The sequence below is a fragment of the Tamandua tetradactyla genome, chromosome 3, assembly GCF_023851605.1.
Source record: "Tamandua tetradactyla isolate mTamTet1 chromosome 3, mTamTet1.pri, whole genome shotgun sequence".
Taxonomy (NCBI): domain Eukaryota; kingdom Metazoa; phylum Chordata; class Mammalia; order Pilosa; family Myrmecophagidae; genus Tamandua; species Tamandua tetradactyla.
In genome coordinates this window covers 76,478,143-76,547,852 of record NC_135329.1, presented here as the reverse complement: position 1 = coordinate 76,547,852, position 69,710 = coordinate 76,478,143, and the positions used below count along the sequence as shown (strand labels likewise).

The following is a 69,710-nucleotide window of genomic DNA, read 5'->3' as shown; positions in this document are numbered from 1 at the left end:
AAATTCTGAGATGGCTTCTCACCAGGAGTTCCCTTATACCCATGAATTCTTGACCTCAGCCTTTAAACATTCCTTATCCCTTCTCTCATACCCTCCTTGAAAAGATTCCAGTTATTCCTGAAGTTAATGTAAATCGTTAGAGTCTTCTCTATCTGTGAACAACTTGAAATTTCTCAAAGAAGACTTTTTTTTCTTTTGAAAACATCAGGAAAATATGTCAGAAAATTATACAATATTTCTAAGAGAGCAAGTATTCAATGAAACACATCGAGAACAATGGGAAATGGAACTTTCATACACTGCTGGTGGAAATGTAAAATGGTGTAGCCACTTTGGAAAATAATCCAGTTATTGATCCAAAAGATTACACATAGAGTTACTATGTGACCAAGGAATTCTGCTTCTAAGTATATACCTAAGGGAAATGAAAACAAGCATGTCCACACAAAAACCTGTGTGATTCTCTCTCCAGCCAACACAACAAGCAAACTCACCACCCTCCCCCTGTCTATGTGGGACATGACTCCCAAGGGTGTGGAGCTTCCTGGCAATGTGGGACAGAAATCCTGGAATGAGCTGAGACTCAGCATCAACAGATTGAGAAAAACCCTAAAATGAGCTGAGACTCAGCACTGGGGGATTGAGAAAAGCGTCTCAACCAAAAGGGGGAAGAGTGAAATGAGACAAAATAAAGGGTCAGTGGCTGAGAAATTCCAAAGTGAGTCAAGAGGTTATCCTGGAAGTTATTCTTGCACATAAATAGATATCACCTTGTTAGTCAAGATGTAGTGGAAAGGCTGGAGGGAACTGCCTGAAAATGTGGAGTTGTGTTCCAGTAGCTATGTTTCTTGAAGATGACTGTATAATGATATAGCTTTCACAATGTGACTGTGTGACTGTGAAAACCTTGTGTCTGATGCTCCTTTTATCTACCTTATTAACAGATGAATAAAACATATAGAATAAAGATGAATAATAGGGGGAACAAATGTTAAAATAAATTCAGATTGAAATGCTGGTGATCAGTGAGGGGGAGGGGTCGGGGTATGGTATGTATGAATTTTTTTCTATTTTCTTTTTATTTCTTTTTCTGAATAGATGCAAATATTCTGAGAAATGATCATGATGATGAATATGCAACTATGTGATGATATTGAGAATTACTGATTATATATGTAGAATGGAATGATTGAAAGTTATGAATGTTTGTGTTTGTTTGGTGTTTTTTGGTATTTTTTTAAAAATTTAAAATTACAATCTTAAAAAATTCTGCATGATTATTCATAGGAGTGCTATTTATAACAATCAAAATGTATAAACAACCCACATGTCCATCAACTGATGAATATATAAATAAAACATGGTATATGCAGACAATGGATTATTACTCTACCATACAAAAGAGTGAAGTTCTGATACATGTTACAACATGGGTAAACAGGGTAAACATTAGCAAAGTGAAAGAAATCAGTCACAAAGTCATACAGTCCATACATATGTATGAGTCCATGATTCCATTAATCTGAAATTTTCAAACTAGGCAAATCCATATAGAAAAAGTTAGTATAGTGATTGCCTAGGGCTAGGCTGGGATAGGTTGGGGTGGAGGGCAGAAAGGGGAATAATTGCTAATAGGTATGAGGCTTCTTAGAACTCTTGTTCTAACATGAGTTTGTGGTGATGATTACACAAGCCTGTGAATATATTAAAAACCATTGAAGTTCACACTTAAAATATGTTAATTTCATGGTGTATAAGTCAAATCTCAGCAAAGTTGTTATATTTTTTTGAATAAGAATAATGTAGCGTAACTTGGGATAACTAATACATACACACATATATAGTCTATAAACCAGTGATGGATCATTAGAATATTTATTGAGTTACTTATTCAATAAAAATTATTTAAGTCCCTAGAAAAGGAGAAATATATTGAAAGTAAAAAAAAATGATAGAAACAATCAAAGGAACAATGTACTTCATATGAGAGTGAAGTAGATAAATTTAGCCAAGTCTAAACAATTAGAAAGGGTTATAATGTTTATGAGTACATGCTGTGGAGCCAGATAGACCTTGGGTCAAATCTTAGCTTATCAATTGCTATCTGGATAACCCTGAACTAGGCACTTATCTTCCCTTAGCCAAGGACTGCTCTGGCTCAGTTAATTCCTCTCTACATAGCAAACACAGATTGTTTCAATCATTCTCTATTCTAGAATATTTGAGGCTTTTGTGATGTTTTTGACAAAGGTTTTAGTTTAAAAAATGGAAAAGATTTTTAGAAGTTCAAAAGTGTACCCTATTTCATTAAAATGCATGTTTTTAATCCCTCTAACTGCAGTAATAAATACACGCACACACATACATGTATGTATATACCATAAAATTTCCCATCTGAACAATCTCAGTCATGTTATTCAGTGGGATTCATTATATTCTTAGTGTGTGATCATCAATATCATCCTTTCAAATTTTCCATCACCCCAAAGAGAGTCCGCACCCTTTAAGCATTAACTCCCCATTCTCCTTTCCCTCAACAGCAGATTATTGGTAATCTACGCTCTCTATATATGAATTTGCATGTTCTAGCTCTTTCATATAAAAGAAATTTTAAAATAGCTGCATTATTGTGACTCAGTTGTTGATGTTTGATATTTCTCACACATTTACTTAATGAAAAATACTATTTTTCACACAGTATACTTCATAAAATTGTTTCACTGCAAATAGCACTGTATTACTATATATTAAATACTAACACTGCATTATCACATAGTAAATGATAAATTAGAGCATATTGACCTTTTATCATTTTTATTATTATTAAGCAAATATATCAATTTATGCCAGAGAGAATGGTCAACCAGAGGTTCTTTATTAAACTCTCTGAATTGAGGGAGAACATCACTGTGAAAGGCACTCAGAATGAGTAATTTAGGAAAGAAGTTTAGAAAGTTCTCAAACCTTAGATAAAACAAGTTAAAGCAGAGTTTCAATGTAGAGAATTGTTTGGGACTGGTAAACAGTCACAACAACATTGGGGGCCATAATGAGATAAAGACCTGTAGACAAGATCCAAAGTTTTATTGGGCAAGTTCTAGTCCATCAACATCATCAAATACATCATATTTTATAAAATACGATGAAGGACTTTCAATAAAATGATTCAAAACTTTTTTTTTCCCACTGTGCAGCCAGCCCATTCTCTTTTTTCCACCCATGCTGAAATGTGCAGCCTATAATGTTCCACTGAGTCGGGGAAAGAAGTTTATTGTGCCCCACAGTTTTGATGTTTTCTACAGGAAGTTCTATTCTCCATCATATTTTTAAATATACAAGCCTGTCCTGCACCAGCTCTGGATGGGCTGGCCAGGTATTTCCAGATGAGATCTTGATATATCTGTTTGTCAATGAGCAGCAGAGCTGTTTGACTAGGGTGTATATATGTATATATATATATACATATATATGTATAAATATAAAATTTTGTGTATAAATACTATATATATTTACACAATTTGGTTTGATTGATAAATAAACGTACCAACATGTGAATAATGGAAGTCCTAAAAGGAGAGAAGAGAGAAATGCCAGAAAGAATATTTGAAGAATATGACTGAAAACTTATGAAACTTAATAAAAGATACATATTTATACATACAAGAATCTTAGCTAAAATGCCAAGTAGGATAAATAAAAATAGAATCAAGCCAAGAAACACTGCAATCAAACTGTCAGATAACAAGATTCTGTGGAAGTCATGGCAATGTTTGGCACCTGACTCTCAGCCCTAACATATCCCCTTCTTTTTTTCCCCTGTGTTTGTTATTGTGCAAGTGTTTGTTATGTTTCCATTTGCACTTGTTTGCATGTTGATGTTAAGTATGTTTCATTTTGCCAAAGACTACAGACAGCCAAGGTAGATATTTATTCAAGACATGATGTTTGCTTATTGGCAAACATGTACCCATCCTAGAATGTGGAAATCTTAACATTTGGGAACTACATATGTTCCTAGTATCTGGCATAAAGAGAGACAGGCAGAGCTCTTGAGCAGTTGGCCTCCTTGGGGACCAGCCAAGGTGAGATAATTCCTCCTGCTCTTTTGGACCCTTTGTGCTGTACAGGCAATAAAATACTCACTTGCTGAAAATCTCTATAGTGTCTGAGCTTGTGTTCCCACAATGTGCCATATAGCAACGTGCTCTTGAAAGAAAAGAGAGAATCTTGAAAGCCAAAAAAGTGATGCAAATCATAATAAACAATATATCTTGAATAAGACAATTAGGTGAGAATATCACATCTGAAAACATGAGATCAGAAAAGTAGTGAGAGGACATATACAAAACATTGAAAGAAAAAAAATAAATGTCAACCAAGAATTCTATATCTATCAATACTGTCCTTCAAAAATGAGGGCAAAATTAAGACATTTCCAGATAAACAAAAGCAGATGGATTCATTGTAGTGGACCTGCCATAGTAGCAATGCTGAAGGAATCATTCAGGCTGAAAGTAAAGAACCCAAGATAATAGCTCAAGTTATATGAAGAAACAAACAAATGAAAAACTGGAAATAATAATCACATAGACCAATATAAAGTCACCATTACTATTTTGTTTTCATCCTGATCCCTGTTGTGGAGTTAGCCATTTCTTTTAAACCCTGTTCAGTATTTTGTATATGGGGAAAACATGTCTTTTTAGGGTCCAGAAATGGAATGTGTTGATTTGAACGGATTATGTTTTGATCCTGATCCATTTTTTAGAGTCAGCCATTTCTTTTAAACCCTATTCAGTACTATGTTGGAAGCTTGACTGGATTACCTCCAGGGAGCTGTGGCTGGACCAACTGTGGATAATAACCTTTGAAGGAGATATGACTCCACTTATTCCAGGTAGGTTTGATTATTTGGTTGGAATCCTTTAAAAGAGGAGGCATTCTGGGAAAAGCTTTAGAGCTGCAAGTTAGCCATGACAGTGCCACAGCAGAGGAACGAGAACCTTGAGAGCCCACACAGCCACAGAACTTTGGAGATGAAGAAGGAAAACACCCATGGGGTAGTTTCATGAAATAAGAAGCCTGGAGAGAAAGCTAGCAGATTTTGCCATGTTTGCAAAGAACGGAGAAACCTTGACCATCATCAGCTTTCTGAAACCAAGATATCTTTCCCTGCATACCTAAGATTGGGCATTTCTATAGACCTGCTTTAATTTGGACATTTTCAGTTTTAGAACTGTAAACTAGCAACTTCACAAATTCTCCTTTTTAAAAGCCATTCTATTTCAGATCTATCACATTCCTACAGCTAGCAAAGTAGAACACCCTGGAAATGGTAAAATCTATAGAAATATAGCAGCATAAAGATGAAATTAAAAATGAATAATAAATCTAACTTTTAAAGTCACAATATCAGCAGTTTCTTGTGGTTTAACCTACGTGTTTCTGATTCTCACTCCCCACGTCCACCAAAACTGAATCGTGGATAGATTCCTTCCACAGTGCCTGGAAGTGTCTTATGAACAGAACACAACAAGTAATAAAATATACTTAAAATGTTATAAATAAAACTTAATTTTATTTTATGGCTCAGAAAGAAATTCTAGTTCTTACACTGCCTTCAGTCATCATCAACATCAACTTATTTACCTAGTGTTCTCTTCACCTGTTGAGGATACAGGGATTTGAGTTTACTCTCCATTCACTTATTTTGTTTTGAAGATATTCCCGACCGTGCTTTATTCTGTACTGTATCTTCAGTGCTTGAACTAGATTAGGTGCTTGATATAAATATGTCTTGATGGAATAAATGAATATCATTGTTTACTACTTTTATCTCACACAGAGAAATAAGGAATAGAACTCGAACTTAATATGTTTGGGGTCAACAAATAAAGAGAAATTTAATGTGCTACTTCTGTACTTTTTTCATTAAATGGTTAATATAAATTCTTCCTTTGCCTCATCTGGACCTTATATTATTCTTCATTATCATTACTTATATACATATATGGGTCTTCATTTTATTTGTTTTTACACAAGCACATTATACTGAGCCATCAGTAGACTTGGGTTAGCAGTGATGCAGGGCACAAACACAGACATTTTACAGATATCATTATGCCATGGCAGTTTGGGAGCTCAGCAGAATCTGCATTCATGTTTGCAGGTATCTTTCTTTTCTCATGAATATATGAGTTTGAATGGAAATAAAGTATGAAAAAAAGGAGGCTATAGTAGTATCTGTAGCCACTTATTCTAGTTAATTTTGGAGTAGTACTCTTAGACCGACATGGGTTAGTATTATCAGAAGAAAAAGAAGACTACCCCTTAAAAAGATTGTTTATCATATAACAGGTAATTAGTAAGTATTGGAGGAATGAATGGAAGAGGGTCAGAATACCATTAGAATTTCTTATTCTTTTCATCCCCAAGTGCTTGTTAAAATCTAAAACAGAAAATTGCTTAATATGTAAATTAGTTTCTCAAAGGCCTGGAATCTTTTGACTCAGGAGCAAGGCATTGGTAATACTTGCCCTTCTCAGGCAACACTTCCTGCAGATGAAGATTCTGTATCAACTGCATCTTTGTTTCCCACCAATATGATGATATTAAAATACACCACCTATCTATTTCACATGAGTGAGCCTGGATGAATGAATGGATGGTTATAAGCACCCCTAGTAACCATTTGCCCTCAGTTAAGGGTGTATGTCAACAAATTCTCCCTTTCAGGTCTGCCCCAGAGTTTTCCATGAGGTTTTAGATGCTGAGGGTGAACTAGATACTGTTCTCTTTCTGCTATTAAAGGTATACATTTTACTCTCAGTTTCTTCATCTGTTAAATGAAGGGGGCTGAATCATGGTCTGAAATTGGTGATCCATAGATCTGTTTTACTTGTCTTTTGTGGGGTTTTTGTTTTGCTTTGTTTTCCATCTAATTTTGAATGCTTTGGGAGGGTATGCCTTCTGGTGGTAGAATTCTAGACTTGCCCTCATTGATTTACATTCTGTTCTTGGGTCTGGAAAGTTAGACCCTTGATGCTAGATGTTCTCTAAGGTTTCTTCATGTATAGCTGTCTCTGCTCTGCTAACTCAACACAAATTTCCCATTGAAGAACAATGACCATGCAACATAAGGGATAAAATTAAGCACATAGTTCAGGCTAGAAAATCAAATTCCCTTTTTCATCTGTAATACACATCAGTAAGTCATATTTGTTACAGGATTTCTTCAATCTTTGGCTCACCTAACTTTTAAAATTTGTGTGTGTATCTTTTATTTTCCATTAATTTGATTAACTTAACTTGACATTTCTAAAACACAACTAATCTTAAAAAACCAAATCACTATCTGTAAGATTAAACACAATTACTTTGTAAAAAGGGAATCTTCTCTCTCTTCAAAGCACTTTAAGTGAATAAACTACCCAACTGACTGGTGCATTTGTGCTTATTTTGAAATAATTTTAGACATATAAAAGTTGCAAAAGTAGTACAGAGAGTTCCCACATATCTTTCACTGAGTTTTCTGTAATGTTGACATCTTGCAATACCCTGGTACAATTATCAAAAATTAATAAATCAACATTTAACTTATCCATTTTAACATGTTTTCTTATTTCTGGCTGTTCTATGTGGATTAAGTCTCATTTTAACCACTTTTTTTCAAAGAAATATTAGAGGAATTTTAAGAAAAAACATGGTAAAGGAATTGGAGAAGTAATTTTTCATCTTGCATTGCCACTTAGTAATGAGACTGACAGTTCTCTAAATTGTTTAATCTGTGTTTGAGCACAGACAGAAGGCTAACTATGATTCTTCAAAAGGAATAAAAACTCCTCATCAGTGCAAGGAAGTTCTAACTTCCTTTTGTGGAAGGATTCAAAGCAGTTTATTTAGTGCTTTTTTCAAAATAATAAACAACACAAAGTTATAATTAACTTTAGTCATGCTAAACTCTTCTATTGTTATTGCTTTATAAGTTCCTTTTTTTTTTTTAACTATTATTAATGTAGTAAGTGGAATGGAATCTTTACAAAGATGCAACCTAAAGTGAATAGTAGGAAAAAAAATCTGTGACATTTAAACAGGTTTTTTTTGCCATAATGGTTCAAATGAATTTCTGTTTTATATTTAGTGAAATTGATACCATTTTAAGAAGGTTTTGAATAGCTAAGACAACTGCGGAATACAAAAGTTTTCTGGTAGAAAACTTTCTATATCACAAATAGCATATTATTTAGTTAGCAAGTTCAGATTATACAGCTTAGATTAATTACAGTCAATTAGGTAATTTTTACCATACCATGGATTTCTTTCTTTGTCACAATGTGATTACACTGCAATTACCAAGAGATTACAAGCAAAAGAGGTGTGTTCCTCTATGGACTTCTTTAGCAGTAATCCAAATTTCAAATGACAATAGGAAGATAGGAATTGCTTTTTAAAGATTTTTTTTAATGGATTGAACAAGTCAACAATGAGAACTGTGATTTTGCCTGTACTTGATTAAGGCCAGAAACAAAAACGCATTTGGCTATCCCATGAGGTTTACAAAGATCTTTGCTCTTCCATCTAAAATAGGTATTTATGCCCCATGACTGACCTCTCCTTACAGAACTATATCTCACACAAGCTCCTGGGGGGCAGTGGAATTCACAGATGTATTTAAACACTGTTTTAAACTTGAGTCTTTGTGGTCTGAAATGGAGTGGTGGAAATAAACACATCATCATCATCATTCTACAGTTTCCACTTGACACCCCAGACCCTTTTCCCCTCCAAACCCCAATGAGTTACAGTAGATAGAAATAGTATCTGAAAAGCCACAGTTTACAGTCCATTTTGGCACTGAATGGTCTTAATATGCTTAATATGCTGAAGACACACCAAATAAGTTCAGTGCACCTATTCAGATGTATCTTATAATTTTGGATACACAAAAACCATGTTTGATACTTTGAGATTTCATACTCTTAAGAGTATGTGATTGTTGTACATGTTCTGCTTCTAAGAAATCAGAATAATAATACACTTTTCAAGCTTCAGCAATGCATAACTTGTACTAGAGAACCTCAACATTAAATCAGTAACATGATGTCTATATATCATATTGCGAATGCCATCAATTATGTGCTATGGGCAAATCATCACACTAAGTGCATCTATGTAGCTAGGTAGATGCCAGGAAAATTGGCAGCATTTAACCCTACAACATGTGAAGAACTTTTAACAACTGTCAACCTTAAGGCCACGACTAATTCATCACCACACTCATACCATTCTCCCCAAATTACAAAGTACCAGCACTTGTAACTGATGATTAAGGAACACTGAATAAACAGTAGAACTACAGAAAAATGTATATGCACAGTTAGTTTAGTTCTAGCTTTCATGTTAAAAAGAAAAATATTCTGACATACTTTTTAAGAACTGGAAAGTGATTAAAAATAGCATACAATAGGAATGCTTGCTTTTATTACAGTGTTCTACAACAGTTTACAGTACTACAGTCAGATACTTTCTTCTCATAAGCTATGTATTTTCGGACTAAATGCTTACTATTTAACTTGTCCCTGAGTGGGTTTTAGTGAAATGTCACCCATCTTCGGAAGCTAGAGCTTATTCTGCCAATATCCTAGCAATAGCAGGTGCATTATAATACAAATCTGGAAAGCAAAGGAGGAGCTCAACTCTTCCACACAGACCATTTCTCAAAGAATACAGCATGATTACTAAATTTCTGCACATAGCTTAAAAGTTGGGGAAAAGTACACACCTGACAGTGGCTTCCTATCAATGAGTACCTGATAAATACCATGTAACATGCATTAAGAAGGGTTTGGTGATATTCTCACATCTATTATCAGGGGACTTCATGACAGATAAATGGGTGTGAGCCAAGATTCGCTGACTTAAGGTATACACCCCTGAACATGCTGTTAGCCTGAGTGTGGGAACTCCAGAGAATAGTTTATTACCACCGGGAGAAGATTCAGCACCCACCTCCCTCACTATCAACTACTCTGCTTAAACTCGCTCACTGCCTCACCCTGACCCTGCGGATCCATTCACTTTCCATAGCCCAGAGAAGCTGCTGAAAAGCTGTCAAAGTAAATCTGTGCTCACTTTTTGGATGGTTTAATTTCAATGGAGCATAAAACACCTCAGGATGGTTAATAAGTTTAGCCAGGCCTGCCGTTCCCCCTAATGTATTTTAATTATGCATCTGTTTGAATTGTAGTCACCGGAAAAGGCACATTGGAGTTTACCCCTGATGACTATTGGAGCTTTTCATCACTTTCTAAATACTGACAACGTTTAAAAAATAGAGACACCAGCACAACTGTGACATTTTCCAGAAATCGATGCAGTTTTTTTGACAACACAGTTAAGGTCTCATTAGCCACCCAAACTAACCCAAATACAGAAGACAACTTCAGTCTCTAGAGGCATCCTTCTTCCCCAATTAGCAAAAAGGAATCGCTAACGTTTACTGTAAAACTCCCAAACAGAACTGAAAGGCAAGCTGAAGCTTTTACAAAGTGCTACCCCATTGATTGGTGGGGAGCGGAGGCATGGAGGGGCGGGGGGGCGGTGGCGGAGAAACCAACAGCAGCATCCTGGCTCAAAGGAAAGTACTGAACAAGCCAAAAGGGAAGCTGAAGCAGTGTACGATCCCGAGGTCTACTATTTTTCCAACTGTCAAACGTGTGTTTTCTCCGCGGGAAATTAAAAGGGTCCCATCAACAAAAGGAAACGTTACAGGGAATATCTATTAGGAAGCAGGGAGAGGCTTCCTTCAGACCAGACGTAAAACCGCTTAATGTGCTTTTGTTGCAGCAAGCAATACCTAGGACTTTTCTTCTTTTTAAAAAAAAATACGTTCATTAAACAATTTCCCAAATTGCTGGGATTTCCGTTAAGAAACTTAAGCGTCTGCCAATAGCCGAGAAACAGGGAAGAGAACCTGCTACAAACTAGGACCGACAACTCCCTCAGCCCATCCAGCGCGCTCGCGTTTGTGGTGTTTGTTTTAGGTGTTAACATTTAGGTGTCCCCTAAACCCTAAGGTCCTGGACCAAATCTTCCAAAATGTACGTGGGGCCATAAAGCGGAACGTTGCAGAGCCAACGCGGAGTCCCCACGCAGTCCGTCGCCCATGCCTCTAACCCCCTTACCTGTCATCATAGCAGAAATCCACACTCAGGGTGTTGAGATCCAAGGCGAGCCCCAGAGCGCTGCTCACCAACTCTGCCATCTTCTCTCCACCGCCCTCCCTCCGGCTCAGCTCCCAGCACCAGGGCAGCAGCGGCAACAAAAAACAGAAGCAACAATCCCCAACTTCGGCCGCCTTCTCCTCCCAGCTTCACTTTTCTCTCGGTTCCCCACCCTCTCTGCTTTCCCTCCCTTGGGTCCTCCCAGTCCACCGCTCCTCTCCTCTTCCTCCTCCTCCTAGCGCGCGTCTCCGCAGCCCCCGCCCTAACCCACCGCATTTGGGGTCGCCCTAGGTGTGCACTGGGACTCGGAGGAAGTGGGAGAGTGCGGGGTGGGGGCCGAGGATAGGACCCAACGAGGCTCTGGGACCGCTGAAGGGAGAGAGAGAAAGAGGAGCGGGTGGGAGTGACAGGGCGAGCCGCCTCCCCTCGCCGCCTCCCCTCGCCGCCTCCCCGGGGCGCACCTCTCCGGGGCCGCTCGGGCTGACTCTGGCCGCTACGGCAGCTGCAGCTCATTCACTCTTTATTAGCTCCCTCCCAGCCACAGCCCCTTCTCCAGTGAAGTGAGAAGCGGCATCTGGGGACTCCAGAAGCTGCAGCGTGGGGTTCTTACGCTGCCCCGCGCTCCTGCGTAGCCAGCCCCCCATCCCGGGTTTGCCCTGCCCAGTATGGACTGGTGCTGCCTTCCAAGGGGTCTCCTTGCCTCTTTTCTGCAATTCATTCTTTCTGCAAGTCCCAGACCCATCCTCACCCCAGTTTTTACTTAAAGCATTTATCTGAAGGTTCTTTTGAAAACCTAAAATCTCCCTTCTTAAAAATGTTCAGCCTGCAGCCCCAGAGTGGCACCTTTTATATCTCACTTCAAAACTTGTCAAAAGAATAATGGGTGTCGAGTTAGCAGATTACAACATTTTATTCAGTACACCAATAGTTTCCTTGCGGCAAAGATGCCTCTTCCTTTACAAGGAAGTTAGCATAAGAACATTTGAATGGGCAGGTATTTGTTTTATCTGGGAGGGTTTAGGGCTGGCAGGCTTTATTTTGCATTGAGTCAAATGCAGATAACGAGAGGCTTGATTAGCTATCTTGGTCAATTTTAAATTTCAAAAGATTTCAAGAGGAAACTAAGGGGGAGTTCAAACAGGAAGTCCCTGATGAATGGAAGGCTGAAAATCCAACTGTGTTTGAGAAATCCAGTTGCTTTTAAGAAATGTTCCTCTTATAATTTAACATGGGTCTCAATATCTTTCCAGTGCAGTACTCCCTGGTCGCTTTCACACTGAACTCCAAGCGTTAAGAAGAAGCCAATGCCTACATTTTCTATCTACCTTGAAAAACTTTGGGGGGAAATTGGAGGAGAGATATCATTATCCTTGGAGATCATTTAAAGTCTGGTGACATTGCTTTTTTTAGTTTATCAAGGTGTACTTATCCAATGTGAAATTGCTGCCTAGGTTCCAAAAATTTATGTTCTTTTTAAAGCTACAATTGCTCTCACAGATGAAGGAAATTACACTGGTTGGCTTGAGTTTTCTACCTTAGACATAAGACTGGCCAAAAAGTGCTAAACTCTTATTTTCCCAAATTTAGGTTCCACACATCTGCTACCTCATCACTTCCTCGATGAATTCCTTTTTATAGTCACCCCAACCTACCCTGCATTTGTTCTGCATTCCCAGCTCTTTGTTGAATAAATCATACCTTTGCACTGCCAGTTCCTCAGGGTAAAGGTTTCCTTATTTGTCTAGGACATTTTTAGCTTATTGTGCAATGCCATCTTTTGTGCATTTTGAATATTAACTAAAGATCCACATCTGGTCTTCATCGTCATTTCTATTTGTCTTAATATAACTTCTGTTTGAACAATTCATTTGGAAAGTGTGCCAAGGGTAAAGTGTGGCACATAGATTGTCTTACTGCACAGAATGTTTTTTTTAATGTCTACAGATCTGGTTATTTATGATCAGAAGATTTGCACTGCTTCCTTACTCTCAATTGTACCAGGCCAAAGCAATTACAATCTCCCATATGTTTTGTGAAAAGGTATCCAAGAATCTCATGCTAAAATCTTAACAGATTGACTAGGAAGCAGAAAAACACTAGCCCAGTAGGTGACACTGCCTGTTCAGAGAGGTCCGAACAGAGATCGCTGCTGGGGAACTCATAAGCCCTGGGCTTTACTCAGGAAACAACACTGCAGGAGAAAAACAGCAGAGCTTGGATGAAATGTGGGTCAGGGAGCTGAAAAAGGCATACAGGTGGCTTGGTTAGCTAATGACAGTAAATGCAATGACTACATATGTTACATTTAGATATTTTCCAGCATACCATAAAGTGTTGCCCTGCAGATGCTACAGTGTATAACACTTTTATCCCAAGACTTGTGGTTCCTATAGAATATAATTAGGACAAGGCAGCCATGGAAACAGATTCTGTCACCTCTTTCACAAAACCAAAGCTGTTAAGAACCAGCTGCCACCAAAATAATGATCACTTAAGAATCTCACAGTGTCCCCACCTCCTACCCCCTGCTTCCAAATCAGAGGATATGAGGGTGGGGGGAGGAGAAGAGGAGGAGGAGAAGGAGTGTAGAAATAACATGTTAATAACCAGATATGGATAATTGTAGGGATGTTGAACTAATGACAGAATTCAGAAACTCAGTCAAGAAAAGCAGAGACAGCCTCCTTCATAGAATCTCACTGAATGAATTCACATGCAGTGGTATAAACAGTGACCAAATATATTGCAACAGCTTGGAAAATTGCACAGAATCTTGAGAAACATCCTTCTGAACCTTTTGAGTTTGATAAGCCTCAGATTCTGTAAAATAAAAGATAAATAATAGGGATGAGGGAAATTCACTGTGATGTGGATGTTAGTTAAATTAACAAGTAATTAATGAACGTTGCCTTGATGTTCATCCCAACACAGACCCAGTAAGCTAGCACTGTCAAATAGAACTTTCTGCAAAGATGGTTTTATATCTGTATTGTCCAGAATAATAGCCAGTTACTACCTCTGGCTACCAAGCACTGGAAATGTGGCTAGTGCAATTCTGGAACAGAATTTAATTGTTGAAGTTGTGATTAATTTAAGTGTAAAGAGCCACATGCAGACAGTGACTCTATTGGAAAGCACAGCTTAAGATCTCAGAGTCTCCCAGCTCACCCTCACCACTGTGCCTTACAAGGGATTTCATATAAAAGCCAGTTGCCAACATCTTCCCACTGGTCAAGGCTTCAGTCCTCCTGAACCACTTTCTCTATTCTGCTCTGAAACTACCTGCTGAACTGCTTTTATCTATAACAATAGTTACCAGCTATTAGGCACCTTTTAGGTATTAGGTACTTTACTGAGCACCTGGGATTCATTACCTCATTTAATAAACATACAAACCCTGGGAAAGAGGTACTTTCAGTATCCCTGTTTTACAGGTGAGGAAACTAGTATCTCAGAGAAGTTTAGTAAAGTGTCATTGTCTTACAGTATCTAAGTGGTGGACCTAAAAATTGAACTTAACATCTCCTAACTCCAAAAGTCTATGCTTTAACCACTAGTCTGTATAGTCCCCTTGCTCATTCTCCTTTTGCAAGAAGTGACAATCCCCATCAGGATTTATATCAGGAAAAAGTGTTCCAGACAACAGCTGAGATCCTTTGATTAAACTCATATCCCTCCTCTACCCTCCCTTAGGTCATTTTGGATAAAATACCATGGAAGTCCCCCTTGATTTACCACTTCTACCTGGTTTTTCCCAAATGTGGTATAAGAAAACTGCAAATACTACACAATAATCTACAATAAAAATCTACCATGTGCAGGGCAGGCCGCAGTGGCTCAGCAGGCAAGAATGCTCACCTGCCATGCCAGAGGACCTGGGTTTGATTCCCGGTGCCTGCCCATGTAAAAAAAAAAAAATTTTTTTTAAATCTACCATGTGCAAATGTATGTACATATGTCTTAAGAATAAGTATATTCAAATCATACATAAACATTTTCCTAATTCATTGATTGGAAAAATAGTGGGGATATGTATCATAATCCAAATGCTACAATAGCAAAAGTATTTATGTGAATTAAAATTTGGAAAATCAAATAAAGCATTCATAAAGGTGACTTAATAGCATTATGTTTAAAATCCCATTAAAATGTGTCCCTCATAATTCATGAAAGCAGCTTTTTGCAAATTATGCTAAATATTTAATCCATTTATTATTCCTATGAAATCATTGGAGTCTATTTTGTAATTTGTTCTATTAATCTAATAATAAATGGCAGTAAGTCAATTTATTTAAAACTTTTAGCATATTTAATTAAGTTGCACACTTAAATGAAGAAATATCTTATTTGTAATACCATTACTTTATTTAGTAATTATCTGTCAACTGCATATTTATAGCCCTACAATGTAGATTTCTTTCTACCACCCTGTATTTTTCTTTCCAAATGGCTTCTTTCTCTCATTTTCTTCATTCTTGTCAATCTCTTTCATCTTTTGCTCCTACAAAAAGATTTAAATCTTAATGCACAAAACAACAAAGTCATCCTCACATATGTTGTGAAGATCTACCCTGAGATATACAAACTGATAAGAAAAGAGTTAGCCTACAATGGTTGATTTGAAGATAAGACATTTGTATTCTTGGCAATCAGTTCCGGAGAGGCAGTGCTTGGACTGAGGTGTACAAATGATAAGACCTTGAATTCATCAGCTCCAAGCTGTGTACCAGTGGGAGCCTGGGTTAGGGGCCTCTGGTTCCTCCACCGTCCCTCCCCTGCCCTTAGTCCCATACCAATGCAAGACTCGAAGATTATGGTCCATCGCCTATGATAATGTTGGCCTTCTCCCCTCATTTATATTATAACCATGTGACTCAGGCCACTGATGTGCTTTCGGTCACTACAGATGAGTTTGCATTTTCTAGAATTTTATATAAAGGGAAATAACAGTATGTACCCTTTTTTAAAAATTCATTTTCACTCAAAAATATTTTGAGATTCATCTGTGGTGTTGCACTGTTAATAGTTCATTTCTTCTTATTCCTGTATAATATTCCATTGGATGGATATGTCACAATTTGTGTATCCATGTATCTGTTGATGAACAATTGGGTTGCTTCAGTTTTTCAATATTACAAGCAAAGTTAGTGTGAACATTCATGAAATCTGTATTAACATTTGCTTTCATATTTCTTGAATAAATACCCAGGAGTAGCATGGCTGGGTCATTTGGTAGGTGGTGTTTAATGTTTTAAGAAATAGCCAAACTGTTTTCCAAAATGGTTATGTCATTTTATATACCCACACTTTATGAGAGTTCCATTTGCTCTACATCTTTGGCAGTGCCAGGTATGGTATGCATTTTCATTTTAGACATCCTAGTAAGTGTGTCATGGTATTCCATTGTATTTTCCATTTGCATTTTTCTAAGGCTTTGAATTTAGATAGTATAATTCTTACAACTTAGTTCTCTTTTTCAAAGTTGTTTCCTGCCTCTATCTAATTACAATATTTTGATTGTATTTCAATTTGGCCTTATAATTTTCTATCACTTGGCTCCTGCTTTCTTCTGTCTCTTCTTGATTAATTTCTTGAGTGTATTTATATGTAAGTAATTGTGTATGTTTGGACATTTAGATATATAAATGTGATTGTATCTGTTCCTGAGTGAGTTTCTCCATATGAGAAATATGTGGACACTTATGGCCTAAAGAATTGATTAGGAAAACTGGCAAAATGGAATTAAGACAAATGGGTGTGACTTTCAAAGCAGTATTCTTAAAGTACTTGTTCCACGTGTATCCCTCTTTCTATTCAAAATAAGGAATTTATTATATGCTTTGTATGTAACAAAACTTTACAAACTAATATAATGTAGCTGAATTATCACTCATATCTCAGTTTTTCCTGTACTGTCACTAACACTAGTCACTAGCATTCATAAGAAATGAGTGATTTTCATGGATGCAGTTAGAAACTTCTTTCTGGTATTTAAAATTTCTTTCTCCCTTTCTTTGCTCTCATCTACCAAAACATTTCTCATTTTTCTGTAGTATATAGTACCAATCCCATTTTCAGAAGTATATTAGCATATTTAAACCTTAGATCTAAATCACTGCATCTCAACAAACAACATATATTCATAATCTCATCAGTTTCAGCATTTCAGCTAACAGTAACCATAGAGCTCAGTCTCAGGGTAAGTGGTCGAGTCAGTAATTGCACTATGTCACCCATTTATGGGTAATGATTTAAAAAACAAAACAAAACTGAGAGTGAGAAATTTAAGTAACTTGCATAAGTTCCCATGACTAATAAATGATAGGTCAGGAATCAGGATTCAAAACCATGTCTGTCTTGTTCCAAAATGGTTTTATTTTATTTTAAATACAATATAACATCAGTCTTATTAACAGTACTGAAAACCAATTTCAGAATGAGATAACTGTTTTAGATTTGAGATGGTAGCTCCTTCCTTTGAGCCCTGACTAATACGGTAAAGAAACACCTTTTGGGAGAACATCAAAGGATTCTCGACTTGGCCCTGGTGAGAGAAAATGGAATGGAAGGAAGTAGACTTTCCGGCAATACAAACATCACCATGTTTAGGCTTTGCTTAGACAAAAATGGTAGCAGAGTTCAGTCAGCTACTGGGTCTTGGCAAGAAATGAAGAATTTGGAATTTAAAAAACATAAATGACAGTGGATCTCTATAAAGAACAGCAAGAAGCCAATATATAGGCAGGGAAGGCACTAACTGCCACTGTTGGAAGTTTTATTTTCCAATCCGGTGTTTAAGATAGAGAGCTAAGCACTGGAATGCCAATATGCACAAATAAATACCAAGGAGTGTCTCACTAAACTATTTTGTAGGTAGGAAAAAGTAGCTTATTACCACAAGACCAAATTCAGAAATTAAAGAAAGTATTATATAAGCAAGGATGCAGAAATTGCATTTCTAGCTCTTCATCTTATTAAATTACCTCTTAAAAATGATATCTTTAACCAAAAACAAAAGCACTAGATAGCAAAGAAGTGAAATTTGGCTATCCAGGCCTCTGAGGAGAGCACTAAAATAGTCTGGAAACAATTCTTTAATAAAAGCAACTCAAGACAAAATTTTAAAAAATACATATATAGCTACTTTTCAAGAATTCTAGGACTACACACTATGAAATGAAGTTTCATTCATTAAAAATGATGCTGGGAAATGAGTTTTAAGAGTACCCCTTTTACACCATTTTATTATTCAATCATATCAGATATCATTGGCATTAAGAATTCATTTTCTATACTTTGTAAAGCCACCCTACTGAATATATATTTTTAAGTGCACATAAAAAATAACTGTAGAATAATTTCAATAAAAGAGAATCATATATTTAAGGGAAGATTGATCAACTGACTCTTTTCTAAAGAATACAAACAAGAAATAATATGAAACTATAGTTAAAAATCTGTTTGTCTGAATAAAGCAAAATGAGTCTTCCACCTTTCTGGAGAGGTCATTTCCTTACTCAGATCAGTTTGTGGAGCTATATAATATTATTTAAAATAAGACTTTTTTTAGGAAGAAAGTCAACAAAAATTATTTCTAGCTCCTATGATTCATTGGTTGCTACTTATTATTAAAGTGCAGAGGCTCCAAACTAAATGACTCCTTAGACCTTTGATTATGCTTCTCCCCTGTCATATAAAGACAAAGAAATTGATATGGACTTTTAAAAAGCTAGCAAAAATGGACAAATTCAACACTGTCCTTGCCAATCCCTTTAAACCCATTTAAATCTAAAACTTTTCCTTTTGAAATCCCTTACAATGTAGTATTACTGACAACAATGAAATCCATATTTAGAATGTAAAAGTAATCTATAACTACTTTTCTAGACTTGAAAGAATATCTCTTCTTTCTTTTGAAATCCTGTGTTCCAAAATTTGCATTTCAGGTCTATCTTTTCACAGGCAGAGCTGATCCATGGGTCAGTTTTAGCCTTATAATAGAGATGTGTTTTACACTTGATCCTAAAATTCAGTACACAAGTTCAGCCTTTCAGCATGGTCACAGAAATGTTCCATATTAAGGTGAATCACAGGGACCCAAATTGACTCTTAGAGAATTGCAGCTTCAGGAGTCTTAGGGTATATGGCACAGACTCTCTAAAACTGATGATATATTTATTTCTACCAGGAGCCAGTTAATGAAAACTTGCAAGATATTTTAATGCAAAATCTACCATTTAGCTCAGATCAAAATATTATATTAGTAAAGGTTTAAACTTCACCAGTAAATTGGACTATGAATTAAAACCATAGTAAATCACTTCCCCAACAATTTCATTTATTCACTTACAAATATGTCATGCCATAGCACTATTTTAGTATTGTTCAGCCCTTGTCTTCCTGAGCCCCACTCATCTATAATCACTAATGTCCTTCTCATGCAGATTCAAGCTCAACCAAAAGCTGAAACAATTCTCACCATGGCAGAAAATATAACTGCAAGTGGAGGAGACCTGGGGTCCACCTGCTTCCTCTTCCACCCCACTATTTACCTACCAAATCATTGCATTCCTCTCACCCTGGTTGTATTGGCTGAACCTATGTATACAGCCAGACATCTGCTCTTTTTTTCTACCACAATTCCCAATCCCATCTGGATATATATCTTTTCCCTGCACCCAAGCCCACTTGGCTGGAGCCTTGACATACTGCCTAGTTTTGACAGGCTTGTCTACGGAGGTTGAGCTCTGTTACCTGGACCTTCCCACTACTCAGGGAGGCTCTGCTATATATCACTTAGAACCATAATTCCACCCATCTCTTGAATTCTTGTATTGCCTGATGCCTCTGGACTCCTTTGGCAGCATTCCCACCCAACAGATTCACTCTGCTGGGATGGCAATACCTTGCTGGAATCAAAACCAAGTTCATCACACATCTATGAACACTACAAGTTGGACTGCAAAAGAGCCCCCTCATAAAGCTGCCAAACAGCTGGGTTAGTTTTACCTTTCCCCAGAGCCTGCTTTTTCACTACCCTCAACCACATTGTGCTGCTTAGTTCCTAGTGTGTCCTGCTTCTTTTCATGGTCTGATATGTGACTGTGTCGGTATTCACAAATTCAGTGTGTTTTAGTCAACTGTCGCACGTGATAGCCAAAGAACGTTGTGCAATATTAAACAATCTAATTCAGTTAAATTTATATTTGTAGGTGGAGCAAAAAAAAAAACTGCAATACCAGTTCTCAACATTGGTAACTATATGGACCTTGAATGGTTAAGAATTATGAATTGATTAACTTTTATAAAATTAAGATGCATTTACAAAATTTTAATTTAAACATTTATATTCATTAATTATAATTTTATTTTGTCTTTAATGAATATTTTAGAAGTATAATTTGGTTTGAAAACAAATTTCAGTGTTGATGTGTTTTCATAAATTTTTATTTCCTGATGAAATATTCAAGTTTTGTACACTTTGAGTATAATTAAATAATTTAGTTCTTTGGATCCTTACTGATGTCAGAACAAATTATGTAAAAATCTTGATCTTATAAACACAATTAATGAGTTTGCTGAAATGATTGCAAATTTTATAGAGAACATATAATAGTTTATGTGTTATGGTTGTCTATTTTATGATTTATCAAAACATCACTAGCCCATCAACTGAACACCCAACATGAGTAATAATTAAATTCATTTGGTCTTGGTATTTTGCCAGTTTAGTCCTTTTTTTTAAAGAGCTTTACACATATTTTCTGATTTTGTAGTTATGGACATATATTTGTCACAATAAGAAGAGAAATTTATTTGTTTGATTTAAAAGATATATGGTATATATATACCTCCACTTGTACTCCTGCCCTGAGCTCTGCAAATATTAGGGAAACCTAAGTTCCATTTTATAGCACAGCAGCTGAAAATAATGTATATTTAAAACAGGGTAACAGAACCTTGGCCCTTAGCTTTGGCTGTCTTTCTGGTCATGGTGGCTTAGTCTGAAAATGGGATTCTACTTTCCAGATTTGTGTTAGTGTGAGCCTCTGATAACTGAAGCTGAGGCATTCTAAACTCCTTTCTAAAGACTATCACAAAATACAATATTTCATTGGAAAAGATGATTTCTCTTCAGAGTTTGGTCTCCTGCACTTGAATCAAGGAAATGCTGTGACTGGTCAGGATACGATGCAGATGGTGGCAGCATGTGTGTGTCACAGTCTGTGTGTCCTCATTTCTTGGCAGCTTTGTGGTCCAAGAGAGGAAAAACTTGAGAAACAGCTGAAATCTGTTTCTTATCATAATATTTCCCAGAGAAGGGAGCAATTCCTCTTGTCATCTACTGGCTCACTAACCATCTATACCATTGATTCCATCAGATTTCCCTTGAGGTGAAAATAGTGAGAGACAGCTTCATTCTTTCGTGCTCTAGCCCTACTTTCACACAGCACCTGCTCCCTAAGTGCACATCGCTTGGGTGGGATTGTGAATTGCCCAATTCTCAAAAGATCTGCTTTTGAAATTTAAATTAGTAAAACAACGACTTTATTTAATCATTTCACTATGCAGTAATCAGATTATTCTGTCTGTCCTGGCATTTATCTTTTGCTGTGTATTCTTTGTAAATCTTGTTTCATAAACGATGAAAATGGCTTTATGTCAAATATACATATTCTCAAGAAGGTGGAATCCATATATCACGCAGGGCCATTTTGAAATACTACTAGCCCATGACAAGTCAAGGGGAGAAAGAGAGGCACGCCTGGGAGAGAAGGGCTGTGTCCAAGATGAGTGTGTGACTTTGTGCAGTCGCAAAGCCCTAGGTGTGAGAAGACGTGTTTGCTGCAGCATTCTAGCCACATTCCGAGTTGGTCGATAATATGCTGCCTCCTTAAATTCTGCATCTTCAATTACATCCGCTGTCCTAACATACTTCCTGGGAACGTTTGTGTCGACGTGATGGCTGAAACGGCTGTTGTATCTTATACACAAGAAGCTCCAGTCAGGACAGCAAAGTGATCCCCCTCTGCTCTTTCAATGTAGGATTTAGAAATTAAAAGCACAATGCCCCAAACATTAAAAAAAATTATTTCCTTATGAAATAGTCTCAACTGCCCCCCGTTTATTTTAATATATTCCCTCGTTCTGCCGTCCCTTGTATAAACATTAAAAAAAAAAAAACTTAGGTATACTAATTTTTAGCTTTTAAGATTTTCCAGACCCAACCAGAGTACAGCAGACTAACTCCTCTTAACGATTAAGCTAAGGACACATTGTTTTGGGGAGTCATGCTGTATGTATGCACGACATGACTGAAAAGCCACGCATTGAACACTTTTTGTTAGCATGGTCCCATCTTCGTGAACACCAAAAATATAAAAAACTGTTAACAAAAATATTGCTTCCAAACAGGCTCTTTAATAAAAGGAAATCTTTGTTTTTTTCTTTAACTCATAAAATGATCTATGTCTATCTTTCCATTTCAAGGAAGAGAAAAAATGAGAGCTAGGTTCCTCCCACAGTTATGTTGCATATACTGCTTTACCTTCTCCTCCACTTCCACCTAGTGCATCAGGTTTTTTTTTTTAATTCAAACAACCTGCAAATATTGAAAATTATTAGGAAAAAAAACAAACTTTTCCTTCTTACTATGGTTAAAGGCAAATTCCCCAATATAGTGCTGGCACATAGTAGGTGCATAGTAGGGCTTGCTGAACTGAATTATTGTACCATTTCCTCACATTTATTTCCATAAGAGGTGGTTTAAAATAAAGTGTCTAAATTTGATGCTGATTATTTTTAAATTTGCCTTCTATGATAAAGTCCAACTTAAACACATTAAATCATTAACTCTATTTGAAAGATTGAATACCAACGGTGGAGCAACAGATGCCTCAGTCCTTATTTATGCACATAGTCTCCTTATTTTTATATATCTTTTCAGTTTCTAAAATGGAGCCATAAACCAGAGGGCACCACATCCCTTTTCTCTACCACCAGATGCACAGAATAGAACCATTGCTCACAAGGATGCTTGTTATTTCACATGTGAGTATCAAAAAACAGATGGAGAATAATTATGTAATCTCTGTCCTGCTGACAGTTTTAAAGCAAATAAAATTAATCTTGTTTCTTGGGTTTCGAGTGATAAACAATGATCATTCAGAATGAATTAGAAGCAGCTCCAGAGGTATGATTATTATAGATATAAAATAAGATGAAGAGGTTGAGCCAATTTAATTCTGCTAGACAAGTCTTAGTGGAAATAACTGATACACTGTTTAGTGAATAGCGAAGTATCTGTAGTTTTCCCAAAGCTTTTACATAAAGCAGGCTTCATTTTATTAGGCAGTCTGTCATGTTCAAGGAACTTTTATTGAGAACTTTGTATCTACATGATGCTGGGGTGTGAGGATAAAGAAGACTTAGCTCTTATCAGGGAATGCAGAAATGAGGTGGGTATCATAACTGTTCTAGTTTACTAGCTGCCAGAATGCAATATACCAGAAACAGAATGGCTTTCAAAAAGGGGAATTTAATAAGTTGTTAGTCTACAGTTCTAAGGCTGAGAAAATGTCCCAGTTAGAACAAGTCTATAGAAATGTACAATCTAAAGCATCCAGGGAGAGACACCTTGGTTCAAGAAGGCCAATGAGGTTCAGGGTTTCTCTCTCAAGTGGATGGGCACATGACAAACACAGTCAGAGTTTCTCTCTCATCTGGAAAGACACATAGTGAACATGGTCAGGGTTCATCTCTCATTTGGAAGGGCACATGGTGGACATGGTGTTATCTGCTATCTTCTTCTCCTGGCTTCCTGTTTCATGAAGCTCCCCAGGAGGTGTTTTCCTTCATCTTCAAAGGTGGATGGCTGGTGGACTCTCTGCTTCATGGTGCTGAAGCATTCTCTGCTGTCTCCAAATTGCTTTCATTCTCCAAAATGTTCCCTTTTTTATAGGACTCCAGTAACTAATCAAGACCCACCCAAATTGGTGGAGACATGTTGTCACCTAATCCAGTTTAACAACCACTCTTGATTAAATCACACCTCCAGGGAAATGATCTGATTACAGTTTCAAACATATAGTATTGAATAGGGATTATTCTGCCTTTATGAAATGGAATTTAGATTAAAACATGGCTTTCTGGGGACATACATCCTTTCAAACCAGCACAATTACCATGCTTGAATTTTGGCATAGATGGTAAAGCTTAAGCCAAACTTTTAAGGAAAAAGGCACTTTATCACTGAGTATTATTTTAATAGGTTACTGTTGCCTAGGAAGTTAGGCTGATGCTCCATTGGAGGGATAAGGAGATAAATAGAAATTCATAACTTTTGACCCTTTGGTAGTTAACCTCCTGGTTCTCTTAACCTTTGGTCACAATTCAGGCTTCTTTCGTACTCTCACATGCAGATTTCTTTGCTTTTCTTATGGCTTATCACATTTGAAGTTTCCCTACCCTCTCTCCTGTCTTATTCTCTCTGAAGTGCTTAAGGCACATCACATTAATTTCATTAAATAAAAAATTCCTATTTGAGCTCCTGTCACATTAGGATGTTTGGAGATTAAAACTTGATTATTATTTGAGCAACAACTCCCTTCCCCAGGGCTTTCATGAGTTTCCAGAGGTCTATGTGGGCCACTAAAAGGGAAGAGGAGCCCTTCATCTCCACTCTAGCATGGTTGCTTGCAGATAGTTCTCACTGCATAATCTATATGAGCCTTTGAATGTCAGCAGCCCTTCTGTTCTGCTTGGGGCCCGAGAATCTCATTGATGCTGGATCCCATGGCCAAGTGTACAGCCTTCCAAGCTTGGTAAGCCTTTTAAAGATCTTATCACTTCCTTCTGGTACTGCAAGGGATTATTAGGCTGAGCACACCTGCAAATCCCCACTAATCCAAGGTGCTAGTAATTTTATAGATAGCAAACATATTCTACTCCAGGAATTGAGGCAAGAAGAAGGGTTGCCTTCTGGTACCTTTGTTTTTGCCGTGTGCTACAAACTCCCCTTGAAACAAAGAAGCCTAAAAGCCCTGGGTAACTTCTTAGATCTAGGGGACAGCATTGATGATTACAAAGAACAAAACTTCATAATTTTGATGCAATTTTATGACATAAGATATTATCTCATAACTACTTTGTTTCTCTCTCTCTCTCTCTCTCTTTCTGAAGACTTAATCCTCTGCTTCTTCTAGTCTGGTCTCTTCTTTCTTTTAACAAACTATTGAATGTCTACTAGGGTTGACCTTATTGTAGTCCTGAGAGGTATAATTAATTTCATCTGAGAGTTGAGGAAACTAGAGACCTGAAAAGATAAGTGAAATAGTGGAACAGAGATTTGAATTGTGCCTGTTCAATTGAAAATCCTCCACTTTTTGCAAAACAATTTCCAGAGAGGTGTAGTTTAAATGGTAGGAAGTGCCCAATAACAGATCAGGACTCCTGTGCCAATGTCCAAGTTTCTACATGGTGGGTGATCTTAGCTAAATATATAATCTCTTAGATCCCTAGTCTGCTCATCTAGAAATGTAGCTACCTACTGGCAGGGTTTCTCTGTATATTAAATGAGATAATGAATGAAAAGCTACTTTGTTGAGGTGGAAGCTCTGTACAAATGTAAGATACTCAGTTCATATTTACATATTGCATTGTATAGTTCCACAGGTTATGCATCTGAGGTGATAAATATTTGGTGGTGATTAGTTAAGCAATGAGCTGATTGAGATATTGCCAGGAAATCAACAAAAGGAAAACTATGTGTAGGTCAAAAGGGATCCAATTCCAAGAGGAGAGGAGGTTAAGTAGATGCCCAGAGTGTTAGAAGGGTTGACTCTGGAAGGAATAGGTTCCTCTGGAAGAGCTAAAGGTCTGGTGATTCTTAGCATAGTGAGCACAGTATTTAAAATTGTATTCCTGGCTACTAACAAACTAATCTCTAAGCATAGCTAAACATCAATTAAGAAATAAATTTGAATCAAAGAACCTGATCATCCTGACAGAGCTGGTTATAGACTTTAAATGAGAATAGAATGGCACTATGTGTTATGAATAAAAACAAAACAAAAACACAAAAAGTTAAGGCCTATGCTGGTTTGAAGCTGTTATATACCCTGAAAAAGCTAGGTTCTTTTAATCCACTCTTGTGGGTGCAGACCTATTGTGGGTGAGACCTTCTGATTAGGTTGTTTTCATGGAGATGTGACCCACCCAATTCAAGGTGGGCCTTAATCCTTTTACTGAAGTCCTCTATGAAGAGAATAAGGACAGAAAACACAGAGAGGTAGATACAGAGAGCAGAGTGAGGAAACCAAGTGAAGGACGCAAAGAGAGAGAGAGAGAACTCCCCCGGAGATGCTAAGAGAAGACCTGTAGGACATGGAGAGCTCAGAGAAGTGTCCCTGGAAAAGCATGCAAGGACACACACAACCTGAAAGAAGAGCCAGTGGATGCCTTCCCATGTGACAGAGGAACCCCAAATGCCAGTCAGTGCCTTTTCTCAAAGAAGGTATCTCCCTCTTGATGCCTTAATTTAGATATTTTCATGGCTGCAGAACTTTAAATTTGCAATCTAATAAATCCCCTTCAAAAGAGCTAACCCATTTCTGGTATATTGCATTCTAACAGTTTTAGCAAACTAAAACAAGGCCCAATCTGAGGAGAAGAAACTGCAATAGTTGCTATTTTTACCATATTCCTAGCATGTTCCAGGCACAATGCCAAGTATTACTTGAAGGTAAGTGTGAGAGTTCTAGGGTGATCATCCATTTGCCTCTCTCTGTCCCCTTTAAATTCCAGTCTGATAGAAAAGGTGTAGACAGGAGTCAGACAGACAGATTTAAATAAGATCCTTATTACTATTAATAAATGGTTCATTTTTATTGAGAATATACTAAGTGTTTTATAGAAATTACATAAACTAATCTCCCAGTAATGCTTTTAGGTAGGTTCTGATTGTCCCCATTGTACAAATGAAAAGAGAGAAAGAAGAAGACAGATGTTATGTTATGAAACTGAAACAGAAATATGGCTAGAAAGTGGCACATCAGTATTTGAACCCAAGTATCCAATTTCAGCCTTCAGGACTTGACACTCTTAACTAGTAAGCTATGAGGCCAGATGGGAGAATGTAACTTAGCCCTAAAGCCAGAAGAGGCCTCCTAATACAGCTGCCCAGGGCTAGAGCTCTGGACCCACACATGGTGAATCTGGGCTCACAGAGGTTCATGGAGAGTCATGAGCTGCCTCAAACCCCATCAAACCAAAAGCCTAAGAGATTACTGGCTTTTCAGCAAAAATTTCTGGTGTGTGTTTATCAAAACTAAGGGTTTTAAGATGGAATGTGGCTCCTCCACACCTTCTCTCCCCACCTGCCAATGGAATGCAGATAACCGCTGAGCTAGGAGATGGCAAACCCACAAGGTGGGAGGATCCTTGGTCTCTGATCACCACGTGGAGAAAGTGCATGCCTGAACTCTTTCATGAGAGAAAATGATAACTTTCAGGTCATTGAGCCATAACACACCTTTGGGATTGTTATGGGTTGAATTGTGTCCCCTTCTATGCCCCCACCCCCTGCCAAAAAAAAAGACATGTTTAAGTCCTATCCCCTGGTCCCATGAGCATGATATCATTTGCAAATAGGGCCTTTGAAGATGTTATTAGTTAAGAAGGCCAAAGTGGATTAGGGTAGGCCCCTAATTGAATATGCCTGTGTTCCTTAAAAGAAGAGGAAGTTGGACCCATTCCCAGAGACAAATGGGAGAATGCACATGATGATTGAAGCAGGTAATGTCTTGAGAGGCAGGGCAGCCTCAGAAGCCAGGAGAGAGGCTTGGAGCAGATTCTTCCCTACTGACTTTGGATGAAACACTGCCCTGCAGAAAACTTCATTTCAGACTTCTTGACTTCAGAACTGTGACAATACATTTCTTTCTTTTTTTTTTTTGGATTTTATTCGAATAACCTTTGAGCTGAGTTCTCAGTTACCATGCTATCTTCTAGTACATGGCGATTTAACCTTTTCTCTGTGTGTATTTGGGTTGTGCACTATAGCCCATTTTTGACAGTCCGGTGAAGCCTATGGAACCTTTCTCAAAATAATGGCTTTAAGTGCATAAACAGAATCATAGAGGAAACCAATTATACTGACTTATAATTACCAGAATACTGAAAGACCAAATGTGATATAGTAATATATGCTTCCTTATTGAAGCATTAAGTAACACGGTCTTGCAATAGGTCTAATAACTACTGTAATTTTAAAGTAGCAATGAACATAAGTATTTTTGAGAAATCTGTCCCCATTGTACTGTGATATGGAAAATAACTGATTTCTGTTGGCAAAGAAGTTATAGGCACTGTACAACTGTGGTGTGTTGTCTACATTCATAATTAAAAGAAATAAATAATTTCAGAAAATAAATAGACTTTTTTTTCTCATGGAAGTTCACAGATGCTCTCTTAAGAACTCCCCAGATGAAAACAGAGCTAGTTGCTTTCTAAGATTGCTAACAGTGGAAAAACCAGACACAGCTGGGATGGAAACATTTTGGATGGATGCTTATTTTACATGGACCAAAGGGGCTCCTTTCCCCATGGGCACTATTAACAACCCGAGGTCTTTGTGGGATGAATCTGTGGTGAGGAATGGAGATGTCATTACACTTTCTTACCCAAAGTCAGGAACCAATTGGCTATAGGACTTCATTGGTCTGATTCCCTCCAAAGGAGATTATAGCCGGGTCCAATCTGTTTTGACTTGCATCGTTCACTGTGGCTAGAATACGCAAAGGGGCTAGAGTGGATGCAGAATCATTCCCACCCCCCTCAAGGACACCCACACTTCTACACCTCACACCTCCCCATTCAACTCTTCCCAAACTCATTCTTCAGTTCCAAAGACTATTTACATAATCAGAAATCCCAGGGATGTTATTACTTCTGGTTATTATTTCTGGAGAGCAATGAAGAGTGTCATAAATCCAGCGTCATTTGCACAACACTTGCCGTGGCTCCTTCATGGGAATGTGGCATGTGGATCAGGGTTTGACCGTGTTCGTGGTTGGCCAATGATGAAGGGAGAAGAGAATTTCTGAGAGTGGCATGTATGGGCTTGCATCGGGACATCAGACCCAGTGTAGAAGTGACCAGCCAGTTCGTGGGCAAGATGTTAAGCTCAGAAGAACTGAACCGAGTCTTGAGGAGTGTACCCTTCCAGGCTGTGAAGGATGCTAAGACAAGCAATTTATCTCCATTACCAGATTACATGGCATCACAGCAAAGGACGATTGATAAAAGAAGGAATCACTGGGGACTGAAACAATCACTTTGCAGTGGCACAGAGTGAAACCTTTGATAAGAGGTACCAGGAGACGATGACAGGGTTTCCCACAAGAGCTTTTCCCATGGGAATAATGTCCAACTGTTTCTGTATCTGACATGAATACTGACTTCTTTTACGTCCTCATGCAGTGGCTTGTCATATGTCCTAGCTGTGTAGACTGCGGTCTTGGGTCGCTCTGGGCATCCCTCATGGACCACCACCCATCACTTCCTCCAGGCAGTCCTCTGGCAGAGTAAATTGGGGTCTGCTGCCCACTGCCACTGCTTGTCAGACCCAATGGTTCTATGAAAGCTACTTCATTCACAACACACCCTGGGAGTCCATAGGATTAGTTGCATCTGTGAAAGTGTCCTTAAAATAAAATCAAGGAGGTGAAATGCTGGGGCCTAAAGATAAGAGAGAGCCCCAGCTGCACCAGGGACAGGGTGGGCTGTAAGGAGCTGTCCCCGTGCAGGGAGATGCTCTGTCTTTGCCCTGGTCCCAGTAAGATCTCATATGTGATACTTGGCTAAGGGCAGGTGGCTGCACCCTCAGGGTAGCTTTTTAAAAGTCTGGTACATCTCAGAGACAGCTGCAGGCTAGTAATGTTTTTCACACTCAGTCTTGGAAGGTTGGAGTCAACAGTAGTGTTTTCCTGAGATAATTTTTGTGTTGCTCTCTAAAGTTTACATTAGTGTGCTCTCATTTTCATCCACACCCATCCCCCTTCTTTCAATTTATTTTTTTGTGGTAACATATCTATAATATAAAATTTGCCATTTAACCATTTTCTAAGTGTACAGTTCAGGGGCATTAATTGAATTTTCAGTGGTGCGCCATCATCACCACCATCTGTTACCAAAACTTTTGTTGTCACTCAAAACAGAAACTCTCACTCAACCAGTAACTTCCATTCCCCCCTCAACTCAGCCCCTGCTGTCCTCTAACCAAACTTCTGTCTCTGTGAATTTGCTTTTTTTTTTTTTTTTTTAAAGGAAAGACAGAGAGAAGGAAGGAAGGATAGAAGGAAGGAAGGAAGGAAGAAAGGGAAACATTTTTAAACATTTTCTTGTTTTTATTGTATTCTGTTTCTCCGTTTTTGTTACATGGGCTGGGGCCGGGAATCGAACCGAGGTCCTCCGGCATAGCAGGCAAGCACTTTGCCCGCTGAGCCATCGCGGCCCGCCCTGAATTTGCTTTTTCTAGCTATTTCATATAAATAGAATCATACAGTAGTTTTCCTTTTGTGTCTAGTTTATTTCACTTAGCATAATGTTTTTTTTTCATGGAAAGGCAAGCTTTATTTGAAAGTTGAAAAGAGCAGGCAGAGGAACCACAACTACAAACTGATAGAAAGGAACACACAAAAACATATTTAAATATCAAGGTCTCTATTGGGAGTCTCACCAACCAGTAGGAGGTGACTGCCTAATACCTGCTCTGTTTCCTTTTCAGGTGAAAACTAAAAAGGTAGGCTTGTAAGTGCCTATATTGTCTTTGTTACTTAAATATGTTCTGATTTCAGGAAAGAGAACACTAGTGACAGATCTACTAAATTAAAATAAATATTTGCTTTGAGAATACAGTTAACTTAGTAGCTTCACATTTTAAAAGAGTCCTTTTCCTTTCCTTTCCTTTCCTTTCCTTTCTTTCCTTCCTCCCTCCCTCCCTGTTCCCTCTCTCCCTCCCTCCCTCCTTCCCTCCCTTCCTTCCTTCCTTCCTTCCTCATCATTCCATAATATCCATCGAGCTCCATTTCTTAGGAAGCAACAGTATTTTATTACAGGAGTCCTAAGAAACTAAGCTAGGGGTCTATTACTGCAGCTAGTCTTTCCTTAAACAAAATAGAGGAATAGAGAATGAAAGAACATATACACACACACCAAGCTCTAACACGTTATCTCTGCCTAGTAGAGAACTATGGATTAACAGATGTCAGACTCTCTCCACTTCACCAATTATAAAAATTGCTTCTCCTCCTGTGGGGACAACCTACTGAGAAGGATGGGAGAGCAGAAAGTTTCAATCTAATATCGCTAAGAAACAGAAATTTCTATTTTGAGGCAGAAGTGTAAGGAGAGTGAGAAAATTGGAAGAAAATTGTTGTATCCATTCTGTAGGTATTATTGCCTTCCTTTCAGAGATGACAAAATTGAGGCACAAAGAGATTAGGTAACTTGTCTAAATTTGCTTTGATTTATACCTTTTATTTTCAGGAATAATTTGATTACATGCCAACAAAACAAGAAGGTCTGAAAAGCAAACGGTGTCAAATGTGAACATAGTAATGGAAATATGTATACACATCCATGTACTAAAGACCAAACTCAGGGAAGAAGCTTTTTAAATAAATGCTTTTGATAATGAAAGTACAAATCAAAAACAAACGATTTGCCCATTATACTTCCCTCCTGTAAACATTTGTCACTATTGTCTATGAACTGTTTTCACTTAAAAGACATTAAGAGAATGTGATAGAAATCAAGGCTTACTCGGCTGGTTTTGGGAAAGAAATTCATGTAGTGGTACAGTCCAGGTTTCCTACAACTTCAGACTCTCCACCTTAAACTGAGTCATTCCTGCCAGGCGATTGCTGATGATGCCTTGTTGGTTCCCTACCTTGTTAATTCTCTAGGACTTCATGTAATGCTTCTTCCTGTTTCCACCTTCCTCAAGCTCCAGGTCTCGCCAGAATCTCTTCACAGTGGGACCTTGCTGTCTGCCACAGGGAGAAGAGTGATAATTGGGATATAAACATGGTGGTGATGGGATGAGGCTGAGGGATCAGGGGTGACTTATAGAAGGGAGATGCCACTGGGTGTGGCTCTTTGAAGGCCACAAAGACTCGGAGACTCTCCTTATCATGCTCTGAGAGACTGACTTGTCATCTCTGAAGCACGTGGAAGTGAGATGGCAACAGAACACAAATTTATTCATCTAAAATACAAAATATAACTTTCTCCTTCACATGATCTGCACATTTTCTCCTCATGAGCCCCTATACATGAGAATCTAAATCATGAGCTGAAACAACTTGCAAATGTATTTTGTGAGAGGGCTGGCACAGTTCTGAGGACGCTTCTACCCCCAGGACTGGTGCTTTTGCTTCCTGTCATGAGGTCACCTTGGATTCAGAAGGTTGCTAGGAAAGCAGGAATGAAGGAGAGGAAATTTGAAATAAATGTTGAACCTGCTCCATCTTTCCTGCTTGGCTCTCTTCTTCTCCCTCTGTATGCTTTCCCCAGCCTACCTCACCCACACACACAACTTACATCACTGCATAGAAGCAGATGACTCACAAATTTTTATCCTCCAGCCCCAACCCTTTCTCTGAGTTCAATCCCTCCACCTTACTGCCTACTTGATGTTTCCACTTGGAACTTTTCAAAGGCATCTCAAAATAAATATGTTCCCCAAACCAACTCATGGACTTCCCCCTCAAGCCCTTCCTCTCCTAGTATTCTTTGTGTAAGTGAACAGAACCACCTTTATTTGACAGTATAAGATAGCAACCCAATAGTCATCCTTGATAGCACCCTCTCCCTTACTACCTTCATAACTGATTCTTCCTCAAGTCCTGTTGATTCAAGCATCTGAAAAATCTCACCAACCTCTACACCTCAATCCATCACCATTGAGCAAGTGGTTATCTAAATTACTCTCCCCTGTATTTTAGCCTCTGCTTGATCTCCAGGCTTCCATTGTACATTCCATTCTTCATATTGTAACCATAATGGTTTATTTAAATCAACTATCACAGCCTCTTTTCCCTACTAGCAATGACTTGCCACTCCTTTTAGGATAAATAGATTTAAATCTTCTTAAATGCCATTTGAGGCTCTGCATGATCTGAGTGACCTCTTAAACTTCACTCCCTGTAAATGTTCCCCCTCCCACAGCTCTACACCACCCCAATACTTCAGCCACTCATACTTGTTATATCTCCCCAATCACAGCAAGATGACACATAAAGTTCTTTCCCTCTAACATCCCCTCAAACTCATGCCCCATGCATAGACTGCGATCAATCAGTTCTGCAAGGAACCTTTCACTGCCCTCAGTCACTTGGACACTTTGCCCCTAGCAAACTCATAGCTACATTTACCTCTCCTTTGCAGTGTTTACTGCCATTGCCAGTTTATCTCTGTAAGCTCCAGAATGATAAAAATTGTGTCTGTTTTTACTCATGCTTTTGTATTACAGTGCCTTACACAGTTTTGCCCATAACAGGGATTTAATAAGTATTTGTCAAATAAGCAAATAAAAAAAAAGGAATATACACTGGTGTCACCAAGATAAGACTGCCTGATGCATCTCTCTCACCCTAAAATGGGCCTGCATTTGAAACCCAGCACGGGCACTTGCATATCTTGGTTCCTTGTCCCAGGATGGGTCTTGCTGACATCTGCATAAGCCCTAGAACCAGACTGCCTGGATTGGAACTCACGCTCCACCTCTTAACCATGTGGCAAGGGTGAGTCATTTACCTTCTCTAAGCCTCAGTCATCCCATTTGTAAAATCAAAATAATGTTGGCAGTTAGAAAACTGGGTAACTATGAGCTTCCTATAGTACTGTGGCTACAAAACTAAGCTCTCCATAAATCTTAACAATTATTAGCATTATCAGTTTCTCTCTTCTTACTGTACTTCTAAGTCTGGGGAGAGGCTTCATAGTCTGATTAACTAGGTGTTCTTTCTGTAGATATTTTAGTATTTAAAGTTGGTATCTTTAGTACCTCCTTCTTCCTCCTCTCCATCCCTCCACGTGTACCCTGGAGTAATGGACTCCTTTAGGTCATTTTGAACAGCTATGCTTGGATCTATTATGTGTCTCACAATTTCCTAAATTTCAAATTCTTGGGACTGCCTCCCAATGGCTAACTAACCAGGCAGGAAGATGTTCTGGAATCTGTACTCGATTGTTGTCACAGGCAACATTAATTTGTGTTAATATTTTGATTTTCTTGATGACCAATTTAAAGATTTGTTTTTTTAAAAAAAATAGAACAGCTTTGTTTACAGTTCTCATATTCTAAACTAAATATTTATGAAAAACTGAAAATATGGACTAATTTGACAATCTTCTATCTTGTCCTTCCTTTTTGGGCCTCCTATGTAGGTGTTAAATTTAAAACTTGGCACCTCCATGACACGTCAAGAACACAACCTTCAGTTCACTGCATTTTCTCTTTCACCTGTGATCCGCTATCCCTATTGCTGCAATCACAAGCTCTCTGCATGCTGACTCTGCTAGCTTCTCTCCTCTCTTTTGCTCAGCTTTTGCCTTAGAACTATTGCTGTCTTCATTTCTACTTCAAATACAAGGCTGTCTGTCTACAGAAATGATGACAATGCAAACCAGGTCTCCCCAGCCTGATGTTTCTTAGAGTATCACCTTTCACATAGTTGCTGCTATGACTCTGAGTTAGATTTTCTACCATCAATAAGTCACACTTGGCTTGTTTAGTGGCAGCACTTATTTACTGGGGTCCTGCTATGTGCCAGTGTAAGTTATCATGATAAAATTCTCCCTTATTCAGGGGCCTGGGACAAGTGGCCAGAACTTCAAGGTGAGTGACCCTGAATAAAGCCATTAAAAGCCATAAATTCTGAAACAAAACATATGTAAAAGAGGGATTCAAATCCTTAAAAGTACCTAATGCCTTCAAAATCAAAGCAGTATGTCATATCACTAAAATTGAGATAAAAAAAGCAAAGCTCTCTGTGTTCCTTTGGAGCAAGAGCATTTAATCTCTGGGGAGTCTATCCATAGATGATGGATTTCAGGGTGTCCCTGAGCCTCATGAATTTGATTGCAACATTTGAATTGTGGACATATTTGCTCTATTCTGAAATAAGTATCTAGTATTTTATAAGATTCTCAAAAGAGTCTCTAATATCTCAAAATTAAGAATCACCACAGAGAAAAGATTTTTAAAACAACAACTTTTTTTGTTTTAAAAAACAAAATTTGGGTTTTTATGACTAAAGCTATTTAAAGACAATTAATTGCTAGGAAACTGAAACATTTATGTTTTTATTGTTTTTATTGTTAGAAAACTTGCCTGGATTTTGACTTATTTCCTTTCAATAGGTGAAGTGACAGAAAAGGGGAAGTAAAAATATTTCTTTTAAGAAAAGGGTAATATAGCTGTGACTTAGGTAAAGGAATGGGGTCAGGGAGACAAAGAATCAAGGGATCCTAAGACCTTTAGCAAATTTTCCTGAAAGACATAACATATGTCATCAAATATCTCCTAGATTAATCAAAATGCCCGCTTCCCCTAAATCTTAAACTTCTTGAAGATCACCTTCTGCTCTCATTCTATTTGTTCTCCTCCTCACTCAGGACATCAGTAGCCATCTGTTTTCTAATGACTTTCACATTTCTCCTGCTCAGATCTTTCTTCTGAAAGCCACAAACTCTGTGCATCTGCCTATGAGGCTCAACTACTTGAGTATATAGTCAAAAAGTCATATCAAAGCATAGTGTCCTAACTACACTTGTCATTCCCCCTTCTAAACCTGGACTTCCTCTGATAGTCCCTTCCTCCTTAAAAGCTTTATCCAGTTTCACAAGCTGGAAAGACTCATTCTTGGCACTTCCCTCTCCCTCACCCTCATATCCTGTTTTTCACAAAGTCATGCTAGTTTTGCTCAAATTTGTTTTCTGTTCTCTATACTTTTTCTCCATCTCTGCTATCTCCATCCTGGTCCAAGCTATCTTCCTCACTTACCCATATGAGAAAGCTCCAATATCCTTTTGCCTATCTACAAACAATTCTCTCTCTGGCAATCAGAGGTATTATTCAAAAATACATATTGTGCCATCACTCATGTGCCTAAAATAATTCCATCATCTCCAATTGTTCTTAAAATGATGATCAAAATGTTTAACATGAATGTGAAATCCTTAGTAATTTGACCCTGACTCCTTCCCACATTAATATCTTGTACCATTCTCCTAGCTCTCTAGAATCCAGGTGTATTGGATTGTAGATTATCTCAAAAGCCTTAAGCTCTATGCCTGTTCAGAGTTTTTGCACATTTATTCTTCTTAGAAATTTCTTATGGCCATACTATGTGTTTCCCCTACACCCACCTTTACTTTTAGTTACTCCCACCCTTCAAATATTAGCACATATCACATGAAGAAGCTTCCACTGACTGCTCCCAATCCAGAATTAATCAGCCTCCTGCTTCCATACACAGAGGTCCCTCTACTTTTCTATTATAATATGCAGGAGTATGTAATTTAATGTTTATATAAATTCCAACATCATCTGTTTTACTCATAAAATCACTGTTTTATTCCAAATAAATATTGAAAAGTGAATGAAAGAATGAATGGTTCTGATTTCCATGAGGGAATTAAAAATATGAAAGAAAGAGCAAGAAAACAGAATGGAAAAACCCTATGGGTTACCTCTTAGATGTGTCATCTAAGCATAACTGGTAGTACTATTGACCTGGAAATCTATTTGTATTATCACTGATGACCATAATAACAGGAAGAAAATGCCCCTTCTGAAAAATTTTCTTGACGATATTGTGTCAGAGTACCAGCAGAAAACAGGATTCATTTCAAATGAGACTTTTTGCAAAACCACTTATAGAAGTATGGGCAAATGAAGAAAACAAACAAGGGATGGTGAAGCACCAGAGACAAGTAAAAGCCAGAGGCCATTACTATCCTTAGTGTTCAAGGGAAAGAGGGAGGAAATGGTGACACCAAAGCTCAGTGAGAGCTCGGACCATGGACCAGTGGAAGCTGTGGGGGAGGAAGAATGTAGAAGTAGCCCCATTATACATGGCGCAAAGCAGTGAGGGAGCAGGAGAGAAATATCCCACACTCTCTCCCTTCCCACCTCCTGATCTCCTGCCCTAAATGAGACCTGGTTGAACTTATTTAGAAGCCAGCAGGAATGCAAATCTGGGATTTGTATTCCACAGGGATCAGTTTCATGTGGAAACAATGCATGGCACAGAGGAGCAGAGAATGGATCTGAGGCAGCTGGCAAATAGAGAATGGCCAACACAAGCACATATTTTCTACTTATATGGAAGGAGGAATAAAGTGAATCCATTAAGACATGCGGGCTTTTATTTTACTGTAAGAAAAAGATAGTTAAAATATCAACAGCTCTGAAAGCCTAAAGAAGTGTGGCTGGTATCTGTGTACTCATCAAATCTTTGTCACAAAGATGGGTTAGCCACAGGGGAAGATGAAGAAAAACTCAAATTCTTTTATAATGAAGAAACTTGTACCAAAATAAGGTTTATCATAGCTAGAAGAGATAGGAGAATTAATTTGATCAGCAATGAATATCTAAAGGCTTGGCAGCAAAAATTCAAATATAAAGTCAACAAATGAATGCAAACCCTAGCAATCTCAATTTGACATGTGCAAGCCTCAATTTCTGTTGTAGACAGGATAATGTACCTAAGAAGATGTCCAAGTTTAATCCCCAGAGTCTGAGAATAAATTAGGTTAGAAGACAAAAGGAATTAAGTTACAGATGGAATTAAGATGACTGATCAGCTAATCTTAAAATAAGTAAAACACTTCAGGGCTCTGTTCCCCCAAAGAAGCTTTGGACAACCAGTAAGAACTGGTAGAAACTTCTTTCTCAAAGCTCCAGAAATCAGTTCAAGGACTGCAGTAATGGGGCAATGACCAAATCAAAGAAAAGGCTACTTAAAAGTAATAGGATCTCATGGCATCCTACCTGGCTTCTCCCTCATCCCTCCCTGGCTTGGTGTGAAGCCAGCCCATGTTACCACTGGATCCCTGGTCCCGGTTTGAAAGAGAGCAGAGTAACCCTCATGTACATACTGAAAGCATGTATGTCTTGTTCAGTCTGTCTGGTGATGGCCTGAGGGACTTGCTGCCCCAGAACTTGCCCTGCTTCTAGATGGTAGATCATGGAACTGTCCCACAGAATGCAGTGGGAGAGCAGTCAAGTTGTGTTGCCTGGTTTAAGGGATTGTTGGTTGTGGGACATACAGTGCACTGTTCAAGGCCATAAGGAAATTGTTTCCTTTGGAAGAGGGGACATTTGTATTCACATCAATTGTGGAATTCCTAGGCCCACATGTGCATACAGGCACAGGATCAGGGTAGCCCCTAAAATTTGGACTGGAGCTATTCTCTTAACTCACTGTATGGATAAACTCTGAAGAATAGAAGATCAATTACACAGGTCAATCTTCAAACTTTGTGAATGGTATTTTATTTTTCTTCTTCCTCCTTCTTCACATCCTCCTCCTCTTCCTTTTCTTATTCTTCTTCTTTGAATGCCTGTAGCTAACCAAAAAGGAGAAAGACAGAGATGAAGAGGAAGAAGAAAAAGGTCCTGCTGAAAGTTTAAATGAAACACTGAAAAATCTTTGCTACACAAGAATGGTGATCTATCATCCTGAAAGAGGGATAAATACAACAATAATTAGAAATAACTAAGCAAGCATATTTACAGAAAATAGAATTACTTAAAAAGAAAGGAACCAGAGCATTGAAAATTATCCCACAATGGTTTTAAATGGCTTGGTTACTGCTCTTGATTCTCCATGTTAATGATGAAAAGGCACGGCACAGAGAAATTTTACTTTAGCCATTGGTTTAGCTTGAGTTCCAAATATGCAGTGGAATTGATTTCTTTTTTTCCCCATTAGATGTCTGAAAATATTAATCAGTTACCAAAAGATATGCAGACAGAAGAGAAAAATAAAAGAATGGATAAGCCACAGATTGGAAAATCCATCCCAGGTAACAGAGATGACTGCTTCTTGATGGAGAGAATTAGGTTAGGTCTCATGAGATAGAAATTTGGAAAGAAAAAGAAAAGCAGAAGTTTAGGATAACAGTTTGAGAATAATCAGGCAAAGGTGAAATGTAATTAAAACTAAAAAAAGAACATTCTAGAATGAGATGTACTGTATTTTAACCTCCAGAGACCACTCTATCTGAGAAGTTAGGATTTAAGGGATGTTAGGAATTATTACATAGATATTTCCCTTTTACTTCTGGTATATTAGAATAGATAGAAGGAAATACCTGAAATCTTTGAACTGTAATCCATCGGCCTTGACCTTTGATAATGATTGTATAGCCTTTATCTTGTGCCCCTGTGATTTGTAAATACACACACTCACACACACAAAAGTGACGCACCTTCACTTGTTCCCATTTATCCAGTTTTTCAACTTTGGAGTCTTGTGATCACAAAAGACAACCTCTAGTGTTTATTAATGAAGGGCCTTGGGTCAGCTCAGAACTAACCCACCCCAAGTCCAAAGTTATCTTGATAACTGAAGCTGGATTTAACCAAAATGGGCCCACCTGGCATGCACAGTAGCTTCGACTTTAACCTATAAGTCACCTGTACCTCATTACAACACTAAAAAATCGTGTTCATCATCATATTAAGGTCACTATTTTCTTACCTATGTCCTATGACTAAGCATGTAATTAACCTGTGCATCTTCAGTAATTTGATCACCTCTAATCACATCATCTGGCATCATAAAACCTGCACCTCTTTTAATGCTATAAAACTGTCAAAACTGGGCAGGCAACAGCAACTCAGTGGCAAAGTTCTCACCTGCTGTGCCAGAGACCTGGGTTTGATTCCCCGTGCCTGTCCACCCCCCCCAAAAAAAACTGTCAAAATTATTAGTTCAGGAAGACAAATTTGGGGGCCGATAGGCCATCTGATCTCCTGCTTTATGCCTAGCAATGAACTTTTCCTCTTTTTTGAAATTCGGGTGTCTCAGAAATTGGTCATCTGAGCACATGGGCAAAAGAATACCCTGTTTTTGTTCGGTAACACCACCACCATGATAATTTGTTACCAGCATAAGGCTTTTTTGCAGCAGACTTCAGAATAACCCCTTTCATCACTATAGTATAATTGCCCCACTTGCAAATGTGTCATGGTTGGGGAGTTCTGCTGCCCTGTCCTGTTTGCAATGTGCACCTGCCCTTCCACCGACAGAACCGAAAAGGGGAGTGCAACATTCAGGCCCTGTGCTCAGGGCTCCATTCAGTGCTGGGTCAAGTGACGCACTTCCAATCAGGCGTATCTGCTCACCTGCCTTTTTCTTTGCGATAATATTCAGTTGTGTAAATTTCAGTGACTATTCCATCATGCTGTTATTATGTAGCAGAAATAAATTCCCTGTTTACTTTAGCTTTGAGCTTTCAAGGGAAGGAAGCAATTGGTATTTATAGCAAGTTATTAAAATCTGAAGTGAAGAGACACTATTTATTCTATTCTAAAATCTGAAGTGAAGAGACACTATTAAATTCCAAATTAAAATGACTCTGGCTGAAACAGGACTTGAAGTTTTAAAAAAAAATTAGTGAATATAGACCAGAAGGAAAAAAACAAAAGATTACAGAATTTTGTCCTCTCAAAATTGAGGTAGTCCATGCATTTATTTGCGGAAAAGTGAGGGGAAACACACTACAATGGGCCCTTTAAAATGAGACTCCCTTACACACACACACAAAATTCTGAAGAAAAACAGGGAAATTACTTGAGTGCAGATGTTTCAGGTCTAAGAAATCCATTGTTCTGTTTGGAAATGTAAACTGAGTACTTTTTAGCAGACCCTCTTTATAAGAAATGTTAATTTTCAAAATGCTCTTTGTTGTAGATTACTGTTTGCTCTCAGAGACTTGTGGAATTTCTCCTTCAGGCAGATGTTTACAGGAAATATGAAGCTGAGATCATAGGAAATGCTAGAAACATCAAGGGGCTCACTCTGGCTCAGAAGGAACTTTGATATTCCATTTGCAGCTGTTATCTAAAGTGGAGTAATCTGAATGTGCCATTAGCCCACTTTTTTGTTTTGCTGAGTCCTGGGGCAGGACCCCAACCTTGTGGGTGGGGTTGCCTTAATATGAATGAACGTTTCCACTTCAGTCATCCAGTTAAAGGTTAGTCTGGGGCAGGAAACAAGGCAGCCTTCATGTGAAACAGTGTCAAAGAAAATCATTACTCTCTGAGTCTGTTCACAGTTTGTTCTGATTCCTGATGCAGGAGGATGCCTTTTTGCTTAAGAGTTAAGCACAAAACTTCGAAGTCATAGGAATTTTGAACTGTAACTCAGTAGCAAGTTGCTGAAACAGTGCTGCTCAAACTATGGTCCCTGGTTCACAGCAGTCTGAGAAATTTATGTTATCACTCAATGATGAGAAAGTACAGAAATGTAGAATGCTTAGAAACCTGTAGAGCAGATTGATAGAGTAACTTTATGTCTATTGAATCTAGTAAATAAATTGAGATTTGTATTTAATAGCTTTTTCTATAGCAATATTTCCAGTTATTTATTTTTATTGTATTTTCATTTTCTCACCTTGAAATTATCATAGATTTATTGTAAATAATAAATTAGACAGTATTTGGAAAGTGCTTATCCTGATACCTGGCATTTAGTTGCCACTCAATAGATTGGAGCTAATATTAGCACATATTAACTGTTATAATTTAAATAATGAGCAAGAATTTACTAGATAAAGGAAGTAGGGGTCAAAATTATGAGGGAGGAAACCCAAACTATTCCTGTTAACCCTAAAGAACACCTAGGGCTCTATCTGAGATTCTACAAATGTTTTATGCACTAAGATTACTTTGCAGAAACTTTCAACATCCAGATGGTCCCTTGGTCAGATAAATCCTGAAACCCAGAGGGGCCGGCCTCCCCAAGCACATCAACTACCTCTATCCCCCCACAAACCCATATTATCAACACCCCTTTCCAATGTGAAAAAGTTAGAAAAGTCTTAGCCCAGATACCCTGAAAGATCGGGAGAGGGATCAAAGGAGAAGGAGGGGCTATAACAGAGAAGATAGGATTTAACAAATGAACATGACAGCTGAATCATTATAATGATGTCTCTTTTAGTCTCTAGTGTCCTGGAGCGGCCAGAAGGAAAAACCTGAAATTATAGATATGTAACCCAAACTCTGAAATCTGTTTTATAACTAATTATTGTGGTGTGCCTTGAAATGCAGTGCTTTTATATATATATGTAATATTTCATTTCACAAGAAAAAAGTGTTTTTAAAAAAATTAGAGGGAGGGAACAGGATATAAAGAAATAAGAATTCATGAAAAGACCTGTCAATCTACCTGAAAACTTGAATGAACACATCAAAGACATGCAAATTTAAATATAGGGATGGCCTTCGGGGTTTGCTGGCTGGTCTTGTTCAATTGTCACATTATTCTTCTCAAAAATTATTTTCAGGTCCTCAAATTTCCAATATTTATGACTCTTGTATTTGTTCCTTTTTAGTTCTGAAAATATGTTTACTATAAATATTGGTGGTTTTGGACATTCTCATCTTGTGAGATTCAAAATGATAAATATGAACCCTGGAGCTCACTTTTGTTTGTTGTCAAATGTGTTCAGACACAAAACAAAATTTGTACTTATAAAGGATATATCATATTTAATTAAGAAGGTTAAATGTTTATAAGTATTCTAGGATAGTTTTCATATAAGCAATTGTCTTCGTAACAAACATTTCTAAATTTCAGACCCTGGTTTGACCTCTAGTTTGAAGAAATTTGCTACTCATTGTATTAGGTAAGAGTGTATCCTTAAAAACAAAGATTTTTTCTTATAATTATCCTTTAACTACTTTTCATTCATTGAACCACTCAGAAATAGTGAGTTATAAGTGCAGATGCTCTCCTGTTCTGGAAATTAGCTTAATATTTTATTTTTCTTTATTTGTGTATCACAACACATCTATGATGTAGGAAACATGAAAACATTCTCTACATTAAAACTTTTGATTCCTAATTCTTTGTTATTTTCTCTCTTCTTTCTGAGAGCTTACCAAAAAGTTTTGAAGGCAGGTTTGCATTCTGCCCCTTCCCCAACACTAATTTAGACTTTCATCCCTTCAAAACACGTTCTCATCTAATTTTTAACTAAAACCAAATGAGCGTCTCATTCTTGTTAATCAGTTATAGTCTCTGGCATTAATATCAGAAAGTTATCTTTCTTAAGAAAAATTCTAACAGCAGCACAAAGGATCTATTAGAAATTGTTGGGGGAATGGGCTTCCCTCCCTGACTATCATGGTTAGGTTATTTGATGTTGTGAAATCGGTACTGTTTTCATGACAAAGTGTGATGGCAGATGGTGGGCAGTCAAACCTTCCTGAAATGGGGAATTACAAGATGGACCAATTCCTAAAAAGCCCTTAGCTAGCACAGTGAAGTGGTTATATTATTTAGTAGGAGAAACAGACTGTGATTTGAGCCCCAAATGACCTGAATAATACACCAGAAGCTTCCTCTCATTTACAAACTACACTTAACAGGCAGATTTTGCTGCATACTTACAAATTGTCTATGGAAATTAAAGGATATTAAAATCAAAGGGTCAATTAAATGCAAATCATCACTGTTCTCAGAACAGGTACTGACTGTTCTAGTCTGTATGGCAGGCTTTGGTGATTATAGAGGTCACTTCCTATTTAATTCACAATGGAATTCAAACAGAAATAGTAAACTATTAGTTTGTGCAGTGATAGCCCTTACATTTGCAGATTCCCTACTAGCCCTTACATTTGAAGATTTCCCACTAGCCCTTACAATTGCAGATTCCCCATTAGCTCTTACATTTGCAGATTCCCTGCTTACAGAATGCTTTGCTTGTAGTTTTGCATGGGCAGTTTCTCAACATTCTGTTTTTCACCCAAATGACTTCTCTTTGGAAAGCACGTTCCTTCTCACCTTCTCAGAAATAACATTCCCTTGCCCATCACTCTATGCTGTTACTTTATTCATAACTCCTACCATCATGTGAAATTATCTCATTTGCAAATATTAATGCTTATTTGTCAGTTGTCTGTCTCCTCTGCATAGAATATTACTGCCTGAGAGCAAGGAACTTGTTTTGCTTTTTCAAACCCTGGCTCAAAACGTGTGCAATAAATTTTTGGGGAACAAATGATGAATGAATAAAACAAAATTTAAAATTGAGAGAATGTAAAACAAAAATGATCTCGTGTTATTCTTTGAACAAGAAAATCCACCAATTAGTTTATGAAGCCTTTTCTTAGAAACTGATGAAAGTTCTATGGCCATGCCTCTAACAGTTTTTTAAATGCCCCATCTTTAATGTCAGCAATCTAAGGAAATAAAATAATTGAAAAGGAAGGTAAACAACTGATTAATAGAGTATCAGAACTATTGGGAGCATATGAGTTTTGCTAAAGTTTTGCTAAGTATATATATGTATGTGTTTGTATGTGTTTCTTTGTAGGAATTTGCTTTAAAAGAATTACTGTCAGAAAAAAAGAGCTTTCCTTAAAACAAGTACACAAAAATACACCCACTAACCATACATAATATGTGACAATATGGTTAGTTTTCATCTGTTGTTACCCTCTAGTTGGGAATTTAAACACAGAATGGTATCATTAATGCCAAGACACAGGGGTGATTTGGGGATACCATTACCATATTTTACAACTCTCTATATAATATTTGTTTTCTCAGTATCTAGTTATTATTCTGAGTCAAATCCTACTTCAGCTCCATTCTGTTTAGCCTGTACTTAGTCTTTATTGATCATTTTATCATAAAAAAGTGAAAGATCAATTTTCTATTATGTTTGTTAACAGGCAGAGTAAGATTATGGTAGGAATGGCAAAACAGTTGATAATTATTTGCAGAGAAGGTCAATTTAATATACTAATGGGAACCTACAAATAAGATAATAAATCACTACTTGATCTATATTTGTTCTTCTATTTATCCTGAACATCTCAACATGTCTATTTGTGTGGATTCAAGTGTAAAACACTACAAGTGACTTTTTAGAAAGCAAAAAGACATCTTTAAAAATATTTACAATTTAAATGTCTTCATTGTACATGAGTTAGAAAACAAAATGTGTAAAAACATGAACAGATATAAAATTAGCCCAAGGAATCTGGCATATAAGTGGAGATTAAATACTTCCCTGCTCACTATTGAAATATAGCATTCCCAAGGCAGCTACATTTAAGTTTTTGTCATTTTTAAGCTTTTGGTTTACTCAGAAGCTGAAGCTTATATAATTTGAATATGATATTTATATCATTCATTACTCCTAAATTCTGGAAAATGACACAGTGCAGCACAGAATCTGTTGCATAGTCTTGCCATTCTATAACCAGACTTTTCATTTTTCCAACCTAGAGAAAAACTGCCCATCTACCACAGGAAATTAAGCATAGAATATTTGCATGCATTTATTTTATGCACCTGTTAAACATCCATTATGGGCAGATTGTCACTTGAATACAGAGAGTTATAAAAACCAGATCACTATTTTCAGAGCTTAAAGTCAAAGGGGATTATGACATATGCAATGATTAGGAAAACCACCTCAAAGCCTACTCCACAGGAGAGGAAGATTTATTCTCATAAAGTGTCTTAAGAAAGTGATCTATATGGACAAAGAAGTATCTGGCAGGATTAAGTAAGTACAATGGGGTAAGAGAGTACACATGGGAGCCACTTAAAAGCAACAATGAACTTCCTTTCTAATGATTATTAAAACATTGGCCCATTAAACACAATTACTTCTAAAATTTACTTCTAAAAATAAAAGTCTAGGGTTGTTACTGTCATTGTCCTCAGCCTGTTAAATAAGATATGCTCTGCTCTCTCAGTAACTATGGCCTCAAAAGGAGAGACAGAGCTGGTAAAACATGCACAAGGTCCTGAAATAGATGATCAAGCTTTGCCAGCACAAAGTAGAAAGCATAAAGCTCTGGCATGTTGCCTGGTGCTGGCCCTACAATGAAGGTAACCTAGGAGGTTGAGCTGGTCATCTGCAGCTATGATACATCTTGCAGCTAGAGGCAGAGCATGATGCAGAGAGTAAACTGGTAGAATAAAACAGGTAGGGGAAGATGAGATGGCTGTGTCCTCTTCAATCACCACAAAGGCATACTTTAGAATGAGTGTCTCTAACCTTCCTGTGGAAAGGAATTATCTAGAGAACTGTTTAAAAGTATTGAGGCATGAGCACCATCCCAGAAATTCTGAATTAATTTAAGTGCTCTGAGGTGGTGTGCAGGGCATTTGTTAAGGCTTACAAGGTTCATAAGATGTTTCTAATTTGCAGGCAAGGTGGTTAATCACTGTTTTAGACAAAGAAAGGAGACTGAATTCCTCAGTGAAGGGGTTGGCTGAGAATTGATCTTTAAAAAATCCTTTAAATCTATGATTTCATGTCTTTTTCCCCTCTGATGTGATCCTTGATGTTGATTTGAATCTGATTTCCTCTAAGTGTTCAGGACGCTGGGAGATAAGACAGTGGAGTACAAGTGTATCATTCACACTGGACTTCACAACCTAGGGGGAGATCCACTTTTTGACTGAAGTGCCTAATGTAGAATAAATCAGGACAGTCATTATTGAATGTTGGGAAGCAATAGAGGAAATGAAGATAAATATATTTCAGCAATGGCAACTTTTCATTTTTATGAAATGAATGAATAACCAACAAAAATCTGATGCGCACATTCATTTGAGCCTGTCAGAGAAGAAGAATGTCTTTATTATCAAACAGACTTAGTGTTTTGGAGTCTGTGGGACTGTTCTAGATATTAGATGTCTTTAGTGAAATACAAATGAGAAACACATTGTTACCCACAGTCTGGACTTCCAAGCATGTGTGTCTATAATCTTGACCAAAGCTTTGGAATTCAAAAACTGCAACTTTTATACTTTCAAGATGCCTATATTTTGGGGTCTAGAAAGTATTAGTAGACCAAGGAATGAATAAGAACAGTTGTATATAGCATAATATTCTGTTAGTAACAGCTGGAGCTCACTCCTGCCTAGCTATCCAACACAGGTCAGCTTCACATCAGAAGGTTTGTGTTGTCACATTTCAACCTTTCCTTGCAAAGGTGGATCAGCCAGCTGCATACATTTTAAGTTTGAGGATTAACAGAGAGCCATGACCCCAAATCTCTACCTTTGCCTTTCTGTGCTGCAACAACATACTGAGGAAAGGTTCAGGTTGGAACACATAAGTATGAGTCTAAGATCTGTTGCTAACCTGTCCGCAGCCGTCTCGTTCGGCTTCTGATCCCCGGCCGGCGAAGGGAACAGGAGGGGAGAAAGAGACGGACGCAGGCAAACCAACTTAAGTGACAAACACGGGTTCGAGGCACGCAACGGTTGTGAGCACAGACCTTTACTGGAGTTAAGCTTGCATTCTCTGTTACAGGTTCCACGCGGGACAAGATACCCCGCGGGGGAACAACCTCTATGCGGCCGTCAGGTACGGCTCCCTGTGGGTCGTCTCCACCCACCCTGTCCGGGTAACCTCTTATATACTGTGCCCAAACCCAATAGGTTAGTGCCACGTATACAGAGGTGATTGGAAGATAGGGTTGGTGGGCGCGTGCGTCATACGTGGAAACAGGATGCGGGCGCCATCTTGGCTCACTCGATGGGCGGGGGGAACTCTAGAGCAGGCTGCGGCGTGTCCACTAGGCCCGACCCGGGAGGCGGCTCTCCACATCTCCCCCTTTTTTATTTTGACCCAGTGTCTCCATTGATGAGTGAGCTCCCGTGGGCCTGAGCGGCCCACTACATGTTTTGGTGCTTTGGGGAGTCTGGACTAGGCTTGCTAGGCACCAACCAGAATGCCTCCTCATATAGAGACCGGAGAGCCCGTGAACTGGAAACAACGTGACTCTCCCTGCAGTGCTTCGCCTCGCAACTGGGTTATGTAGGGGGGCAGGAGAGCGGCAACCAGAATCGAGAGTGTCGCTAGGTGTCTCTGTGCAATGGCTGGAGTCTAGTCTGGCCAGGACCGTGACTCCGCCGTAGAGATCATCCTTTAGACAAAAATTATGACTTCTGGTGCCGCCTTTTACACCCGGGACACAGCCATGGGCTTTGCAGCAGATCCTGTTTTCGAGCGCCCCGCCCTGAGTGGCCGGGATGGGCCATCCGGTGAGGGGAAGGACTGGGTAGCGGGACGGTCGTTGTCAGGAGCACCAGGGGCGAGTGACATAGCCAACATAGTGGTGACGCGTAGCTGTTGCTGCGTCTGGAACAAGCGTTCTAACAAACATTTAACAATGAGCAGAGTTACTAAGAGTCCCACTGCTAAAAGAATCCAAGTGGTCAACCTGGGCCAAGAGAACCATGAGGTGACTTGGTCCCACAGTAGCTCGTAGTGGGAAAAGTGGGGTTAAAGCTAGTTTCTCTTCTACTCGGTCGGAGGGTCACTTGCACTGTTGTTGTCATCTTTTCGGTCGTCGCCATCATCAGTAGAGTTGGAGACCGGATCTGGTGGCTCTGGTTGGAGGCTTATCAATTTTCTGGGCAACAGTTCCTTGGCGTCCTCGGGCGACGTCACGGTTCTCACCAGTCTTTCCAGAACCCACACAGGTTGACGTCCTGGTTCCTGGGGAAAAACACAAACAGAGCCTCTGGCCCAGCTGAGCACCGGGTCAGGGCCTTTCCATTGCCCCGACAGGACATCCTTCCAACGAACTAGACCTCTATGTGGAGGACTCGGAGTAGTGTGCTGAAGAGCAGGTGTCATTCCTAGTGAATTTTCATTTAAAAAATTATATGTAAATAAGGCTACAGACAGTTGAGCCTTCGGGGACAAGCCGTGGCCTATTCCCCCTTTCTGTTTTTTGAGCAAGTCTTTAAGAGACCTGTGTGCTCTTTCAATGATTCCTTGCCCTTGAGGGTTGTAGGGGATACCATGTTTTAATTGCACTTCCATATTTTCACAAAATCTTTGGAAGGCTTTGCTGGTGTAAGCGGGTCCGTTGTCTGTTTTTAATATTTTCGGCTTACCCCAAGCTGCCCAAGCGGCAAGGCAGTGTGCAATTACTTGGTGGACTCTTTCTCCTGATTCGGCAGAGGCAAATAAAACTTGAGAACAAGTATCCACTGACACATGCAGGTATTTAACTTTACCATACTCTGAGTGATGGGTGACATCCATTTGCCAAATGTCTCCCGGGATGAGACCTTTAGGGTTAACCCCAACTGAAGGGACTGCTCTTTCCACCTTAGTCTTATAGGTGTGGGTGGGAATCTCCCCTCAGTGGCCCCTAGGAAAAACCCAGGCCTTGTTTATCATAATTGGAGGCAGCCTGAATAGGCACTGTGCGCCCCTGCAATGAGGCTCCTAAGCCTTTGCCAGGGATATACCCCATTCCTTTCAACAGGCGCTTAGAAGTTGAAGAGCAGCCACTGGTCAAGGTAATGTCCATTTGGGTTAGGATGTCTCTTCCCCATAAGGACACGGGCAGGGCTAATACATAAGGCTGAAAGCTACCTTGATGTCCTTCTTCATCGGCCCAATGAAGGGCAGTTGCGCTGAGCATGGGTGCTGAGATCTGGCCTATTCCTCTGATGGGGTCCTCCGCCTTGCACGTCGGCCAGGCGGAGGGCCATTCCTGTTGTCTTATGATCGACCGATCGGCCCCGGTATCTAGTAGGCCTAAGAAGGATCTGCCTTGTACTTTAATAGTCAGCATGGGTCGAGACTCTAGGGACATATGGAGGCCCTCAAAAACCTCTCCAGTAGATCCAAACCCCTTAGTTCCTCTCTGTCTGGTTCTACTCGGAAAGAATGCATGTAAGCTGGGCAAGAGCAGGAGCTGTGCCAGCTTATCACCCTTTGCAATGACTAGAGTGCCTTGCTGAGATTGTACCATAACCTGGGCATAGCCTGTAAAATCTGAATCTACAATGCCTGGTATAACTGTTAATCCTTTCAAGGCTGTGGATGCTCTCCCTAATAGGAGCCCCACAGTACCTGTTGGTAAGGGCCCTTTAAAGGAGGTCCCCACCAATTGGACTCCCATGGAGGGGGTCAGTACAAGCCTGGAGGTGGCACAGAGGTCCAATCCTGCTGAGCCAGGGGACGCACGGATTTGGACGGGTGTTGCATCGTCGCGTGGCAAGCAAGGGGGTCCGTCGAGAGGGCGGACCCCCTCTGCCCGTTTTTTGGAACCTGTTCAGGACGGCCAGAAAGGCGCACACCCTGCGCATTGAAGGCTGACCTACAGTCTTCTGCGCGATGGGGTCCCTTGTGGCAACGGCCACATAGCCTGGTTGCCGCATATGGTCTATCAAATTGTTGGGTAGCAGGCGGTTGGCCTTTATTGGGACAGTTTCTTTTAATGTGTCCCGACTGGCCACAATGATAGCATCCCTTTGGTCTTGTTCCTAAGTCTTTGGGTTTCTTTGTAGCTACTTGTAAGGAGCTGGCTAGCATGGCAGCTAGACCTGCATTGGTTAACGGGCTACCAGCATCTCTACAGAGCCGAACCCAATCCGTCAGGCTTTTTCCCCTGTTTTGTACTAGGATGACTTTACATTCCTTGTTGCACTGCTCAAATATCATTTGTTTAACTACGGTCTCTGCCACTCCTGGATCTGAGAAAATTCTCTCAGCCGCAGTTTGCATTCTGGCTACAAAATCCACGAATGGTTCAGTGGGGCCCTGGTGTATGCTACTGAGTGAAGCTTGAGCCTCTCCCTCGCCTGCCAGTTTTTTCCAGGCCCCTACGAAACAGCGGAAAATCTGGGCATAGACTTCTTGAGGGAACCCTGTTTGATTTTGGGCATGGGCACCTTTCCCTAATAGCATATCTGCATTCCATCCGCCATGTCTCCCCACTGCGTTTCTCGCAGCTTGTTCCTCGGCTAACTCCTCAAACCATGCTTTCCAATCTATGAATTGGCCCGGGGGCAGACAAGCACGGGCTAACTGATATATATCTGCAGGTGTATGATTTAGGGCGGAAAGATTTTCAACCATATTCAGGGTAAAAGGAGCATTGGGGCCATACTGATGGACGGCCTGCCTCAACTCCTTTAAAATTTTGTAATCATATGGTTCATACTGATTGTTACCTTGGGGATTGACAATAACCGGGTACATCTCTGAGACTGGTTCCGGCCCAAGTGGCTTGTAACCACCCAGCATACCAAAAGGTCTAAAAGTTGAAAAAGGAATCCAATTCCAGAAATGCCTCCCTCTATTGTTTGATGACGTGAGACCCTGAGGGCCTGCGTACGCAGGCGGGGGGCACAGCTGTAACTGCCCCTCCCTAGACCAGCCTGTAGGGGGTTCCGGGTCTCGCAAAGGAGGGCCACTGTAATTACCTAATTCGGCCACCAGAGGGAGCCCATGGTGAGGGTTTTTGGCGAGATCACCAAAACCATTCACCGGAAGCCGCCGCGCCCCTGCAGCAGGCGCTGGCGGGGCGGAAGGCTGCGTGGGTGAGACAGGGGGCCTCCCCCAATCGATCAGCGGAGGCGCGTCTGCACCCTCGGTCTCATCACCATCTGACTCTGAGTCAGAGGTGTCTGAACTAGTGCTTGACTCTGGCGGCTTGCGAGGTGGCGGCTCACTCTTACAGGAGCCGTCTGCAGACGAAGCCGACCGAATTTCCTGAAGCGCGTGCCGTGCCTCTAGCAGGGCAGGGAACGGACTAAGGCCCGTAGCAGTTTCTGCCTCAAGACAAGCACGGACGGTCTCCCAGATAGGGACTAGGATCGGGTCCATGCATAGGCCCGTCCGGCGCGCCCGATCTATGTTGTTACCAAGTCTTATCCAAGAAGGCAAACTGAGGCTACCGGAATGGGCGAACCAAGGGGCAAAAGCAGCAATATCGTCAAGGAACCGCAGGAGGGAACTCTCCTTAACCGAGATACCCCACTGCTTCAAAAGGGTCTTTAAGGGAGCTAACAAAGGTGAACTTCCTGACTGCCCCATGCTTGCAGTCGGCACTGTACTTTAATCAATCGGGGAGCTCTCCCAATTCACTGGGGCTACCTGAACGCCCACAGCCCTTAACTCTCACGTAATAAGAAGTACTCACCTTCTCGCGGTGATCAGGCGCGGGAAGTCCGCTGCGAGCTCAGGATGCACGTCCTTCTCAGTTCAAGAAGAGACAGTACGGCTCTCCTTGCAGAAGAGGTGTCGAGAGAGGAGGTTCCCCTTCCCCGTACGGGCCACCACTTGTCCGCAGCCGTCTTGTTCGGCTTCTGATCCCCGGCCGGCGAAGGGAACAGGAGGGGAGAAAGAGACGGACGCAGGCAAACCAACTTAAGTGACAAACACGGGTTCGAGGCACGCAACGGTTGTGAGCACAGACCTTTACTGGAGTTAAGCTTGCATTCTCTGTTACAGGTTCCACGCGGGACAAGATACCCCGCGGGGGAACAACCTCTATGCGGCCGTCAGGTACGGCTCCCTGTGGGTCGTCTCCACCCACCCTGTCCGGGTAACCTCTTATATACTGTGCCCAAACCCAATAGGTTAGTGCCACGTATACAGAGGTGATTGGAAGATAGGGTTGGTGGGCGTGTGCGTCACACGTGGAAACAGGATGCGGGCGCCATCTTGGCTCACTCGATGGGCGGGGGGAACTCTAGAGCAGGCTGCGGCGTGTCCACTAGGCCCGACCCGGGAGGCGGCTCTCCACACTAACCAGCTAGGAAACTTGGGCAAATTGTTTAAACTCTTAACATCAGTTTCTTTGAATTTAATATAAACTTAATGAGGATATCAGTATTATTATCAACTTTACAAACTCTCCTTTAAGGAACTAGCATGAAAATAGTTACCAAATCACTAGCTATCCAATACTGTATGATAAATCACCACAAAACTTTATTATGCTCATGAATTCTAAGGAACAGAAATTAGGGAAGGTCTCAGCCAGGTACCTCTCACTTATGATATCTTGTGATTACAATCAGATTTCGGTGGGAGCTGCAGTCATCTGAAGGCTTGAATGGGTCTAGAGAATTCACTACCATGGTGGTTCATTTATATGGTTAACAAGTCATGGGCCTCTGCCCCTCCCCATATGGACCATAAAACTGGTACATCCCAGAGCAAGCAATACAAGAGACTGTGGTGAAACTGTATTACCATATATGACCTACTTCTGGAAGTAACTCACCATAACTTCCATTTTGAGGCCAGTTCGAAGTACATTATTTTATGAGAGTGTGAATACAAGGAAGTGAGAATCACTGGAAGCCATCTAGGAGGCTGGCCACCAAACTCAGCTATTTTTATTTTTTCTACAAGTTAGAGTATCAAGTGCCCTCAGACTGAGTTTGGTTAGGAAATGAGAAAGGAAATTCTGAGATCTGCCCAAGTAAGACAGATGTGGATGTGCTGCCACAGGAAGAAGTCCAAGAGGACACCTAGAGGAGAGAACAGAACACATTGTAGAAAACCTTGAAAAAGAAAATGGAAGAATAGGGAAAATAACAGACACTTTATTGTACAATTCTGTTAGGACTAATCTGCCTCTCAAATAGTTCAAAAGTGGCCCATGTTCAAGGGTCTTATAATTGAATTGGACTTTTAATTGAAGACAATATATTTATTATAAACAATTAGCTATTAGGCAAAGATAGCACATGCAGTAAATATTTTATTAAACACGTTATACAGATTATTTGCCTGTGTGTTCCCAGAGCCATTCTCTACCTTTTACTTGCTTAGCTTCATATTGCAGGCAACTGATCCCTGCCAAATATATTTCTCAGGCTTCCTTGCCAATTGGCTTCTGCCTTCTTTTTACCAATGGGATGCATTGGTAGGAGATTGAAAGGTGGGACAAAAGAAGAAATCAACCTATTTTTTTCTCTCTCCTTTCTACTTTAAGAAGTATCTCCAGCACTGACTGATCCTCTCCATATTTCCAACTCCCACCAGACAGATGCTGTTTCTGTCATCCTAGCTGCTGTTGGACAGTCTCTGTCAAGATTCTGGTTCCCACGAAAACGCACTTGCTCTCAGGTTCTGTTAACTCTACATCCTCCCTTGGGATTCTTGATTTTCCTATTTTCTTGATTGCATCACTATCCCCTGAAGACCTTTCATCTCTTCCAACACCCACTATTGACTCATCTTTTGTGGGTTCTGTGATCTTGACTGATCCTGACTGAAAATGAAAAAGAAGAGATCAAAGATGGCCCCAAATATTGCTCAAACTATGCTACACAATGTTAATTTAATTAAAATTTTGTATAATAATTAGATAGTCTAGGATCTAGGTTAATGTGTATTATGATACATACATCAAAAGAATAGGACAACTTTGATTGAATCTCAAGGATCATGTATATGTGGGTTTGGAACATGGTTGGGTGGGTAGAAGGAGCAGAATGGTTAAGGGCCAAAGATAAATAATTAAAAGTTACCTGAATTATGTTTAAAATGAGGTACTATAAGACCTCAGAGGAATAAGAAAATGACTTAGCCTCAGGAACCAGGAACTGTTGGAACAGACGAGGGAGTTTTGAATAGGATGCTAAAAGATGTTTCTGTTTGCTAAAGCAGCTAGAATGCAGCATACCAGAAATGGGGCATTGAAAAATTGGCTTTTCCAATGGAGATTTATTAGGTTACAACTTTACATTTCTTAATCTATGAAAATGTCCAAATTAAGGTACCAACAAGAGGATTCTTTCTCTGAGGAAAGGGTGATGGCACCTGGGGTTCCTCTGTCACATTGGAAGGCACATGGTGATGTCTGCTGGTCCTTTTCTGGGTCTGGTTTCAAAACAACTCTCTCAGCGCCTCTGGGCCATTCCTGCTTCTCCCAGGGCATTTTCTCTCTAAACTCTCTGGGCACTTACTATTTTTTTTATCCTCTTCACAAAGGACTCCAGTGAAGGATTAAGACTCACCTTGAATAGGCTGAGTCACATCTCAACTGAAATAGCATAACCAAAATGTCCCACCCACAATAGGTCCACACCCACAAGAATGGATTGACAGAACATAATCTTTTCTGGGGTACATAACAGATTCAAACCAGCTCAAAAGATGAGCAGATTTTGAAAGTTTAATATGGGGATAACAATATTCTAGAAGTAAGGAAGAGTGTATACAAAAATTTAACAGCAAAAAGATGGTGTGCCTGTTTGAAACTATTGTGTAACCCAGAAAAGCCATGTATTATTTAATAATTATCTTGTAAGGGCAGCCCTTTCTTTTAACCTGATTCAGTACTGTAGGGTTAAAACTTTTAATTAGATTATCTCCATGGAGATGTGGCCCTCCCAGTTGTGGGTGTGACCTTCTGATCAGATTATCTCCATGAAGATGTGACATACCCAATTATGGGTGTGGCCTTTTGGTTATATGAAGATATGATTCCACCCATTCAAGATGGATCTTGATTAGTTTACTGGAGTCCTTTAAAAGGTGAAACATTTCAAAGTGTCCAGCAGACATTGCCATGTGCCTTTCCATGAGAAGCAAGCCAGAACCTAGAGAGAGCCAAGGGAAGCCAAGAGATTAAAGCCAGCCCTAGAGAAGAAAGTGAGGAACTCCTACCAGAATAGAGACTGAAACAATGGAGTCTGAGAGCAAGGGACCTGCAGAAGTCAGCCCCATGCCTTTCCAGCCGACAGAGGTGTTCTGGAGAGCATCAGCCTTTCTTGAGTGAAGGTAACCTCTTGTTGGTGCCTTAATTTGGACATTTCCTCAGACTTAGAACTATATATTTGTAACTTATTAAATTTCATTTATAAGAGTCATACTATTGCTCATATATTGCATTCTGACAGCTTAACAAACTAATACAGATGAGAAATTTACATTTCACATAACAGGAGGTCCAGTTTGACTAGAACAGTAGAAGAAAAGCTGGAATGGTCACTTGGGTCCAAAGAATTGAAGGGCTTACATGATATTTGTGAGTTCCAGTTCTTATTTTTCATCTATCCATAGCCTATAACAAGTGGAAAGACAACATCTCTGAATTATGTGCCATAGTATAACAGGAATTCTGTTCACTGCCCAATATGGAGTACCTAATAATGTGATCATCATATAGTAGGTACTTAATATATATTTGTTGAATGAGTGAATGTGGCACAGTTCATTCACATAAAGATCAGGGCACCTACTAAGTGAAAGACATTATTAAAATATACTGTCCAAATATTTCACAGCACAAAGCACAGCATTAAAAAAATTCTAAATACATTATCAAGATAAATGCCAACACTTCTCAAAATGTGAGCTTTGAAGTACATGAGTCTGTAAGAACTTGAAGATTATTTAGTGCAATTCTTTTTCTGAACAATCTGGACTTGGGCTCAACAGTATTCAATACTTATTTATCCCCTTAAAGATGTTCATACTAAAATATGACCCTTAACAGAAGTTAATGGATCTTCAAACCAGAATGTCTTTCCCAACTTACAGAGCTGCTCTGAATAAAAACACCAGGCTCCCAGATGACAGGTTTTGGCATGTGTGACAGAGCTTTGGCACTAGCTGAACTTTATTCCATTGTCTCACAAAACACCCAGAAAACAAAGCCCTATAGATGGCTCCTCATTTCGCTGGCTCATGAAGGAGAAAGGACACAACGGGCAGTGCTTGGAAGAGATCCACCTGTGGGCAGAGGCTTTTAATTGAAATCTCAAATGCACACACTCTCTGGTATGTCACTTCTTGGAGCTATTGCTATTCTTCCCCACTAGGCACAACATTGCTCAGACTTCTGAAAGGATAGAAAGTTGGTCCACATATGCTGCAGCCTGGTAAATGTGGCTACAGTGAGACCTTAATAAATCTTGCCCTTCAGAGGCTATGGATAATTGCTCTAGGGCCATCCATTTCAATTAGTGAGATTTAGTTTTGTCTCCTTTGGTCTATTTTTAACAAGACTGTAAAAGAAAACATCCCAAGGCAATGAACATGAAGAATGATGTGCATTCTTTGTTTGTAAGGGAAATGACCATTTATCAATGTTTCAAGCAAATGGCTATCTTTTTAAGTAAGGGTTTTCATCATAATGGAATTTGATCTTTAGATTACCCTTGATATATGTAGAAAGAATAAAAAGGTGACATTGGTAAATGTGTCTAACAGGGAGGAGAGAAAGAAAAGCTTGGATGGTGGTTGCATATTAAACTGCTACTGGAGCTCTATTTTAACATTTGAAAAATAAGGACTTTTTCCTATGATATAATGGATAAATATATGGAAAATGGTAGCACTCAGGATGGAAATAAGGAGGTATTTTTACTTCCTACTCTTATTTGAAACTAAAGGATTTTATTTGCCAATGGTAATTTTTGGTTTAGCAAGTGAAAGAAGCACTCAGATGTTACATTGAGTAAGGGTCCTGGCAGGATTGAGAGTAGAGCAACTGGCTGAGATACTGGAAATCCAGGACACAAGAATGTCAGGGAAGCCATAATGATGGTCACATGGTTCCTGCTGCAATCATTTATCACATATGATCCTAATTAACACTATAACCATCTGAGATTTGTCTGAGGAAGGCTTTCACATATCTTTATATAATCCCCATATCTATTTCAATTAAACTTCTTCCCACAAAATGTGAGTATAAGTAGGGTGTTGAAATTATTGTTTGTTCAGAATTAGGACATTCCTAGGCATACTGGATAGAATATGCTTTGTTAACCACCTGAGCCTTCTCAGAGGATGGATGAAATTTGATCTATATATAGAAGGAAGAATTTGTGTTTTGTCAAACTTCAAAATTTAAAATCCATAGCAATGCTGTGATTATCTCATACTTTGGTAAATTGTTTCAGTGTATATAATTTTACAAAGTATATTTACTATTAAGTTCTATAAGGAGACTAACATGAGATTAAAAAAAAGTATTGGGAAACAGTTTGCACTGATCTTAAACAGTTATAGTCAGAAATAAATGCAGCTTATTTCTGATTTAAAATCTATTGTTGATTCTCTTTTTTATTTTTTTATTCTCTTGTTCCTTATCCTTCTTTTTTTTTATTAATTAAAAAAAGAATTAACAAAACAATTAGAAATCATTCCAATCTACATGTACAATCAGTAATTCTTAATAACATCACATAGTTGCATATTCATCATTTCTTAGTACATTTGCATCGATTTAGAAAAAGAAATAAAAAGACAACAGAATAAGAATTAAAACAATAATAGAAAGAAAAAAAAACAAAAAAAACAAAAACAAAAAACCTATACCTCACATGAAGCTTCATTCAGTGTTTTAACATAATTGCATTACAATTGGGTAGTATTGTGCTGTCCATTTCTGAGTTTTTATATCCAGTCCCGTTGTACAGTCTGTATCCCTTCAGCTCCAATTATCCCTTCTCTTTTTTTTTTTTAATTAACGGAAAAAAAGAAATTAACCCAACATTTAGAGATCATACCATTCTACATATGCGATCATTAATTCTTAACATCATCACATAGATGCATGATCATCATTTCTTAGTACATTTGCATTGGTTTAGAAGAACTAGCAACATAACCGAAAAAGATATAGAATGTTAATATAGAGAAAAAATAAAAGTAATAATAGTAAAATCAAAACAAAACAAAACAAAACAAAACAAAAACCTATAGCTCAGATGCAGCTTCATTCAGTGTTTTTTTTTATTAATTAAAAAAAGAATTAACAAAACAATTAGAAATCATTCCAATCTACATGTACAATCAGTAATTCTTAATAACATCACATAGTTGCATATTCATCATTTCTTAGTACATTTGCATCGATATAGAAAAAGAAATAAAAAGACAACAGAATAAGAATTAAAACAATAATAGAAAGAAAAAAAACAAAAAAAACAAAAACAAAAAACCTATACCTCACATGCAGTTTCATTCAGTGTTTTAACATAATTGCATTACAATTGGGTAGTATTGTGCTGTCCATTTCTGAGTTTTTATATCCAGTCCCGTTGTACAGTCTGTATCCCTTCATCTCCAATTATCCCTTCTCTTTTTTTTTTTTTTTAACTAACGGAAAAAAAGAAATTAACCCAACATTTAGAGATCATACCATTCTACACATGCAATCATTAATTCTTTTTTTTTATTAATTAAAAAAAGAATTAACAAAACAATTAGAAATCATTCCAATCTACATGTACAATCAGTAATTCTTAATAAGATCACATAGTTGCATATTCATCATTTCTTAGTACATTTGCATCGATTTAGAAAAAGAAATAAAAAGACAACAGAATAAGAATTAAAACAATAATAGAAAGAAAAAAAAACAAAAAAAACAAAAACAAAAAACCTATACCTCACATGCAGCTTCATTCAGTGTTTTAACATAATTGCATTACAATTGGGTAGTATTGTGCTGTCCATTTCTGAGTTTTTATATCCAGTCCCGTTGTACAGTCTGTATCCCTTCATCTCCAATTATCCCTTCTCTTTTTTTTTTTTTTAATTAACGGAAAAAAAGAAATTAACCCAACATTTAGAGATCATACCATTCTACACATGCAATCATTAATTCTTAACATCATCACATAGCTGCATGATCATCATTTCTTAGTACATTTGCATTGGTTTAGAAGAACTAGCAACATAACCGAAAAAGATATAGAATGTTAATATAGAGAAAAAAATAAAAGTAATAATAATAAAATCAAAACAAAACAACACAAAACAAAACAAAAACCTATAGCTCAGATGCAGCTTCATTCAGTGTTTTAACATGATTACTTTACAATTAGGTATTATTGTGCTGTCCATTTTTGAGTTTTTGTATCTAGTCCTGTTGCACAGTCTGTATCCCTTCAGTTTCAATTACCCATTGTCTTACCCTGTTTCTAACTCCTGCTGAACTCTGTTACCAATGACATATTTCAAGTTTATTCTCGAATGTCCGTTCACATCAGTGGGACCATACAGTATTTGTCCTTTAGTTTTTGGCTGGATTCACTCAGCATAATATTCTCTAGGTCCATCCATGTTATTACATGGTTCATAAGTTTATCTTGTCTTAAAGCTGCATAATATTCCATCGTATGTATATACCACAGTTTGTTTAGCCACTCTTCTGTTGATGGAGATTTTGGCTGTTTCCATCTCTTTGCAATTGTAAATAATGCTGCTATAAACATTGGTGTGCAAATGTCCGTTTGTGTCTTTGCCCTTAAGTCCTTTGAGTAGATACCTAGCAATGGTATTGCTGGGTCGTATGGCAGTTCTATATTCAGCTTTTTGAGGAACCGCCAAACTGCCTTCCACAGTGGTTGCACCCTTTGACATTCCCACCAACAGTGGATAAGTGTGCCTCTTTCTCCGCATCCTCTCCAGCATTTGTCATTTTCTGTTTTGTTGATAATGGCCATTCTGGTGGGTGTGAGATGATATCTCATTGTGGTTTTGATTTGCATTTCTCTAATGGCCAGGGACATTGAGCATCTCTTCATGTGCCTCTTGGCCATCCGTATTTCCTCTTCTGAGAGGTGTCTGTTCAAGTCTTTTTCCCATTTTGTAATTGGGTTGGCTGTCTTTTTGTTGTTGAGATGAACAATCTCTTTATAAATTCTGGATACTAGACCTTTATCTGATATATCATTTCCAAATATTGTCTCCCATTGTGAAGGCTGTCTTTCTACTTTCTTGATGAAGTTCTTTGATGCACAAAAGTGTTTAATTTTGAGGAGTTCCCATTTATTTATTTCCTTCTTCAGTGCTCTTGCTTTAGGTTTAAGGTCCATAAAACCGCCTCCAATTGTAAGATCCATAAGATATCTCCCAACATTTTCCTCTAACTGTTTTATGGTCTTAGACCTAATGTTTAGATCTTTGATCCATTTTGAGTTAACTTTTGTATAGGGTGTGAGAGATGGGTCTTCTTTCATTCTTTTGCATATGGATATCCAGTTCTCTAGGCACCATTTATTGAAGAGACTGCTCTGTCCCAGGTGAGTTGGCTTGACTGCCTTATCAAAGATCAAATGTCCATAGATGAGAGGGTCTATATCTGAGCACTCTATTCGATTCCATTGGTCGATATCTCTATCTTTATGCCAATACCATGCTGTTTTGACCACTGTGGCTTCATAATATGCCTTAAAGTCAGGCAGCGCGAGACCTCCAGCTTCGTTTTTTTTCCTCAAGATGTTTTTAGCAATTCGGGGCACCCTGCCCTTCCAGATAAATTTGCTTATTGGTTTTTCTATTTCTGAAAAATAAGTTGTTGGGATTTTGATTGGTATTGCATTGAATCTGTAAATCAATTTAGGTAGGATTGACATCTTAACTATATTTAGTCTTCCAATCCATGAACACGGTATGCCCTTCCATCTATTTAGGTCTTCTGTGATTTCTTTTAGCTGTTTTTTGTAGTTTTCTTTATATAGGTTTTTTGTCTCTTTAGTTAAATTTATTCCTAGGTATTTTATTCTTTTAGTTGCAATTGTAAATGGGATTCGTTTCTTGATTTCCCCCTCAGCTTGTTCATTACTAGTGTATAGAAATGCTACAGATTTTTGAATATTGATCTTGTAACCTGCTACTTTGCTGTACTCATTTATTAGCTCTAGTAGTTTTGTTGTGGATTTTTCCGGGTTTTCGACGTATAGTATCATATCGTCTGCAAACAGTGATAGTTTTACTTCTTCCTTTCCAATTTTGATGCCTTGTATTTCTTTTTCTTGTCTAATTGCTCTGGCTAGAACCTCCAACACAATGTTGAATAATAGTGGTGATAGTGAACATCCTTGTCTTGTTCCTGATCTTAGGGGGAAAGTTTTCAATTTTTCCCCATAGAGGATGATATTAGCTGTGGGTTTTTCATATATTCCCTCTATCATTTTAAGGAAGTTCCCTTGTATTCCTATCTTTTGAAGTGTTTTCAACAGGAAAGGATGTTGAATCTTGTCGAATGCCTTCTCTGCATCAATTGAGATGATCATGTGATTTTTCTGCTTTGATTTGTTGATATGGTGTATTACATTAATTGATTTTCTTATGTTGAACCATCCTTGCATACCTGGGATGAATCCTACTTGGTCATGATGTATAATTCTTTTAATGTGCTGTTGGATACGATTTGCTAGAATTTTATTGAGGATTTTTGCATCTGTATTCATTAGAGAGATTGGTCTGTAGTTTTCTTTTTTTGTAATATCTTTGCCTGGTTTTGGTATGAGGGTGATGTTGGCTTCATAGAATGAATTAGGTAGTTTTCCCTCCACTTCGATTTTTTTGAAGAGTTTGAAGAGAATTGGTACTAATTCTTTCTGGAACGTTTGGTAGAATTCACATGTGAAGCCATCTGGTCCTGGACTTTTCTTTTTAGGAAGCTTTTGAATGACTGCTTTGATTTCTTTACTTGTGATTGGTTTGTTGAGATCATCTATCTCTTCTTGAGTCAAAGTTGGTTGTTCATGTCTTTCCAGGAACCCGTCCATTTCCTCTAAATTGTTGTATTTATTAGCGTAAAGTTGTTCATAGTATCCTGTTATTACCTCCTTTATTTCTATGAGGTCAGTAGTTATGTCTCCTCTTCCATTTCTGATCTTATTTATTTGCATCCTCTCTCTTCTTCTTTTTGTCAATCTTGATAGGGGCCCATCAATCTTATTGATTTTCTCATAGAACCAACTTCTGGCCTTATTGATTTTCTCTATTGTTCTCATGTTTTCAATTTCATTTATTTGTGCTCTAGTCTTTGTTATTTCTTTCCTTTTGCTTGCTTTGGGGTTAGCTTGCTGTTCTTTCTCCAGTTCTTCCAAATGGATAGTTAATTCCTGAATTTTTGCCTTTTCTTCTTTTCTGATATAGGCATTTAGAGCAATAAATTTCCCTCTTAGTACTGCCTTTGCTGCGTCCCATAAGTTTTGATATGTTGTGTTTTCATTTTCATTCACCTCGAGGTATTTGCTAATTTCTCTAGCAATTTCTTCTTTGACCCAGTCGTTGTTTAGGAGTGTGTTGTTGAGCCTCCACGTATTTGTGAATTTTCTGGCACTCTGCCTATTATTGATTTCCAACATCATTCCTTTATGGTCCGAGAAAGTGTTGTGTAAGATTTCAATCTTTTTAAATTTGTTAAGACTTGCTTTGTGACCCAGCATATGGTCTATTTTTGAGAATGATCCATGAGCACTTGAGAAAAAGGTGTATCCTGCTGTTGTGGGATGTAATGTCCTATAAATGTCTATTAAGTCTAGTTCATTTATAGTAATATTCAGATTCTCTATTTCTTTGTTGATCTTCTGTCTAGATGTTCTGTCCCTTGATGAGAGTGGTGAGTTGAAGTCTCCAACTATTATAGTATATGAGTCTATTTCCCTTTTCAGTGTTTGCAGTGTGTTCCTCACGTATTTTGGGGCATTCTGGTTCGGTGCGTAAATATTTATGATTGTTATGTCTTCTTGTTTAATTGTTCCTTTTATTAGTATATAGTGTCCTTCTTTGTCTCTTTTAACTGTTTTACATTTGAAGTCTAATTTGTTGGATATTAGTATAGCCACTCCTGCTCTTTTCTGGTTGTTATTTGCATGAAATATCTTTTCCCAACCTTTCACTTTCAACCTATGTTTATCTTTGGGTCTAAGATGTGTTTCCTGTAGACAGCATATAGAAGGATCCTGTTTTTTAATCCATTCTGCCAATCTATGTCTTTTGATTGGGGAATTCAGTCCATTGACATTTAGTGTTATTACTGTTTGGATAATATTTTCCTCTAACATTTTGCCTTTTGTATTATATATATCATATCTGATTTTCCTTCTTTCTACACTCTTTTCCATATCTCTCTCTTCTGTCTTTTTGTATCTGACTCTAATGCTCCCTTTAGTATTTCTTGCAGAGCTGGTCTCTTGGTCACGAATTCTTTCAGTGACTTTTTGTCTGAGAATGTTTTAATTTCTCCCTCATTTTTGAAGGATAATTTTGCTGGATATAGGAGTCTTGGTTGGCAGTTTTTCTCTTTTAGTATTTTAAATATATCATCCCACTGTCTTCTAGCTTCCATGGTTTCTGCTGAGAAATCTACACATAGTCTTATTGGGTTTCCCTTGTATGTGATGGATTGTTTTTCTCTTGCTGCTTTCAAGATCCGTCTTTCTCATTGACCTCTGACATTCTAACTTGTATGTGTCTTGGAGAACGCCTATTTGGGTCTAATCTCTTTGGGGTGCGCTGCACTTCTTGGATCTGTAATTTTAGGTCTTTCATAAGAGTTGAGAAATTTTCAGTGAAAATTTCTTCCATTAGTTTTTCTCCTCCTTTTCCCTTCTCTTCTCCTTCTGGGACACCCACAACACGTATATTTGTGCGGTTCATATTGTCCTTGAGTTCCCTGATACCCTGTTCAAATTTCTCCATTCTTTTCCCTATAGTTTCTGTTTCTTTTTGGAATTCAGATGTTCCATCCTCCAAATCACTAATTCTATCTTCTGTCTCTTTAAATCTATCATTGTAACTATCCATTATTTTTTCTATGTTTGCTACTTTATCCTTCACTTCCATAAGTTCTGCGATTTGTTTTTTCAGTTTTTCTATTTCTTCTTTATGTTCAGCCCATGTCCTCTTCATGTCCTCCCTCAATTTATCGATTTCATTTTTGAAGAGGTTTTCCATTTCTGTTCGTATATTCAGGATTAGTTGTCTCAGCTCTTGTGTCTCATTTGAGCTATTGGTTTGTTCCTTTGACTGGGCCATATTCTCAATCTTTTGAGCGTGGACAGTTATCTTCTGCTGCTGGCGTCTGGGCATTTATTCAGATTTCTCTGGGTGTTGGACCCAGCAAGGTTGTAAGATTTTTCTGTGAAATCTCTGGGATCTGTTTTCCTTATCTTGCCCAGTACGTGGCACACGTGGCACACGTTTGTCTCAAGTGTTTGTAATGGGTCTCCCCCAGTCACCGATCTCCGTGGCCTGGGGCTTTCGGATCCAAATCTCTCCGTTGGTTCAGGGGCCGCGCGTGGTGGGGGCGTCAGCTGCCGCAGCTTGAGGGGACCCTGTGGCTGGTTGCGGGCCGCAGCGGGCCTGGGGTATTCCACACTGGACCAGGAAACCTCCCGTGGGGAGGGCTTCTGCGGCTTGGATAGCCCTCCTATCTGAGAGTCGTATCCGCGGACTCGAAGCAGAGACTCGAAGCCGCCCGCAAAAGAGGGGTGCCACCTGCCTCAGCTTGGGAAACTTGCTTCTCCAATACTCTCAGCCAGCCCGGAAAGGGGGGAGGGAGTAGCTCGGACCACCGCAGCTGCCGCTGATCGGAAGTTTGCACGCCGCTCGGGGGTCTCACTGCAGCCGAGTCTCGCAGTCAGTCTAGCCAGCCCAGACTTTGGATAGCCCTCTGATCCGGGGCTCGTAGCCGCGGACTTAAAGCCGAGACTTGAAGCCGCCTGCAAAAGAAGGGTGCAGCCTGCCTCGGCTTGGGGAACTTACTTCTCCGATACTCTCAGCCGGCCCGGGAAGGAGGGAGGGAGTAGCTTGGACCGCCACAGCTGCGGCTGCTCGGGGGTCTCGCCGCAGCCAAGTCTCGCAATCAGACTTGCCAGCCCAGACTTTGGATAGCCCTCTGATCTGAGACTTGTAGTCGCGGACTCGAAGCCGCCCGCAAAAGTGTGGCGCCGGCCGCCTTGGCTGGGAAGCTTGTCTCTCCGAGTCTCTCAGCCAGCCCCGGAAGGAGGGAGGGATTAGCTCGGACCGCCGCAGCTGCGGCTGCTCGGGAAATCGCGCGCCGCTCGGGGATCTCACTCACCGCAGCTGAGTTTCGCAGTCAGACTAGCCAGCCCAGACTTGGTTACGCTGTGTGTCCATTCCCTGTTGTAGCCCCGGGAGTTGTTTTGTACTGTTTCTGTTCACCTATTAGTTGATTTGGAGTCGGAGGAACTAAGACGCATGTACCTTACTAAGATGCCATCTTGGATCCTAATTTTGACTTTTGACAGCTTTGATATTTTTGTACTTGATTGGACTATTGGTTACTTGATTCCTAAATAATTTGTGTCTTTCTCCTATTTACTCTTTGCCAGCTTTTGCTTCAGAAGAAAGGCTTGTGTTAATGGGGTGGAGATCCCTTTCTGGGAGAGAATATGTTCCTCTCCTTTATCCAGTCCCTGCCGTCTTCTCTCCAAACAATTCCTTGTCTGGTTACCTGCATATGTCTGATATTGTACCCTTTCCTATATACCTTGGAATAAATCCAGTTTGCATTGCAAGTACTAGACATTAAATGCCTTTAATGCATGTCAGCTGACAGATTTGGTAACTTTAAAGATTTATTACTCTTAAAAGCAAATGTGCAAGAGGTCCAGATCACAAATACTGATGACCTTACTACCAGGAAAGTATTTTTGAGAGTTGATTTTTGCTAGAATCTAGTGTGGTGAGTGTTACTTAAATTTTAGCAATATTGCTTGAAGTTCCTTACAGTGCAAGACAATTTATCTAATATTTATTGATACCTCTTAGGTGCTAGATCTGCTTCTGCTTCCTAGAATCCTATGCAGAAATAAAGAAAAAAGTGTCAAAAGAAATAATTACCACATATAAATTAAAGCATTAGTGAGTTTGGGAGAACATTTGCCCTTCCAAAGCCACTTTGCCTTTGGCTGCCCAGTGAGAGAAAAAACCTTTTCACAAGTGGGGAAACCTCAAACAGGAGAGCCAGAGTGTCAGTCTCAATAGCCATCTGGTTACAGCTGTTTATAAAGGCATTTAGGGAATTTCCAAGTTAGGGGTGCGGGTGGGGTGGAAATGACTACCTGGCATTAAGTTTCTTATTTCATGGGGTGGGGGAGGAATTTGTCCTTACAAAGTGGGGACAGATATACATTGATTAGTATGATATGCTTGTCCATTCTGGAAATATCTCTACTGGACTGAAACAGGCCTGTCACAAGGTATGCTTAATCACAGTTCTGTAGGGCTCATTCCATTTTCTCAGAAGGCCCCTGTGGTGAATTGTTTTTTAATTCTGGAAATCCTTTCTCAGAATGGGGCATTCACAGCAACACCCTATGTGGGTGACCATTTTATTTTATTTAACAGAGGAAAGTAGAGGATGAGAGGGGAAAGATAAATAAATGTGATTAAATGTGTGTGTCCTCTACAATGAACTTTTCTAGGTGTTTTAATAAAGCATCAATGCTTAAATCTACACAATTGGGGGTTAGATTTATTACATTACTTATATTTTTGGAAACACTTTGAATTTGAGAGTCTATGATTTCACACAAGAGCCTGAAATATTAATTAACATGCCTAAGCCCATTAATCAGCCTCAATGTTAAAAAGACCTAGAGTAAGTGAATACAATGAAGCTGACATGGATCAGACTTTCCTTTTTCAAATCATTTTTAACATTTAAAAACACCCACTTCTTAAAGCAAAAAAAAATCTGTACAGAATTTGAAATGTCTAGTATAATTTTTTTGCATCCAATATATAAAGGAACAATGATTTCTCTTCTTAATAAAGTAATAAAAGCTATGTATTGGATTCTTTCTGTGTACCAGTGATTATGTGAGGCCTGTGCCAGTTTCCCTCCACTGTCACAGGTTGAGATACATGCAATCTCTTTCACTTCACATTGGGCAATTGAATTGTGTAAGGTCCCACAGGTATTACCTGGTAGTTCAGGATTCCAGCCTAAGGCTGCCTAACTCCAAAGCCCACGCTTGGTAACATTATCTTTTAGCTTTGACATGAACATAGCTTTGAGGCTAGAAGTGAAAGAATGATGTTTGAAAGAGAAAGCATCTAAACTCTTGGGCCTAAAACACACAGGTTGGACTAATCACAGGTCAAGTTCAAACAAAGGGAGCATTTAGGAGCTAGTTAGATCCCCAAGGCTGAGAAAAATCACAGAAATGGAATAAATGTTGAATTAAGGGCAATAAGAAATAGTAACCCCTTCAGGAGATAGGGGTTATTTTTATCTGGTTCCCTAAGCCAGCAAAGAACATAAGGAGACAAAATTTATGTCAAGAACATGTGTCAGGCACAAGGTTGGTGCCAGGGAGACAGATATGAATCTTACAGAGAAAACAGACAGTGTGTCAAGCTGGGATGCCTTTGGTTGCTGAAATACCTGACCCAAAGTGGTTTAAGAAAAGATAAATTATATTGGCTCATACAAACAAGATGTTCATGGGCCACCTGGCTTCAGGCATAGCTTGATTTGGAGCTCAATGTCACCATATATTGCTTTACTCCCTTCTCCAGCAATTTCATGCTTCCATTTGCTTTTCTTTATTATGAAGGTGAGAGAGTAAGAGAAACTATTTAACCTCATAGGAAGACAGCATTCTGAAATGTTGAATCTTAGTGGCTCTGATGTTCCCAGCTTCAGTGTACTCATCCATGAAGCTGTCAGGAAGGGGATGGAATGTTCTAACTGAATTAGCCTAAGTCAGGTTATTTAGCCATGGATCCCACAGGTGGTGAAGTTAGCAAAAGCCAAGGTGATATTAAGAGGGCAAACCAAAATCTGGATCCTAGAGTTGTTACTATGAAGTTACTGAACCATAAGGCAACTGCCTTGGTCTTTGATAATGATCATATAACTATGCAACCTTTATCTTATGATTGTAAAAACTTTGTGACCAGCCACACTTGTATCCTCTAACCCTGTTTTTCAACTTTAGTGTCTTACAATCACAACAGACTGCCTTGATGTTTACTAATGAAAGAAATTGTCAGTCCAAAACTAACAGATACTCATTTCTACACTATCTTTCTAGATGAAGCTGGATCTAACCAAAATGGATCTCCCTGGCATGCACAGTAGCTTCAACTTTAACCTATAAATGATCTATATCTCATTATAATACTTAAAATCATGGCCATTATCATACTAAGGCCACCATATTCTGATGTACATTCTTTTGACTAAGCATGCCATCAATCTGTGCATGCTCAATAGATAGATCATCTCTAATTTCATTATCTTAAGCCACTGTACTCATCCTAAAACTTGCCCATGTTTTGATACTATAGGACTACCCAAGTTACTGCAGTTAGGGGAGACAGATTGTTAGGCCATCAGGCCCTCTGATTTCCTACTTCATGTGTAGCAATAAATTCTTTCTCTTTGAAACTCTGTTGTCTTAGATAATGGTCAGTTCAGTAGACTGGGCAGAGAAGCCCCTGCTTTTTTTTATTAAAAAAAATTAACAAACAAAAATTTAGAAATCATTCCATTCTACACATATAATCAGTAATTCTTAATATCATCACATAGTTGCATATTCATCATTTCTTAGTATATTTGCATCGATTTAGAAAAAGAAATAAAAAGACAACAGAAAAAGAAATAAAATGATAACAGAGAAAAAAAAACTATACGTACCATACCCCTTACCC

The 69,710-nt window shown here is 38.9% G+C and overlaps 1 protein-coding gene and 1 pseudogene across 1 annotated transcript; one reads left to right on the top strand and one right to left on the bottom strand.

Moving 5' to 3' along the window:
- Window positions 1–28,825: 28,825 nt before the first annotated feature.
- LOC143675655 (sulfotransferase 2A1 pseudogene) lies at window positions 28,826–29,668 on the top strand (annotated as a pseudogene).
- A 19,997-nt stretch (window positions 29,669–49,665) lies between these two features.
- Window positions 49,666–52,133, bottom strand: LOC143675654 (endogenous retrovirus group K member 7 Pro protein-like). The gene is made up of 2 exons (XM_077151739.1): window positions 51,980–52,133; window positions 49,666–50,105 (listed from the first exon to the last, which is right to left on the bottom strand). The coding sequence occupies exons 1-2, from the start codon at window positions 52,131–52,133 to the stop codon at window positions 49,666–49,668; spliced, it is 594 nt and encodes a 197-aa protein (XP_077007854.1).
- Between the last annotated feature and the right edge of the window lie 17,577 nt (window positions 52,134–69,710).

Excerpts from the sequence above, each read along its gene's own strand:
- LOC143675654 (XM_077151739.1), bottom strand. The coding sequence starts at position 52,133 with ATGGACCCGATCCTAGTCCCTATCTGGGAGACCGTCCGTGCTTGTCTT. Across the intron at positions 50,106-51,979 it reads TGCAGACGGCTCCTGTAAGA|AGTCTCGACCCATGCTGACT; the intron begins GTGAGCCGCCAC and ends ATATGTCCCTAG.